At 33.8% G+C, this 72,089-nt stretch overlaps 3 protein-coding genes and 6 non-coding genes across 11 annotated transcripts; 2 read left to right on the forward strand and 7 right to left on the reverse strand.

The window, feature by feature from the left end:
• The first annotated feature begins 22,878 nt into the window (after positions 1 to 22,878).
• On the forward strand, positions 22,879 to 24,297 carry LOC140977696 (uncharacterized). The gene has a single exon (XM_073442441.1). The coding sequence runs from the start codon at positions 22,879 to 22,881 to the stop codon at positions 24,295 to 24,297; it is 1,419 nt and encodes a 472-aa protein (XP_073298542.1).
• A 1,147-nt stretch (positions 24,298 to 25,444) lies between these two features.
• Positions 25,445 to 25,554, reverse strand: LOC140977911 (small nucleolar RNA snoR97). The gene has a single exon (XR_012175477.1). It is a non-coding gene; the product is annotated as a small nucleolar RNA snoR97 (small nucleolar RNA).
• Positions 25,555 to 25,647: 93 nt separating this feature from the next.
• On the reverse strand, positions 25,648 to 25,763 carry LOC140977905 (small nucleolar RNA Z278). The gene has a single exon (XR_012175471.1). It is a non-coding gene; the product is annotated as a small nucleolar RNA Z278 (small nucleolar RNA).
• Positions 25,764 to 26,061: 298 nt separating this feature from the next.
• On the reverse strand, positions 26,062 to 26,169 carry LOC140977904 (small nucleolar RNA Z278). Its single transcript, XR_012175470.1, has one exon. It is a non-coding gene; the product is annotated as a small nucleolar RNA Z278 (small nucleolar RNA).
• Positions 26,170 to 26,281: 112 nt separating this feature from the next.
• On the reverse strand, positions 26,282 to 26,376 carry LOC140977903 (small nucleolar RNA Z223). Its single transcript, XR_012175469.1, has one exon. It is a non-coding gene; the product is annotated as a small nucleolar RNA Z223 (small nucleolar RNA).
• Positions 26,377 to 26,431: 55 nt separating this feature from the next.
• On the reverse strand, positions 26,432 to 26,525 carry LOC140977913 (small nucleolar RNA U36a). The gene has a single exon (XR_012175479.1). It is a non-coding gene; the product is annotated as a small nucleolar RNA U36a (small nucleolar RNA).
• A 228-nt stretch (positions 26,526 to 26,753) lies between these two features.
• On the reverse strand, positions 26,754 to 26,904 carry LOC140977914 (small nucleolar RNA snoR134). Its single transcript, XR_012175480.1, has one exon. It is a non-coding gene; the product is annotated as a small nucleolar RNA snoR134 (small nucleolar RNA).
• A 21,614-nt stretch (positions 26,905 to 48,518) lies between these two features.
• Positions 48,519 to 48,968, reverse strand: LOC140977697 (uncharacterized). The gene has a single exon (XM_073442442.1). The coding sequence runs from the start codon at positions 48,966 to 48,968 to the stop codon at positions 48,519 to 48,521; it is 450 nt and encodes a 149-aa protein (XP_073298543.1).
• Positions 48,969 to 51,907: 2,939 nt separating this feature from the next.
• Positions 51,908 to 56,752, forward strand: LOC140976737 (probable galacturonosyltransferase 10). 3 transcript variants are annotated; one of them, XM_073441024.1, is made up of 2 exons: positions 51,908 to 52,298; positions 55,200 to 56,752. In XM_073441024.1, exons 1-2 carry the CDS (start codon positions 52,146 to 52,148, stop codon positions 56,649 to 56,651), a joined length of 1,605 nt encoding a protein of 534 aa, XP_073297125.1. In that variant the 5' UTR covers positions 51,908 to 52,145; the 3' UTR covers positions 56,652 to 56,752. The 3 variants fall into 3 exon arrangements, with proteins under 3 accessions (XP_073297125.1, XP_073297127.1, XP_073297126.1); XM_073441026.1 differs by lacking the exon at positions 51,908 to 52,298 and adding an exon at positions 52,322 to 52,458; XM_073441025.1 differs by lacking the exon at positions 51,908 to 52,298 and adding an exon at positions 52,717 to 52,901.
• Positions 56,753 to 72,089: the final 15,337 nt, after the last annotated feature.

Consider the following 72,089-nt stretch of genomic DNA (forward strand, 5'->3'; position numbering starts at 1 on the left):
GCTCATTACAAGACCAAGGACAATATGGATCACCATGCCTATTGTCAGAAGGCACGACATGAGTAGATGTCTAATCAAGAACAGTGTCCATGCGCTGCAACCGATGTCATTTTCTCCCTTGTAAAAACTCAGGTTTGCTCATTCATTTAGGACATGAGATATTGTATTCTACTGCATTCAATAAATTCCCTCTATACCAGATGTGCCTTGTACTGGCTTGAGCGTCAGAGTGGCCACATCGAAAACCCTTTTGACGTCCACTGACATTTTCTTGTTGAGTGTGTGCATATCATTTGACCTGAGCTCATCCTATTTGATTAAGAGTACTCATAGTACATGCTAGGTCCGACCACCCGAGCTCATCCTACCTGATCCAGAGTACTCACAGTGCATGTCATCCCACCCGAACTCATCTCATGAGGTCAAAAATCTTCACAGAGAAAGTATATATCTCTGTACGATAGATTGTCCACCCAACTCACCCAATCGACTTGGACATCATCAATGATGTTTGGGAAAAATGGGTAGATTTGATGTTGATTTTTTTTGAGCTGAGTCTTTTCCGGATTGGACTTGAAATTGAATGATCAAGCTTTGAGAGAGATTTTAGGTTGATTCTCTTTTCGAACGAAACCCGAGATAGAATGATCGAGTTCGAGAAATAGATTGACAGCGATTGAGCTTTAGAGGTCGAGCTCCTTGAATTGGATACTCGACAACATTTCTTACACACTCGTAAACAATAAACTCGTGAATGGTACATCAAAAACATTTTTCTATGTTGTCATTCTGACACTCAAATCAAAATTGGATTCACGAAAAGAAAGCTTTCAATATAAATGCGCACAAAAAAGCAATATGAATTTAACGATCAAATGAATGATTTACCCGAATATTTATAGAAAGTAGGTAATGTTGACATGATCGGAGAACGCAGGAGTCTGCTATGACGAGACATCGGACCATGCATGTATTAAATGCCTCGCTCTATGGTAAGTAAGTGTATTAGGTTTAATCTCACTATTTCATTCCTATAAATTAGGAGGATATGCTTAGATTGTTAGGAACGATATATAGAAGGATATGCAACTCGAAAAAAATAAACTCAATCGGGTCAATAGGACATAACTCGAAATAAGTTTTAAAAAAAACTTAATAAATTTTGTTTTTTAAAGAGTTTTTATTAATTAAAAGAAGCGGAACTTGTTTTGACGTTTCAATAAATATGAAAAAAATGATTTTATTTATTTTTAAATAAAAGCAGAAACTAAAGAAAAAAAATTATACCTTCTACAAATGTACTTTTTAAAGTGTTTTTAAAATTTTTTTTTAACTAAACTCAATATCATTTAAAATATAATGATACAAAAAATTATCTATTAACTTATGTGTTTTCAAATCTTAAGCACTTACATATACACGTATTTCAAATTTTGAGCACATATCCTCGTCCTTACATGTTCTTTCAGGGATATGTATGTTCAAAATTTGAAAACACAAGGAGTTAATAATTACACGAGATTTTCAACAATCTTGTTATTCCATAGAAATAGTGTATAAAACTAATATTTGATTATATTTAAAAGAGATTATATCATATTTGTAAAAATTAATGAGAAATAATCTACAAATTTAAAATGGTGGATTAAAGAACGCAATAAAAAAATAAAAGGAAAAAAACAAAGTAAACTATTAAATTAAACTTTGTGTTTATTATGCCCACATAGTAATAGATATATCATATATATATAAGTCTTAAGACATTCATGATTAAAAAAAATAAAAACTTTAACATTTCATTTCATATACCTATAATTGATCATTCTCATTCTCATTCTCATTTTTTATTTATTCTTCAGTTTTTATATTTATAAAATATTTTCCTTATATAATTTAACTTTGATAAATCTATATGATAATAATAATTTAATCAAGTTTAACAGTTATATTAACGATAATTTTATAATAATTAATAGAATATCAATTTTTATAATTTTATTATTTTTAATAATAATAATAATAAACATTTTTTTTAGTAATCTGAAATTTAATTAGAAAATTATTCGATAAATAAAATAATTTAATTTCATTCATGTTTTTTTTTCGTTAAACATTTGAACAAAATAGACTGATCATTCTATTTTTATTTTCATTTTATTTCAAAATTGATTCAAACTATTTCTTATTTCATTCCAATACAATAATCATGACCTTACTATTTATTAACTTTAGACGTAATAAAAGGGAAGTTGTTGAAAAATCCTCAATCAAAATATTTCTTTGGGTTCACTCCCTACCCACAAAATTGTGGTACTATGTCATACAAAATGTGGTACACTTCATGTGGAAATGTGGTATTAAAAAAGTACCAAGGGACTGAACACAAAAAAAAATCGACGGCTGGGGACTGAAGGCCAATTTCTCGATAATAAAACCAAAACATTGATCAGTTTCATGGTCTATTTTTGTTTTTTGTTTTTTGTTTTTTAATTTTCTTTTGTTTTATTATTTTTAATTCATAATTTCAAAAAATTACAATTTAGCCTTTCATTAATTTTCAATATTATTTTATGAGCTTAATATAAATATAATTAAATCAAATATTATTTTTATTTAATATAAATTAAATTAATTAAAAAAATTATACAACAGGTCACTGATATTAAATATGTGTGGATGATTGATATGATATCATATTTAAGCAAAAATTATCTAAATATAATCATCAGAATTAACCGACATAGAGAAGGCGGCTGGAACTTTTTGGGAGCGAGTGATTGATTACTGCCCCTGCTTTGTCTGCTTGTGCGTAATATCATAATTAGTCCCACGTGAAGACCATCACCTCCCCACTCCCTGTCCCATGTCACTACGGCTTCTTTGTTCCCATTCCTTTTTTTTAATAAATAAATAAATAAGATACTTCATTTTTTAATAATTGCATTGTTTTTTCAAATCATAGTATAACATATTAAATCTACATATTTTCCTAAAATATAACGCTTATTTATTGTGTTTATTTTTATAATCATTGCTCAAGTGATATTCATTTAATAGATATGATGTATTAAAATTATACATTTATTAGGTAAGTATCAAATTTGCGATGGAAACAAATGTGAATACGATTAAAGGATATTGTAGGAACGAGTGCTTGTCATTTTACCAAGAGTTATATAGTTTGTGGTAATAGTGAAACTGAAATCTTTTAAACCGCATAGCAGTAGCCCAAACGTCATGGTTCGACTGCTCTATCAACATAGACAATTATTACACTTCAACAATCTTTCTCTCAATAATTGCACATCTTGTAGTCAATATGAATCTAACACATAATATTGACTCTGATATCAATTGTAAGACCGATCATTTGTTGTTTTACTAAAAACTATAGCTAGTAATAATGATACAACTCAAATATTTTAGTACACTAACAAAGAAATGATAAAATGAGAATAAAACAAATGATGGGACCCACCGGATAAAGGTGAAATAATGCACTCTAATGGTACGTTCAGATAAGGTCGCCACCTGCCTCCCCTCGAGTGTAACTCCTCTCTCTACGTGTTTTACTTTATCATTTAAAAGCAAATCAAATTTAATAAATAAACTTCACAACTATTCTAGTTATTTTATTATTACATAATTCTATTCGGAAGAAAAAATTATTAAAAAATAAATTATTTTTAAATAATTATTAATTTTTAAATCTTGTATTTTAGGTAAAGAAAAAAAAGTTTCACTATTTACACCAAAATAAAGAGTGGAGTCTGAATGTCAAAAAAAATAATAATAATAAAAATTTATTAGGCTTTAATTTCAATATCAAATGAAGTTTAAATGGATTATTGTATAAATTATTTATTATCTCTTACTTCAATATTAATTGTAATTAAATTGATAGCTTTTTTCATAAAATATGTAACAAATTTGCTTATTATAAGCATTTGATAGCTACTTATAGGATATCCATCGTCATTAGTATTTTCTCAATTTAATTTAAATATAACAATATAGACGATAAATTACTTGTAAGAAGTACATTAAACCCCAAATATTTTATTATGTAAATAAAATCGAGCCTAATCAAAATTTATTCAAACTTGTGCTTGAATAATTAATTTGATTTTGGTAAAAGAATTTCATTAGGAAAATGAATTTAAACATGTTTTTCCATCACAATTAATAAAAAAAATTATAATTGGTTAAACCAAGTTCAAAATGCACAATTTGAATAGGTTAACTTCTAATTTGTTTTTTCATGTTTAAAGAAGACAAAAATAAATAGTTTTCATAATAAATTTTAAAACATATGGAATATCTTCATTATTATATTATAAAATTTTAACAAGTGATACTCTGGACTTGATTACACCAATATGAATTGAGTAGGTCTTTTGTTAGATAGTCTTACGAATCTTTATATGTGAGACAGGTTAACCTTATCGATATTAACAATAAAAAGTAATACTCTTAGCATAAAAAGTAATACTTTTTCATGGATGACCCAAATAAGAGATCCGTCTCACAAAATACGACCAATGAGACCGTCTCACACAAGTTTTTGTCATATGAATTTCATATATAACTCTAAAAAAAATTATCTCTAACTAATAATTTATGAACAAAAATATATTTTTTGAAATTGTAATATGTAACTTTCACTTACATCAAAATTTCTCAATTTTCATTTCGTACAATATCTATTTATTTTCATTCTATTTTTTTTTTGAATTGGTTAATTGCTATAAACTATAATAATATTCATGTGTCTATTTTTTTCCTTCTAAAAACGACAATATTTATGTATTATATTACACAAGTTCCGTCTCATTTGTGCTTGGTTATTAATATTTATAAACTACGGTTGATTAACCACAGTTCCCCTATCTTTAACCGCGGTTAGATTTCATACCTACCCCCTAGCCGCTATATAAATACACATCTCTATCCCGTAAAGCTTACCAGTCATCAGCTGAGCGACGCGAACCAGAGTAGGAATTGAAAGAAAAGCATACATATAAACTGAATCATTCAACGGTCTCGATGGTGGTTACCGTAGCGGCAGTGAACACCCACTCCGATCAGGCTCAGAAGCTGAGATGCGGCCTTAACTCCCTCAACCACGCCAAGAACCGCTTCCTTTCCGGCGGATCGGAAGCGGAAGCGGCTGAACTCCGGCCGTTGGAGGAGATCGCGAAATCTGAGTTAGGGGGGTTACTATACGGCGAGGAAGAGAAGAGGAGGCAGAAGGATGAGTCTTTTCGCGAAGTCATGTACCTGAACTGCTGGGTTCAGAGCTGAGTGGATGCATACGATAGTCCCCCAGAAGGGTGTAATTAAGGCGGGTTGCCGGAGAATGGTCGTCGGGCGAACTGCCACCGGAGAAATAAGGCACGAGCCGATTTTGCAAATATCAAGAGTTAAGAGGACTTGAATGCTAATTTTGTAGAATTGAACAATTTACGCTGACACGTACCCTTAACCTCGAAGGGACTGGTTTAATGGCCTTGGCTATATATTTTTTTATTTTAAAGTTGTGATGGTGCAATTGTTGTTCGTTCATATATTTTATTTTCCGAGGGATTTTTACTTTAATCGAAATTAGCTATCTAAATCCAAAAGAAAGAAGAATTGTTAATAATATTAATGCAATTAAATAAAAGGCCATTTGGTATATTTGTTTTCCCCAAGTCAATACGTTTAAAGGTACGAAATGATTTTTATGCTTTAGTGTATACATATGTTTACATAAAACGAATGACGTTTTCAGAAATATCCTTAATTTATGACAAAACATGAAATAAATATATCACTTGAGATTTTTGTAAGATCGTTTTATAAGTGTGTGATTTTAGATTAATTTAATCTGAATATTTTTTTATATATATAAAAATATTATTATTTGTGATAAATGTACATTTGATTAACATGTAGAATAATTATAATCCGATTTAAATTATAAAAAAAAAAAATTATGATAGATCATATCTATGTCTATCAATGCGTACTTTTATCAATTTTTATGAGATATCCGTGTCACAAAATACGATTCGCGATATTACCTCACACAAGTTTTTGATAATAATTTTTGAAGACATGAAGCAGAACCGTTAAAAATCTTAACATACAAAAAAAAAAAAAAAATTGTAACACGTGCCTTTATAAAAGAGGAAGAACAAAGTATGATAATTTAGATGACGTTAATGAAATGAAAGGTGTTTGAATGATACGATGGATCATTGTAAGTGGTTGGCCCACCCCCGAGCAACAAAGTTTATCTTCCAAACCTAAGTAATGGCGAGTATGACCGATTGATATTTATCATCGTCGTTCCTGATTATGACAAGTTGTTATATATTTTAAGTAAAATTGATTTGGCTATGTTCTATTTTTATGCCTACTACTTGATATTTTTATATAATATAATTAATTTCTGAGATAGATAACAAATATATTATTTTTTATTTCAAAAATATTATTTTTTATTTCGAATCGACCAGTCTTACTAGAAATTTACTCAATACATCATTAGTTTTTTTTATGATAGATCCAAGTCTAATAATGTGGATTGATGTAATTGGGTTATGCGGTATCTAAATTGAACCAATGATTTTATGCTCACATAATGAAGATCCGAAATTTGGAAATCATTGTATATTTGGACTCCGAATAAAGTTGTGGAGTTTTATCTTCGGAAATGATCATTGGTCTAAGAAACCATTGATGATCAATTGTGATGATAAAGCCGCTATATTACATTTAAATAACAACTGAAGCTTGTGAAAGTCAAAATATATTGACAAAGAGTTTCTGATTAGAAGGAAATAATTTAGAGTGTTTGTATGTCAACTAAGCATGTTTACGAATGCATTTGTCATGAGTTGGCCACGCAAGATGTTTATGGGAATGTAACACACATAGGTTGTTGTCCATATAGATGATATGCATGTCTAGTGAGAGTTTGTATTCAGCTTGAGCATTGACTTATTTGAAATGATTTAAGTTTCTGTACATACTAAGATTTATTTGTATTACTCTGAAATAAAGTGATGACTTTCATTGAGGTATAAAATTTGGTTGAAAGTTTATTATTGAAATCTTTAAGTCATTAGGAGGACCTATTGGAAATACAAGTTATATTCTTGGATCACATTTATGTATTTCCATGCTACACATCCATACTTGATCTATATTATTGATGATACTGATATTGTGATCACTGATGAGTCTATTGATTTGAAATGTAGCGATTACCACTTTGGTTCAATATTGATATAATTGATAGACCATATTGTCAAGAAATATCTTGGTTTAGATTGCTAGAACTCATTCTAGTTTTTGCATGTACAATGTTTGGATAACTTATGCGGTCCAAGTGAAAGATTGTTGGAACTATTTTGTGGGCTCACATAATTTAGTTAATTGTACATGGACAAGCTATCTAGTAATGGATGCAATAAAATGATCTAATTAATTATGAGTTTCTAAAGTATTAAATAAATTAGTGTGATCCACATTATATGTAGAAATCCAGCACAATTAATTTTTTTTTTATGATAGATCGAAGTCTGATAAGGTTATGGTCTCCGAGGTACAGAGAATAACACATAATATATATGATACATATATTCTAGATCTCTATCATTCTCCCATCTGATGCAAGAATAAGGTGGTCGGTTCTCTGTTGCCTTGGAAGCCTTGGAAGATCCATAACAACGCTAGATCAATCAATAGATTCTGGTACGCATTTACTGTTATTTATATTTTCTGATAATTCGACATGAATTTCCGGCATGTTGTGATATATGGATTCAATCATATGATTTATAGATTTATTCTTATTAAACTCCAACACAACTGTCTTTACTTAATTATACTTCACAAGGTTTTCCCACGAACACAACATGCATTGTGAGCAACATTACCAATATTTTTGTCTTCTTCAACCGTTCTAGTGTTGTTATAATTAGTAAAAATTAATATACAACGAGAACTAAAGTTTATTTAACAATGTGAAAGCTGGCCTTAATCCGGCGAAGATAATGTAAGATATAATTTGATAATTCCAATATAATTTGTACTATAAATTAAGTCATTTTAATTCAGACACTACAATACAATCTTAAACAATCTTACATATTTAGTATACAAAAAAGAATTGCATGCGATGGCCAAGTCAAGTTCAATTAAGTGGATTCTAGTGTTGAGTCTTGTTCTTGTTATTCTATCAATGGTGGAGTCTGCACAATTTGGTAGTAAGTATTCTCTTAATAATTTCTTGTGATTTTGATTCACATCAGACATTTCCTCCAGATAATTAATATTTCTGTTCAATATATTTTATATGAATAATATTTATAGTGAAGTTGATGAGATAAATCCAATAGTCACTTAAATCAACTTTTATATATAAAAATAAAATGAAATAAAACAAACAAATTTAAAAATTATATTTTATTGTTTCAAATATCAAATTCTAAATTAGAATTTAAAAAATACAGATCTTAAATATTCATAAATCCCATTTATTTTCATCCCATTTGTTTTCCGATATATTATTCAATAATCCTGTCATTTGGTTATGTTATAAAAAAATTGCAATATAAATTATTGATAATATGTTGTATATTCATATTATCTAATTTGATTTCAATGTTAATAGGAAGAGTGGGTCTCATGTGAGACCGTCTCACTAATATGTGAGACGGGTCAACCCTACCCATATTTACAATAAAAATTAATACTTTTAGAATAAAAAGTAATACTTTTTCATGGATGACCCATATAAGAGATCCGTCTCACAAATACGACCCGTGAAACCGTCTCACACAAGTTTTTGCCCAATAGGAATTATTAAATTTCTTTTATGTGAGTTTTATTTTATTTGTTCAGTATTACTTTCATCTCATTAATTTGTTAATTGAATTGTAATATTCAATTCTGTATTGACAAATTGATCTTATATTTTTTTAATGGTTTTTCATTTGTTTTTTAAAAAAATAAAATTGAATCCATGAGTGATCGTTTGATGAAACAAAGATGTACAATCAACTAATGTCTTATCTTTCGCACCAAACGTCTTATCTTTCACACCAAACAGTGTCTAATATACTCATTTATAAGTCGACATATCATACATATTTGAACACTCATCTAAATATATATTTAAGCATCGATATTTTTAAAATTTTCTATATCGATTAATTTGTTTTCTCTTTTCTTGTTTTGGAATGCAGTTGGCTTTGGAGGAAACACAGACCCAGCTCTGAGCTGCATATCGGTCCATGGAGCAGAGAGTGGTGACACTTGCGATAGCGTGGCTAAAGGGTTCGATTTGTCGTCGCAAGACTTCGCAAACTTTAATCCCAATCTCAACTGCGACGCAATATTCGTCGGCCAGTGGCTCTGCATCGAGGCTTCTGCCTAAATATTCATAGTCGAAATCTTTTCCCGATCCACACTACGCATCGATCGTATGCTATATAAATATATATTATNTGTTTTTTATATTAGCTACATCTAAGTACTGTATTTGAGACAATTTCTAATGATATAATTGTAACGAGTTTTTTTATTTTTCATATATAATTTAAATAAAATATTTGTCTCGGGATTTTTATTCATTTATTATAACTTCATATAACCCCAATTCAGTTTAATAATTGGTAAAAAATCTCACCCTAATTGGCAATATCCACGAGTATATTACAATTTCTTGTGAAAGTTTTGGTGAAAAGAAAATTATTCATATGTTCAAAAGACCTTAGTAATATTTCGTTTATATAGAACGAGCTCATAATAAAAATCGGAAAATATTTTCAAAAACTGTAATTACCATAATTAAAGATGCTGTCTTAAGTAATAAGAAAATCAAATCATAATCGAATTTCTGATTTATTGACAAAATAAAAACTTCCAAAAATTGTAAAAGCGAATTTGAAAGTTTACATGTAGGGATGACAGTTTTCTCTGAAATCCGAAGAGGGTATGTTGGAAGTTTTTTTACCTGATTAAATAAATGTAGGGATAAAAATTTTCTAGTTGATCATTATGTTATGCATTCATACAATTGTGCGACTCTTAAGCTTCGAACAAAGTGTAACTTTATTTCTTTATTTAAAAAAATGTAACTTTGTTTCAATAATAACTAAATGTACTGTATTAAGTTTGGCGTTTGCGTTATTTTTTTAAAAAAATGTTTGGTGTTTGTGTTACTTTTTTGGTTCAATCGTGCAAGTTTACTTGGTTTCAAAACGATATTTATTTTTAATTGGGAAATATTAAGATAATCAAGCGAATAGAATGATTAAAAAAATTTAATGGAGAAAATATTTTCAAATAACTTTGTTCCTTTGTTTTTTCCCCCAAAAAAATGGGATTATATACATATTGAAGAAAATCCAAGCTTCAAATAGCTTATATATAAACGGTATCTATATAGACACGTGAAAATATAAAATTATAATTAAAATGATATATATGTATAATTTTGTTACGATGTTACCAACCTTGCTCACATCTATGTTTACTATTAAGATGACAGTCACCTATTGGATATACAATTTTGATATACTTCATCATATCTAATATGTGGGTGATACCTTATTTGTAGACACATAGATGAGCACAGACACACATATATATATAATTGATTTGATTGATAAGTCATTGTAATCTTCTTTTTATATAACAATCTCTCCAACCTTTAAACAGTGGTATTTAGTTAAAGTAATAAACAATTCAATTATCTTATTTCCATTCTCTATCCTCTTTATCTAGCTTTTTATTAAATTTATAATATGTTATCAGCACGAGTGTTCTTTAAGATAAACTCATAAATAATTATATTCTTAGTATGTTCTCGAAGAACCCAATATTTAGATTTATATTGATGCCCCTGAAATGACACAAAATTTAATTTTATGTTAAAACTTTTAGTTTTATATTAATGCTCCTAAAGTAGCACAATATTGAGATTTAATATTGATGCTCTCAAAGTAGAACAAATTCTAGGTCTATATTGCTGTTCTTGAAGAAGCACAACTTTTAATTTTAAGTTGATGTTTCTGAAGTAGCAAACACGATTTTATGTTGACAATATTGACATATTTACTAATAAAATATAAAGATATAAGATTTTTCAATATTCTTGTAAAATATTGGTTTTCAGAGGTTAGTCAAATTTTTTGAAGAATTTTGATATAATATTTGTCAACAATATTTATGTAAGATCTAAAGTTTTTCGATATTTGAGAAGAATATGGACTAAGTGCATATTATAAATATATTTGTTTAAATACACATGTATAGCCGTGTATCATTTTCATAATTAGTGTTGAATATACTTATTTGTTTTATACCTCATCCTTAAGAGATTGTTGATGTTTTTAAAAAATACTGATTCAAAATCTAATATTTATCAATATTCTTGAGAAATATTAAAATAAGATTTGTCTCAGAAATATTGATCCAAGATCAACGATTTGTCAATATTCTCGGAGATATTGATTTAGATCTAAAAGTTGTCAATAGTTATGAAGAATATTGATATGATATATAAGATTTATAGAAATTCTCAAAAAATATTGATCAATCATTTAAAATTTGTCCATATTCTAATGAATATTCTTAATACACCTGAAAAAATGATCAATATTCTTGAAGATTATTGATNTATAGCTTCAATTCGTATGGATTGCCTGACAAAAAGATGAGTGCTTTTATTTTCAATTTCGATTATTTAAAAAGCATGCTTAAATATTTATATTGAATTATTATTTTTTTACAAGAGAAATAATGTTCAATTAATGTGAAAAGTTGCAAGCGCTACAATATATAAAATGACAACAAAATCTCTGTTCATGAAAATTACCAAGATTTATACAATATATAAAATGACAACAAAATCTCTTGTATTGCTTTTCTTGACATTTAATCTTGGAAACACATCTCGATATCTTATTGCAGTTTGTAACATCAAAAAAGTAGAATTCCAACGAGTTTTGCAATCAAAAGATAATTTCTTGGTAGAATCAATTATTAGTTGATGCACAACTTCTTCAAATTTTTTTACACTAGAAGGTGAAGCAGTTCAATACATAATATTATCGTGTATCTTCTGAATTGAATCACCTATTATTCCAACTCATTTTTCCCAATCAAATTCAAGATATGAGCACAACATGTATGACGACGGACCTTTCCATGTAGTGACAAATGTTGGAATTTTTGGGGCCATAAATGTAATTATAAATGTTTGTATGTCATCAATTAAATAAGTCGTAAACTTATGTGGTCTAATTTAGAATAAGAATTGACTTGGGGACTTAAATGTCATGATATTATTGTGTGAATACCTATTTATAATATTTCTAGTTTGTTTAGGGGTCAAATTAGAAATAATAAAATTTGTTTAATTATAAAACAATGGTGACGGATCGTGTGCTCGGCACCTTAGGGTGCTTCAACACAATAAATCAATGAGCTGCAATAGCTCGTGTTCTAAGAATGTATACATCGATGAATTAGATCAAGTTTGGTATTAAACCAAGAAGAAAACACTTGAAATAATCATTCGTTAAGAAAACTGATATGTTTTATACATTATGCAACTGAAGAACTGAATTTACGGGAAAATCAGTTAGAGCTTATATCAGTTCAGTTATGGACAGAACTGAACTGATATCAATTGAACTGATCAAATCAGTTAAGAACAAAACATGCAGTTTAAAAGACACAGGATATGTTTATGGATGTTCGGAGAATTCAACTGCTCCTACGTCACCCCTTCTACCTCCACGGCTAGGATACACTAGAAGACTTATATTTATATAACACCTTGTACAAATCCTACACAGCTTCGGACTTACCCACTGCCTAACTGAACTCCTAGTCTAGACTGAAGGCAGCACCTTCCAGCCAACACTTGTTTAATGTCTGTGTATCAAAGACTACATACACAAGTTTATTGTCTTTGTGCAAGACTGTAAGTTGGGTGGTGGTGTGTGCGTGTGTGTGAGAACTGAACAATGAACACTACCAAAAGGTGTTCTCACACACTGAGGGAAATAAGCTTCTAATCTAAGCTGATATAACTTTGAAGTGTTCCCTCACAACTGGGCGTAATGCTTCTTGTAAGCTGATAAGCAAAATGCGTGCCCTTTCTTCTTTTCTTGTGTTCTATCTTCTAGCCACACTGTGTATATTTCGTTGTTACTGAGTCTTCACTGATCTTCTATTTATAGGCGCGAAGCTTGATCGTACAGTGAGATTCAATTATTGTATCCGTTGCATTTTGAATTTGTTCTTTGGAATCCATTCCGGAACTTTTGGCTTTAAGCTTCTGATGCAACGTTCATGATTGTACTGTGATAGTACAATTGCTTTTGTATTTTTGCGCACAGCTGTAATCCATTAAGTAAGCTTGTCGTGATCTGCACCTGATTGCTCCTAACTGAAGTTCTGAACTGGTCTTGTTGCGGTGAGGTGAAATCAGTTGGTTTTTCAGCTTAACTGATTTCGCTGATTCAGTTGAACTGGTCGGCTGGACTCCTTATCAGTTGAACTGCTTTTACGATTCATCAGTTTAGCTTGTCAGTTCGTGCGATCAGTTAGCGATTTCAGTTAGCATCTCGATCGCTTCAGTTTCGACTATTTCAGCTGCTGCGCACTTAAGGTAGATTATTAGAAACAAAATAACAAGTTTTGGTAGCATCAAAATTAAGCAAAGATTGCGAACTTGAAAAGTTCCAACAAATGGTTATGTTCTCAATCTGCATTTAACGTTTTTCAAGTTTTGTATCCCATCAACCAAACTCTCTGGCTTAAAGGAAATCTACAGATTTAAAATCATCACCGAAAATTGACTGCAAAATCATGGATTCGGGTACGCTTCCGCAATTATGATTATTATATATTTTGTTTCTTGAGAATTGAATAGTGTTTGGGGATTGTGTGTTGAGATATGAAATCCAATTGATTTCTTCAATTGGTATCAGAGCAATATATTTCAAATTCTTGAGAAACTGTTCGTCCTTTAATTAATTCTTACGAATTCGGGAATGTTTATTTCACACATTTTTGATATATTCGTTATTAATGGCACGATTAGTGATAACAAAATTGGTTTTTTGTTTTCCTTCAAAATGTTATGTTTGAATCAGTGCTTNTTTTTTTTTTTTTTTTTTTTTTTTTTTTTTTTTTTTGGAAATGATAACCTGTTTTGTTCTTACAATTTCATGATTTCAAGTTTTGAGTTCTCGGTCCAATCAATCTATTTCGTTAAGATTATTTCATGTTCTAAATATTTGCATTAAAGATCTTATCATGATTACTGGGTTTCAGTGAGAACAATTAAAAAAAATTCTCAAATTTCTTTTGTGAAATTGAATCGGTTAATGACATGATTATGTGATCAAAATTTTGTCTTCCTTCAAAATGAAATTGAATTGGTGTGTCGGTTGATGAATAATTGGTTTGATTGTTTGACTTCAATTCCAAATTTTCTGATTATGGTTTTGTGATAACCGCCTTTATTTGTCACAAATTGGTTAAAATGTATTGTTTCATCATTTGTGTAACTATTTCATGGTATTTGATTAAATTTTTTGTTCGGTTGAATATCATGGTTCTTTGATAATTAATATTTCGGATTAAATTAGGTTTCAATTATATGTCACCAAAGTGATTTACTATGATTGTAATTTAATTTTATTTGAAGTATTAAGATATTTTTTAAGGTTTTTAAATAAAGTACAAATGAATACATTTATGTGAGTGTTGATCGACCCAAAGGAAGATTTATATTTGACAAAGTGATTCATTTGCTTGCGATAATAAACATGTAACAATTATAAGTTTTATTAGTTATTTTTGATGAAAATATTAAATCTATCCAAAGATAAGTTTCTTGTTTGTCATACATTATTGTTATTGTTTGATTATTGCAACAAGAGTACTGCTTGCATATAATATTATTGTCCAAATATTTAATATTGATATTGCACTAGGTGTCTTAAGATGGGATTTGCCATTTATTTTAATTTGTTTGAGATGAGCATGTTATTTATGTTATTATTATTATGTTCTTTTTTCAGCAAAAGTTGCTACTATATCTTCTAATCTAAGTTCAGTGCCCATACTTAATGGGACAAATTTTAAGGATTGGAAGGAGAACATTCTTATTGTTCTTGGCTGCATGGATCTAGATCTTGCGATCAGGACAGAGCAACCTACCGCTCTTACAGATTCTAGTTCCTCTTAACAGAAGACTGTATATGAGAGGTGGGATCGCTCTAACCGCATGAGTCTTATGATCATCAAACGCGGCATACCTGAGGCTTTTAGAGGTGCAGTGTCCGACAAAGTTACCAAAGCTAAGGAATATCTCGATGAAATTGAGAAGAACTTTGCCAAAAGCGATAAGGCGGAAACAAGCACAAGCCTAAAGAGCTTAATTTCCATGAAGTATAAAGGCAAGGGAAATATCCGAGAATATATTATTGAAATGTCCTACCTTGCATCGCAGTTGAAGGCACTTAATCTTGAATTGTCGGAAGACATGCTTGTTCATTTAGTGTTGATTTCTCTTCCAAACCAATTTAGTCAGTTTAAGATCAGTTATAACTGTCAAAAGGAGAAATGGTCTCTTAATGAGCTCATTTTTTATTGTGTTCAAGAGGAAGAGAGATTGAAGTAAGACAAGACTGAAAGTGCCCATTATGCAAGCACCTCTAAAGATAAGGGCAAGAAAATAATGAATGAGGCTGCTAAAGGTCCATATACAAAGAAGAACAAGTAAGATAAGGACAAGAAAGGTTGTTTCTTCTGTGATAAGGATGATCATGTCAAGAAAGATTGTCCTAAGTACCATGCATGGCGTGCAAAGAAAGGTACTTTTTCAAGTTTGGTATGTTCTGAAGTAAATTTAGCTTCAGTACCAAGAAACACTTGGTGGTTAGATTCCAGTACTACTACTAATATAAGTGTTTCAATGCAGGGTTTCTTGAGCTGCCGAAAGCCAAATGATGCTGAAAGATGCATTTATGTAGGTGATGACAAGTCAGTCGAAGTGGAAGCAATAGGGAATTTTAGATTTTTGTTAAGTACTAGTTATTATTCGGACTTAATAGATACTTTTGTTGTACAGTCGTTTAGACGTAATTTAATTTATGTTTCTAGTTTGGACAAATTAGGATATTGTTTGAATTTTTTAGGCCATAAATGTAATTATAAATGTTTGTATGTCCTCAATTAAATAAGTCGTAAACTTATGTGGTGTAATTTAGAATAAGAATTGCTTGAGGACTTAAATGTCAAGATATTATTGTGTGGATACCATATTTAATATTTCTAGTTTGTTAAAAGGCCAAATTAGAAATAATAAAATATGTTTAATTATAAAACAAAAGTTATGTTCCCAATCTGTATATAACGTTTTTCAAGTTTTGTATCCCATCAACAAAACACTTTGGCTTAAAGGAAATCTGCAGATTGAAGAGCATCATAAAAAATTGACTGCAAAATTATGGATTCGGGTACGCTTCCACAATTATGATTATTATATTTTTTTTTCTTGAGAATTGAATAGTTTTTGGGGATTGTGTGTTGAGATATGAAAACCAACAGACAAATCTTTTCTTGGGATCTTGTCAAAGGGAAGACAAAGCATGACATCATTGATTGTGCAATTACCAACTATGACACTTTACGATCAATATTTCAATCCAAAAAACACTCAACAAGCTTATCAGCTAGAATCTCAGCAATGTGTGGTGTCGGAATATACATAAATCTGCATACAAATAAAATATCATAAATATATATTTTTTTTCTTTCAAAATATAGCTACTTAGAAATAAAATCGAACATGCATCAAGATAACACTTTGTAGTGTCCATGAATCATCAACAAAATGTCAAGTAACTGCCATGAAACTATTTTTAGTATTTTTTGACATCCACGTGTTAGTTGTGACCGCAATTCGTCAATTAAGCTTGCACAATAATTTGTAGCACTTGGTCTTCTCTTCAATGTAAATCTTTAAAATATCTTTTTTGAAGGTATTTCTTGATATCATCTTAAAACAAGGTTGTGTTGGGACATCGTGTTCTCGCACCCAAGATGCAGTGGAAGTTTAAAAATTTTACTCTTGGGCGTCGAGTGTTCAAAAGTATTCATAGGATGTTCTAAGAATTTTACCTTTGAGTTTTTATCGCTTGGACTCCAAATTATTCCGGTGTTTAGGCGGATATAGCCCTTCGTGTAAATCCCTACGAACGTCCTTCCTTTGATCATCTAATTAGGTCCACGATCAGAGACTATTTTCCTCGTTTGGTTTGCACTAGAAAATCCAAATGATTTATGCGTTGAGACTGTAGCCTCTGAATTTCCAAAATCCGGAGACGGTGCAACGACGACATCGCGACAGTGGAAGGAAGCATGATGGCCGAATTTATTTTCACCCAAAATTGTGAGATAGCCGTGAGTCATGATTCTTAATCATGATTATTTGCACTTATTGATTCATAATCAATAATTAACAAAAAAAATTATTGATTCTTAATCAACAATTAACAAATCTAATTTGAATGATTATCTTCACCAATTTTGTTGTGGTGGCCGTGTGTTTGCTTCAAGGTAATGTGAGATTTTGTTTTGTTTTGTGTGCCAAAACTAGGTTAGCAATTATGAGTCCTAGTGGTGTATATATAGAGTGAGACTCCTGATCCAATTAGGAGTCTCTCTCCCACAAGGACTCTAGTAACTTCATTATATTAAAACTCTCATATAATTAATATATAATGTATTTATTAACTTATAATAATACATGATATAATAATAATACCACATACACATATTTTATATCACTATATAAAATATATATGTACATTAATTAAATTAAATGGCCATTATTTAATTTATAAATTAACTCCTTAGTTAATTTAATTCTAGACTCCTCTAAAACATATATGAGAATTTGTGTATGTTAGTAGTCACAACTACTAGCACAATAATTTAATTAGGAAATTCCAAATTTACCAAAAAAAATGATTCTGAACTCATTATAACCCCGATCGACGATCCGAAATCGTCGATGTACCAAAGATACAAATCTTGTTCATATAATGAAAATTGAAAATTTCGAAGATCCAAATCTTCATTTACCAAATTTATAACATCATATATGGCAGTTACGATATTTGGCAGCTGTCAGTTTTAGTGAACTCCTTCACAAAACAGGCAGTTCCACTCTCCTTCCTTATTTAGCAATCATGCTAACTTCCATTTCTTGCATCCTATGGAATCATCTCATAAACTCCTTTATAAGCTTCTTGTTTGATCTCCATCAAACTATAGTCGCCAAATTCCAACTCCTTGAAATTTGACTATCTCAACGAGAACACAGAATCCGATACTTGTGTGACTCTCAATGGTTCAGGGATACAGCTAGCCGTGGGTTCACATCTCCATGTGATTCAGAATAACATTTATTCTTATTCGGGTTTACCCTAGTTAACCCCATTCTTTTCATCAACTCCTTGATCAAGAATGTCAGACCTCATTTCTGATTGCACCCATCGGATCATGGTAAGAGCGTCTAGTAGCATCGCCCTATGATCTCCTTGGTATCACTGATAGTGCCTGCAAGAACCTTAAGTCATGGTTAGCGTACAGTACGGTCCCTTCAACAAATATATCCCGATCGAATATGGAACCATTGGTATATCGAGAGTTGCATATGAATTCGATAACGGTACGATTTATCTTTGAGTACTAATAGTGGATCGGTATGTGCAACTAGGAAAACAACTTTTCCTAAATCACATTTCTTTCTTTGGCCAGAGACTCCTTGCACTATTAACTCATCATATCACATAGGATATCTTCACCCGTAGGCGAACGATGAATCCCAGACTACAATGCATTTGCTCCTACGTATTTCGAAACTACACCCAACCTCGCCACCTGATGACCCTCGATAGAGTCGGTAAACGGATCAAAGTGCATGCTAGTACGTATAGCCCCTACCTTGTCCCGGGTCAAAAGACTAATGGTGTACAACCATAACTGCGGACTATTCCACTCGAAAAGTGAGAACCATTTGGACAGTCCGAGGAAGGGTTGTTCAATGCATCATCATATGATCAACCATCTGTGTGAATGGACATCTCCATGCCCTTGTTAATGAAACATGGCGTTTACACCACATGTGCTAGTCTCAAGCTCGAGCGACCTTTATCCTTGTTTTAGGCGGCTGATTCGACTAGGAACCTGTTTAGAATATACGTTACACTTCCTAATGAGTTTCATGATCTTACGTTGCGACACAGACCTCATGGTACCTATTGTATATTCAAGGACTTTATCTATGCAGCTTGCATGGGTATACAGATAAAGTATAATGCCATAATCAAATGAAATCGTAAAATATTATTAAAATAAAGATTGTTTTACATTATAGTCAATAAAGCATGAGCCACAAGTTGGCTTGCCGGGCACATACTCTAACAGGTTGGAGGGCTTATGCCTGGAATCCACATGGCTGAAAATATGGATAGTCAAGCCAAACTTCCATTAGTTTTAATCTTGTTTGCCATCCTAAAACTTTAGCTAATATCCATTTTTCATGGACAATTTTTAGAAGCATTTTAATAATGTTTTTCCAAATGTGAAGTACCATGACTTGCTGGAACTTTAAAACGGGTCTTGCAATAGTTATACTCTGCGAATTGAATATTTCCAATCTTCACTCTCTTATAGTGGTTCCAAACCTCTGAAGTGTTCTTCCTCTTACAATCATTGTCGGAAATATTAACTCTTCTTATATCATCGCCATCTTCATCATTTTCCGACACATTATTACTTCCTTGAGGATTTATGGATCCTTCTTCAGATTCCATCTATTGACAAATAAACAAATAATAATGAGAAAAGCTAATAACTACTATGTTTGTTCAATTTCAAAACATCTCAGGCGTGGATAGCATACAATACACCTTTAAAAAATTCATAATATGAAGCTGAATCTCCGGTGAAGCTTGATGGAATTGATTGCGTTTCTCCCCTACCAGCTAAATAATATGTTGCTACAAGAATATAGAATGCAATCCCTATTGTAGGCAACTTTACTAAATGCATCTAAACAACACTAAAAGAAACATATAAAAAGATAAATTTGTACGTAATTAAAAGATTCGTTGCCTTATATCTAACTAGATTGAGGGGCGCCTGGGCGAGAATGTAAAAATCTGAAGCAAACCTTTCAAAATTATTCAGACAAGAACAGAACTATGAGCATAGCAANAAAAAAAAAAAAAAAAAAAAAAAAAAAAAAAAAAAAAAAGAATACACGTCGAACAGCTTGACACCGAAGAAGAAGAGATCGAAAAGTGAGCGAGAATATAGGGTTTCTGGAAAATCAAAATCGCTTGATTGCTTGCGGGAGAGTAGTATGGAAGACTGATGTAACGACCATTGGCCGTAGGATAACCCAACATGAGCCTCAACCCATACTTATGTATCAATATTTGTCCTAGTCTATAGGTTGGTCCAGCATGGGCTATGCACCTTCACTAACATAATATCACACTCTTAGAAAGTGGTTTCTTTCGTCTCCCCCTACACTCGAACTCAAGGCCTTTAGGTTTAAGCATCGAGATTCCTAGAGTGTTGATACCAATTGAGTTAGTAGCCCATTTATTTTGTAACGACCATGGACCGTAGACTGACCGAATCTCATCACATACTCATACACCACTACTAGTTGCGAGCCATAGGTTAGTCCAACATGAACTTCATGCACCATCACTCACATAATATCTCATCCCTTATATCTTACTTCACTGTGGATGAATTGATATATTATTTCATATTGAAAGAATGAAACCTAAATCTGTTAAAATATTCTTGGTGATTGAACTCAAATGAAATATTTATTGATGTACACTTTTTTTTCTTGTTCAGATTTAACCATTAGGTTTATTGACAATATTTTAAAGAGACATTATTGGGTTCTCTATCAATCATTTAAGGAGGAGTATTATATAATATATACTAGTAACTTTGAACACGTGATGTGTGTACAATCTTTTTTATAATTACTCATAGACTAAAATGCTATTTGAATTGTTGAAATTTTTTTTAGTTGAAGTAATAGGCAATTCAATTATTTCATTTCTATTCTCTTTATATAGCTTTCTATTAAAATTTTAATACTTAAGCCATCTCCAAATCTGCATCAAAATGATATATGAGGGTTGCGTTATTTTTGCCCAAAATAGCGCATCCCCATTCCTAATTTGGTGCAAAGGTCATTTTATTTGTATTTATTATAAATATTTGTATTAAAAATTAAAAATTAAAAATTAAAAATATTATTTAAATAATATTATAATATTTATTTTTTATTTTAATAATTAGGTATTTAATCATAAAAATTAAAAAATAATAATCGTTGATTTTTAAAATATTTATTTATGTTAATTATTAATAATTAAGGAATAATTTGATTTAATGATTTATAATTAATATAATTTAATACAAATGCAAAAAATTAATATAACAATATAATTCATAAATAAATCGAAAAAGATAATTAAAATACAAATGTAACTTGAAACACATAATTCAAATACAAATGCAAATACAAAGACAATAATCGAAGTTATATTCTTATTATATTTGAAATTGTATATGTATTACGTTTGAATTTGTATTAATATTTTCAATTTAAATAATTTTTTATATTAATTCATATTATATATAATTTAATTTATATTATATAATTAAATTATAAACTAAATATTATTAATTAAATTTATTAATAATAAAACATTAGTCATAATTAAAAATATATTATATAAAATACAATAATTAATATATGTAAAATAAAAAAAATATTTCGAGAATATTTTTTTTTGTTTAATATTTGAAGTAAATGGTTTAGAGATGAATATTGTATTTGGTGCAAAAATCGCACTACTTTAGTGTAAAATTTGCACCAAAATAGATTTTGTGGATAAAAATGACCTTAGATGATTTGAACATTCAAAACTAACCTCATAGTTAAACCGAACACAGTGATCCACAAAATTAAATTATTTGATGTTCAAAAACCGTAAATTTTTAATTATTTATTAAATTTTAACAAAGTTTATAGGATACATAGTCTCATAATTCGCGTCGGGTAAAAAAAGTCTCAACTTAGATAGAAAACTCATATGATGCCCTTGGTCTTTGTTTATTTCTGTTAAACCGAAATAATTAATTAAATATATTTAAAAATCAGAAACTTTGTTTTAAGAAAAAATATTGTTTTAATCAATTCAAATAAATCGAACTAATTTCTATTTACATATCAAACAACATTTTATGATTAATGCAGATTCTCTTCATAAATATTATTTCCCTTTAAAAAATAATATTTTTCTAATCAAAATTAAAATATTAAAACTTAAAGCAAAATGATTTGAAAATTCAAGATTAACTCCGGGTCGAACCAAAAGACGAATCCGGACTGCCCAATTATGGAAATTTAATTCGGGTCATTGCTTTTATTAATTTTGCAATTAAATTTTACCAAAATATATGGGCCTTTAAATCACATCGGAGCGTTCGTTATAGCCGTTTATTATTCAACGGTCGCGATGGAGCGGAGGTGTCCAATAACGTATATTTCCTCTCCAACGGTCGAAATCTCGAAAAACATAAAAACTCCATGAGATAGATCACAACCCCCATTATCATCTCTCTTTTGCCAACTCTGATTCATCGAACTCGAAAGAAATTCAAGAAATCTTCATTTTTTTCTCGAATTTCTCTATTTTAATCGGAGCCCATCAGAGAAAAATCAGTTGTAATCAATTTCCAGAAGGCATGAGTTATACTACTGAGGTACAGATTTGGAACAACGCTGCGTTTGACAATGGATATTCTGAAGATTTGACGTCGAATAGACCCTCGTGGGGTTCATTAAAGTCGAAATTCGAGAATCCGAAAGCTTCTTTTGATTCAGTTTCTGGTAAGGAAAATCAAGGTTCGTTTCTGGAGAATCAGATCCCCTCCGTATCATCTTCCCTAGTGTCGTCAACTACTACGCCCTTTAAGCCAATTAACACAGACGGGGCTTTGGAGAAATCAAGAATTAAAGGAGTTCTGAAGAAGGATGGTGTAGAAAACAAGGTGCCGAAACGTGACAATGGAAAGGAGATTCGTGATGATAAGAAAATTGATGAGGAAATTAAAGAGGTTGAAAATGAAATCAGTAGGTTGAGTTCAAAATTGGAAGCGTTGAGATTGGAAAGAATGGAGATGAGCCTGCGGGTTTCGGAGAAGAGAGGTAGAGTGGTGCCCGCAAAGTTTATGGATCAGAAACAAAGCGTTTTTGCTAAGAATGCAGAAGAGAATAAAAAGGTTGATGAAATCTCATCAACAATTGGAAAATCAAGAAGAGGGGTTAGTTTGGGCCCATCAGAAATCGTGTCCGGAGTTCGAAGAGGGATCAGTATGGGGCCATCCGAGATTTTTGGATCAATGAAATTGAAGCGACTAGGCAAGCAAGAGATGATCACCCCTTCTCAGAGTAGAAGAAAATCTTGTTTTTTCAAGCTCCAAGAAATAGATGAAGAAAAGGTGGTCGAAAAGGAAAGTGTAAAAGGTTCAAGTGTAAGTCCCAAATCGAAGAAAGTTGCTTTCAAGAATCAAGTTCTGCCTAGGCAGGCCGTAACCACAATTGCATCCAGAAAGGGTATCAAGAAAGAAGATGGAATTATCAGCTCAATTCAGCCGAAGAAACTGTTCAAAGAGGCCGAAATTTTGGTAAATAAGAAGCCACTCAAGCCAGGAAGAGTTGTGGCTAGCCGCTACAATCAAAATAACAGCCAAGCTTCTGTCATGAGAAAGAGGTCTTTCCCAGAGATCGACAAGGATGATACCAAACGGTGTGAAAAGAAACGTTCGATATCAGCTGGGAAATCTCGCTTGGAAACAGATGAAACCAAGAATTTAGGGAGCGAATCCCTGGTTAAGAAGCAGTGGGAAATTCCTAGTGAGATTGTAGTTCACAGAAACCTTGAAGATAATGAAAAGTCTCCCCACTCCATGGGGGTGGTTCCAAATTTGCTTCCAAGAATCAGGATCGCTCGTTGCATGAATGAGAGCCCTCGGGATTCTGGACCTGCTAAACGGGTGGCTGAATTGACAGGGAAGAACTCATATTTCCGTGATACTGATGGGGAGATGGAGCCATCAATCTGTCAAGCCCTTAATTACGCAGAAGAAGATCAAATGAGTTAAAAAAAATGGTGGAAAGTTTGTGTTTGTAAGTACTGGGAACTCAAAATTTGTTTAATGCTTCGTTTACCATAGCATGCAGAAGCATTAAAGCTGGTATTTCAGATTATGATTCGTGTGATATAACATACTACAAGTGGAATAAGTTCTTTTAGATGAATTGTATTAAATCTCAAGAGGGCAAGCATTCTTGTGCTTTCCACATAAATAAATCGATGCTGAATGCCTTTGATGTCTTGGAAGATGCAAGCAAACACGAGCCGACGAGAGGAGGATGGGTTTAGGCAAAGAGGAACAGAATACCTCAATGACGCATCAAACACAATTTTCAGACAAACTTAAAAACACATGAAACTCAACATATTTTGGTCCCAAAAGCTACGGAAAGAATAAAAAACGATGCTTTACTCTTTTATAAATACAATAAACACCAACACTTTTCTTCCTTGTACACAAGTAACCTTTTGATCTCATCCGTATATGCTATAGTTGTCAGTCACCCCCGCCGGCTAAGCAACCTTCTTCATTTGTGGTCCGCCTGTGAATCATGTCTCCACATAAAACTTTTAATTATATGATGATTTTCATTAATTAATGAATTTTTCAGTAAGATGATTACAATTTAACCCGCCAATTGTAACAAATCTTCTACGTACCTTACCTAAACTAAAATACCTCATCCACAAACACATGCCTCGCGTAGTTCGGAAATTGGAAGTTGGAAGAGAAAACAAGGCACCAGGCGGTAAAGTACCCAACACATATATATTTTAAATAAAATATATAAATAAATAATTAAAAAAAATTGTACCTTAATTTTTTTAAAATATATATATTTTATTTAGCATATTTTTTCTATAAATTTTTACATTTTACTAATTCATATATCTTTACAACATCAATGTCACTTTCACAAATCTCATTTTGTAAAACCATAAAATGAAATAATCAACACAATTCGTCTCAACCAACATACTCTCACCTTTTAACATGTTCTTGTAAACAAGTCCACCGATTAAATTTTTAAAACGCACTTTCAGAAAAAACACTACAAAGAAAATATCTCAAACAAATTTACTGATTTACTTGTAAAAACTTCTATTAGGCAGCCAGCTACAACTTCGATCAAATGAAATCTTTTCATAATAAAAAATTTAGTGATGTTAGTTTGACTCCAATCCCATGAGAAATTTCAAGAGATGAAGCTGATGATTACACAACAATATTCGAGTTTTTCAGACCCTATACCCAATTCTTTCATTTACGAGGGTAAGAGTATAGTTAAACTCACAATGAATATCTACAAAAAGTTCAAACCATACAGACGACCGAAATGAAAACTTTAAAGAATTTGCCTCAGTAAATGAATATTTGATCATTTGTAATGCAGATTCACCAAGTGGGTTCTCCTGTAAAACAGGTACTTGGCTTCACTGCAACTCATTTACTATCCAACAAACATCATAGGCAGAGATGGGAATCAAAATAAAAACTCGATCTTGAAATATTTTATGGAACATATCACATAAAAGATTTGATCTTTTACCCAAAAGATAGTAGAAATCGGCTTTCCACATAATTCTATATAACTACTACGAATCTACACCCCTTGATATCAATAAACCTTTTGGATCTTGTTAACCAAATAAGTACAACTTCAGAAACAATCAATAATTTGCATATATCCTAGTACTATGATTGAATTATGCATTTGCTTTAAAAAAAAAAGGTGTTACAAATTTTATAAAAGATACAGAGAGTCAGATATTCCAAAAAATTTCATTAAATGATGTAGCAACCCCAAGTAGGTTCTCCTTGAAAGCCAAGGACATGGGACCAGAAACACTTCAATTATTTGGATAAATCATCATGGAATACAAAACAAATGGCAAACGAAAACTCATAGTATAAATTCAAGAATAAGCAACAAAAACACATTAAAACAAGAAAACAAAACAGCCTTAAAATGAATTGTAGTGGAAGATTTCAGAGGCTCAGAGATATTAAACAGCTCTATCAATCACGTGTATTCAGAAGCAGAACTGGCATAATTAAGCTGTAAAACAATCATCACGGCCCACGAAATCCCCAGAAAACAAAAAAAGTTACTTGTAATTAAATGAAAACAAAACTAAAATGGCTCATATTAAGAAATTCAACCATTTATCTCTTGTTTATACTTCAAAGATGATTAATCTCAGAAGCGCGGATAAAATATTCAATCACTGCCAACTCATAAATGGTAAAAAATTTGAACTTTCGCTCGAGTAAAAGAGAATATAGCGGACATTTTTAGAGGTAAAACAATAGAGAAAAACGTAAAACCCCCACGTGAAGACCGCTTAAAATTTGAGCCTCCATGACTACACCTTTTTCCATGAGTTGTCAGAAAAAAAGCTAAAGGTGTGGTGAGGCAAACTGAATTGTTCAAAAACTAAAGATTTTCAATAGGGAGAAAGAAATGTAGCCGCCGATTTGACACAGATTGGCCGTGAAAAAAGAAAGGTACAGAGGCGAATCTGCAACACTTGGCGGCGCCAATTTGGCACGAGTATTGGGGCCATTTCTTCAGCTTCGATTTGTCCGAGGAGCCCGGGAGACAACGTGCGGATCATGTAAAATTACACAAAGTGAATTCATTCACACGAGAAACTCACATAAAAATTAATTTTTTCAGCTTTGATGCGACGCGAATTGCTCTGAAGATGAAGAAGCGAGGGTGAATTCGGGGTTGTATATATACCGATTAGAAACCCTAAAGGCCAAAAAACCCTAAGTTGAGGGAAGCGGCTGCCGCAGCCCATTTGAAATTTATGGTCCAATTGACCTTAAGGGGGACGAAGCCCGTTGGACTAAATAATGGCAGCCGATAACACGAGCTAGTCGGCCCAAAATTCCCAATCATCGTCTCTCTCAAACAGTTTAAATTGTAAAAAATTTAATTCGATGTATTTAGAATATTTTATTGATTTAATTAATAATGAGATACACATACATTATCTAATACAGATACAATTATATGATCTCAGTCCACTTTAGATATCAATCAATTAATTTTTATTCTAAAAGGACAAATATATTAAAACCAAAGTTGAACTCAACTATCCAATATTTGTCTAGATAATATATATTTGAGTAGGTCTCTTGTGAGACGATCTCACGAATCTTTATTTGTGAGACGAGTTAACCCTACTAATATTCACAATAAAAAGTAATACTCTTAGCATAAAAAGTAAAACTTTTTCATGAATGACTCAAATAAGAGATCCGTCTCACAACATACTACTCGTGAGACCGTCTCACACAAGTTTTTGCCTATATATTTATAAAAAAAAAAATTGTCACAAACAAAACAATTTATGTAAATTAAAGCGTGAAACTTAAAATTGAGTCATAAAATGGATAATTATAAAAATTAATATATTAAGTAATTGAATGACATTTCGGTAATACGAAATAAACATTGCTGCATTTGTGGTAAAAGATTAACAATTAGAAAGGAACGCAATGAACTAAAACAGTGCATGAGGGAAAGGAAACAAAAGGGAGTTTGTGTTCGAGGAAACTGGTTGTATGTGAAGGAGGTACCGATCAAAATCCTCAACTGGTTTCCTTCTTCGATCGAGTTCATTATATGTACATAAAAATCAGCATAGACATAAGTAACTTTATGTTAGATTGCAAATATCTTAGTTTTGGTGATGACAAATATCATCGAGTTTTTTAGGATCGAATTGCTACTTTTTTGTGTTCTCATGTTTCTAGTCGGGTGACATGAAGTCAAGCCGGATAGTCCAATATTCAAGATCTAGTTGGACTGCATATTTCTCCCACTAGCTATTATTAAGTCAAGATGCACATCTTTATGTAAGATCAAGTTACTCTCAAGATTCATGCCGAAATTCTTAAAGAGTTCAAGTGGCAGATTGGCTTCTAGTTGGCATTCTTGCGCATCAAGTCAATCTGAATATCATCTAGACATTTCAGAATATCTTTTGATCAATCGATACACAATGGTCGATGTCTCCAGTTGATCAAGAATGTTTCTTTAGAAAACAAAGACGTGTAGGATTTTCTCTCTCATTAATCAAAGTTTCAGAAGTCTTTAATTGTCATATTTGGGTACATGTCAAGGTGCATTTATTGTGACGTATTATGAAGAGAAATGAGACAATAGACAACTTGTTTTTATGTAAGATATTATTACAAGTGATCTTTGATAAAGATGTTAACGTTGAAGAAGTTCAACTATATGAAGGCACGATTATATGGTGGATACGGTACGGTATACCGTACCGAACTATGGTATACCGTACCGACACCGAAAATTTTGTCGGTATACCAAATCATTTTAAAATAAAACATCTAACTAGTATTTGAAAATCCAAAGAATTATCTCAAAACATAAAATCGTCAAACGTTTTACCAAACCTAAAAGACAATAAATTTGAAAAATGTAGCTCATACTAAACCTCTCAAAATCTCTCCAAAAAGCATAAATAAAAAGTCGTAAAAAATCATTAACGTAATCATAAACGTAAATCATAAGTGCGGAAAAGTAGAAGCGCTATTCCTCGGGTCATGTGCACCTTCAGTCCAGTCAAATCAGGCATCCAAGCCTCCCTCAACATTATTATCATACTCACCTGTATCAATCACACCTAGTGAGTCTAAAGACTCAATACATCATATTCTTGATACCAAATAATACGTATAAAACCACAAGCAACGGTGAAAAATACTTATACGTTAAAATATCATTTTCATGACATGCATAAACTTCAACCATAAACATTTTCATGTCATCTTCAACATATTTATATACATATTATTATCAACATATACGTATTATTTTTCCTTTTCGTTGAATTCAAGTCGTTAATTGTGACTTTCGTGTTCATCTATGTCTACGTGTTGGGCGATGGATCCATCTACATGTAACCACAGTACTGGGCAGCAGGAACATCAGCAACACTTTCACCGGTCAACTGAGCCTTGGCCTTACGTATTAACATATCATCGTATACATATTCGTATCCAAGGAAATACGATCATCGGATTCCCACTGGGACCGTCACCCTCACGATATCTCCAACATATCCTGGTATTAATCACAATTACTTCACTTCCTTCAACGTTTCATATTCTCATCAATTTATAAAATTTAAACATGCATATAACATTTTTCTTTTAAACCAAGTATGCAACATATCTTTTAATGTTATCGTTTCGTCATAAAAATCTATAAACATTTTAAAATAAACCTTTTAACATATAAAAACCTGTAAACATTTAAAATAAACATTTTAAATCATAAAAATTTAAAATAAATGTTTTGACATATTAAATCACAAATATTTAAAATAAACGTTTTAACATATTAAATCATAAAAACATCCATAAACATTTAGAACCAACATTTTGACATATTAAATCATAACATTTAAAATAAAATTTTCACATATTAAACCATAAACATTTAAAATAACATTTTCATATATTAAAAATCCATAAACATTAAAAATAAACATATTAACATTATAAAATTCATAAACATTTAAAATTGACATATTAAAGTATAAAAATTCATAAACATCCATAACCATTGAAAATAATCATATTATCATATAAATCAGCATTCGGGGCACTGCCATAACGTTTACTAATTTTTAGGTGTAAAATGACTGTTTTACTCCTAGAAGCATAATTTTTCGTATTTATCCTTAGACCTCAAAACGACGACCCAAATCATTCCAAACTTACCATATAACCTTAAAATACACCCATAAATATTTCTTAGACAAAAACTTATGTTATCGACTAATTTCCCAAAATCGTTTTTTAAAAACTTAGACGTACATCCCGGTTTTGACTCGTTTGAACCCAAAACTTAACCAAACTTTACCCAATTTGAACCAAAGCTTAATAACACCTAAATAAACTATTTTTGAACCAATACAAGCCAATTAAAGCCCTTGAACAGCCTAGGATCCCTACTGAAAATTTCTACGCAAACCCTAGCACATATTTGGTTCGATCCTAAGCTAACCTCGACTCGATCCCCTTATCCACATGTCCAGACCTTAGTTGACCTTCCTAGGACCCTAACTAACCCCTAAAGAACCTGCTGGACCGAGCCTTCCATGCCTAGAAGACAAAGCCTCACAATCGCGCCCCTCCAAGCCATGCGCGGCCCTCCCTCATCGCCCGATTGCCTAGCCCTTCGAACCAGCGTCGTGCAGCCTCTCTAGGATCCTCACGCAGCCCCCTAGTGTCTCCTGGTCGTGCCCTATCAGCAGCAAAGAGCCGCAAGCCCCTAAGTTCCCTAACCGATACCCTAGTGCACAAAAACATGCAATTTTCGTTCAACCTTGCACCCCTACTGTCCTGCCCCTTCAACATGCATCTATGGACCCTTAAACATGTGGAAAAACATCTCTTCAAGTTCTCCTACCATGGAAGCCCCTTTGTGCATCAATAGGAGGAGTTTTAAAAAAGAAAAACTCTTGTTTTGTGCATGTAAAACCATAAAAACGAAAATATGAAAAGTGTATCATGTTTTTCATGTGATCATGTACCAAACACATAATATGGTGTGAAAGATGATAAAAAGGAGATTATGGCGTGCCTTTACATATTTTACGTACGAATAACCGTTGGCGATTGAAGAACGGCGACGAAGAGACGACGGTTTGATTTTTACCTTGAGGATTTCGAAAGTTTCTCTTCAATAATCTGGTGTGTGCCATGTATTTGAGTTTGGAGATATTTTTGATTGTATTGGGGAGGTGGCGTGGGGTTTATGTGTAGGTTGTGGGGTGAGTTTTGTATATTATATAGCTAATTAATCACTAAACAAGCTTAGGCTCATTAGTGGAGTTAATTAGGATCATTAGTGTTTAATTAAAATATAAAAATTATTTTGAGTAGAAAAGTTTGTGAATTTATCCGCCGGGTTGCCAACGCGTTCGTATTTTTGTTGAAAATCCAACACGGATAAAAATTACGTCCCGGCGTATAAAATCACCTCAAAACTCCTTATTTTCAAAAATAATAAAAGGTTCACCCTTAATTTAAATAATCAAAAACAATTATTTAATAAAAATATTTTCTATTTTTCTCAGCTCTCGGTCTCTGTTCCTCGATCGCAACTCGAATAACCTTAAAAAATACATTTTAATGCAACAATGTAGAAAAGTATAATTTAAACATGTAAATATGCACATCATAATTAATTTATGCAATTAAAACAATTAATTGAAATACACAAGGAATTTAATAACTCGTATGCAAGTGGTTCGCGTGGACCTTTAAATTTTCGGGGCGTTACTTCCGTACTTGGAACTTCTTTCACTGGTCAAGCTATGTCTAGCTGGTCGAGAAAAAGACATTAATAGCTAACAACTGTTTTTTTAACCCAAGTTTAAAATAAAAGTTTTCAAAGAGTTTATTTAACCTCTTTTTAAACTCTTTTATGATCATAACAAAGTAATATCATAGCTATTTTTCTCAACCTCTTATAAACATATTGTAAAGCCCAAATTCAGTACGCGTGTAACACATGCACTTATTTAATTATTAAATCATTTAATTAATTTTAAATGAGTTTTAGCCAGGCATGATTTATGAAAATGCATTAGTTTAAAATATTTATGTTTATGTGATGCACGTTAATAATGTTTTTTCGAGTTTCATGTTTCAGGCGATTATTCGAGGCGGGATGGAGGAAAAGACCCGGTGACGATTTTTGGCAATTTAAAATGCGATATTTTATTTTAAGTTAAGGATGTGGCATTTTTAACTTATTTATTATGTTGTCAGTATTTTAAAGCCAAAGTTAATTATTAGTTGAATTTTAGAATTTAAAACTTTTAAAATTGGTGTGTGATTATGTTAATTGAAGAGTTTGATTAAATTAGTGTGTGTTAACCTTTAATTAGTATTTTAAATAGTTATTTTAGCTAGACTTTCTCCTAATTATTACACACACACACACGTTTTCTACACTCACACACACTTACACACTTTTTCACACACTGATATCGGCAAAACACACCCACACTACCACAATCCAGTTTTATTAATTTTGAGAGAAGGAAACTAGGGTTCTTCACTCATAGAGCAGCCGCCCCCTCCCCTCTCCATCTGCCAGCAATTTTCGTGTGAATTCTTCAAGGATTTTAGTGCCAAGGTCGTCCCGGATCAAGCCTCGCACCGTTTTCGCTTCGATATCGCCGGTTCGGTAACGTTTATTATCAAAAGACACGTATAATCTTTCTTTTGTTGCGTCGATCATGTCATATTATGCGTTGTGTTATTTTATGCGTAAAATTCATGTGTGATGTTCATAGTTTGAGCGGATAATTGATTTGGATCGATTTTGAAGGAAAATTTTTAGATCTAAATCACGTTTTTACTGTTATTCTTAAAACTGTGAATTTTCGGTCGAGATTTTGAGAAAACCTTTAACACAAAAAATGTAGAAATTTTTGATATCTTCGATTTGATATATGATTTGAAATTTTTGGACAAACATTGAGCGAGTTATGGTGTTTTTCGTGGGACTGCTCAAACTGCGTTTTCAGAAAATTATGATGTTGATGCGTTTTTGAAGTTTAATGGCTGCAGGCTTCGTTGGGGATCGACGGATGATCATTGCTGCGCCTAGGTATATTTAGCATGACGTTGGGATGTATATTGGGGTGTCGTTTCACGTCGTTAGGCTCTTGGAAGAACGAGTAGTCGTGTAAACCATTTTCTGTCAACGGTTTTGTTTATGGAGTATTGAGTTATTTGGGACATGTGGTTGCGTTGGGGGCAATCGTATAGGTTCGAGTCATTGATGTAGTATCCTAAGATGGCCTCGGGGTGTCGATTCATGATCCGTTCGATCGAGTCTAGACTGTTAAGCAAAACATGTTCAGAATTTTCGTATGTTGGCTTGTCCCGCAGGTACACGGACCCATGGACGGACCCTGGCATGGGGTCCGTGCCTTTGTTTTCTTTTGATGTCAAATTTGCGCAGGTACACGGACCCCCACCCGGACCGCAGCACGGGGTCCGTGCTTTCCCTTTTCTTCACGAGTCATTCCACCGCACCTACACGGACCCGGAGCCGGACCTGGGCACGAGGTCCGTGTACTTGAGTTTTGGGAAATATTATGGTATGCTTTGAGGATTGATGTCTTGGTTTAGTGCAATGTGTAACAATGTCGAGTCACGGGAATTTTAGAACGTCCTAAGGAAATGTATGAACTCGTGGGTAAGTTTGATTGTCACGTTTGAGTTACACCCGTTAAGATATGAATTCACGTTAGTATGTTGCAGCAACGACCCCGATCGAAGTCCAACGAATCCCTCAACGCCAAGTAAGTATGTATGACGTGCAAGAAAATATTTTAAAGTTTTGAGGCATGCTAAATGTCTTGTGACCAAATTATGTTTAGGATTGGAAAGCGTTAAATTATGAACGGGTTTAGATCGAGATTGGAAAGCGTTAAATTATGAACGTGGACCAATCAGCCCGTTAAATTGTGAATGGGGATCTCATGTATGTGGCAGTGGATACGTCCCTGTCATCCCAATACTGTGGTTAGTCTGATCAGGCGGTTATGTTATGGGTCACTTGCGTTGAAACATCCTCTACGAAAAATGATGAAGTTATGCATGTTCAAGTATGTTCAAGTATACAAGCATGTTAAGAAAGTTTATGTTGACGGCACGTCAAATTATGTACGTACGTATGTTCAAGTTCATTTTGCAAGTTCAAGTTTCAAGTATGTATGTCCTATTTTAAAGTTGCATTTGGTTTTATTATGTATTACTTGCTATCCCAGTTTATATGTGTTGAGTCTTTAGACTCACTAGACTTGATCGATGCAGGTGAGGATGTCTATGAGGAGACAGGAGGTGGCGACCAAGGAGCAGGCTTGGACTGAGCGGGAGGCTAAACCCTAGGACCACCATGTTTAAGTTTTATGCAAAAGTTAAATTACTCCGATTTCATATTTTGGTGGAAACACTTTGAGCAAACCTTTTGTTAGCAAATTTTATTGTAGTTATTTTGAACAACCATGTCTTATGGAGGACTTGGTTGAGATATTTTATGGCGAACTTTGAAGGTTATTTTATGTTTAAGAAAATTTTTAATTTTTCCGCAAATTTTAAATAGTAGAAAAGTACGGTACGTCACAGTTGGTATCAGATCGGTGTTCTTGTAAAGGGTTATGCCTACTGCCAGTCGCAAGAAGCTCTCGAAGTCACACCTCTAGTCTGTGAGTTTTAAAAATTTTGCATTATGTATGTAGTTAGCATTGAATCATGATTTCAGCATGTCCATGTTTTAAGTTAAATTTCGTGCATCATAGGATATTGTTATTATATTCATGCATATTGGGTTTACGTGTTGGATAAATTGTTGGAACATCATGTCTCCCAGACGTCTGATTAACCGGGAAGTTAGGGATGAGAACAGAGAGCCTCACAATGAGGAGAGGGTCACTCCTCCTCGTCCACCTCCGGATATGCAGGCGCAGATGCTTGCAGGTATGACGCAGTTCTTCGCGCAGTTTGCGGGGAACCAGGCTGCAGCAGTGGGTGCAGGGGAGAGGCCCAAGCCTGAGGCTGTCTACGAGAGGTTCAGAAGGATGAGTCCAAAGGAGTTCTCGGGTACCACTGACCCAATGATAGCGGAAGGATGGATTAAGTCCATCGAGGTAATCTTTGATTTTATGGAACTGATCGATGCTGATAGGGTCAGGTGTGCCACGTTCCTTCTGTCAGGGGACGCTAGACTATGTTGAGAGAGTGCGTCGGTGGCAGTTAACTTGCAGACCTTGTCTTGGGCTGGATTCAAGGAAGTGTTCTTCGCCAAGTACTTCACTGAGGAAGTACGATCCAGACTGACTAGGGAATTTATGACGCTGCGACAAGGAGACAGCAATGTTGCAGAGTTTGTTAGGAGGTTTGAGAGGGGGTGTTACTTCGTACCCCTCATTTCGAACGATGTACAAGCAAAGCTGAGACATTTCTTGGATGGATTGCGGCCAATCTTGCGCCGTGATGTGAGAGTAGCTTTCCCCACTTCTTATGCAGTCGCCGTATCCAGGGCTTTGGCGGCAGAACAAGACCAGCGGGATATTGATGCTGACAGGTTGGGCAAGAGGCCCTACCAGGCACCACCGTACCAGCAGCCGTAGCATCAGCATCAGCGACCTCAGCACAAGAGGCCATACCAAGGGCCACCAGGTAAGAGACCTTATCAGGGACCGCCGAAGGGCAAGGGTCCAATTCAGCAGCATGGAGCACCTCAGAAGGCCGGAAATTTCCCTGTGTGTCCTAAGTGCAACCGCCAGCATCCAGGGCAATGCTTATATGGATCAGGGAAGTGTTTCAAGTGTGGAGCCAGTGACCACATGCTAAAGGAGTGCCCACAGTGGAAGCAGCCGACTCAGGGCAGAGTATTCGCCATGCATGCACAAGAGGCGAATCCAGACACGACTTTGCTGACCGGTAAACTTTTCTACCCAAGTTCAGTATTATTTTGCCTTGCATGTGGATTTTATTTGGGATTGTTAAGGTGCTAGTAATATTTTGAGTGATTTGGGATAGTAATTTTCTGTTATGTTTGAGATTAATGTTAGAATTTTTGAGAATGTAAGTTCGCATGTGCTAACGTCTCTCAGGAAATATTTTCATTAAGAGAATAGCCACTCAAGCCTTGATAGATTCAGGAGCCACCCACTCATTCATATCAGAGACATTCGCTAGTCACTTGGACATCAAGTCCATAGGACTCGATGTGAATTATTCAGTAACAGTCCCATCAGGAGAAGAGCTGTTAGCTACCAGCGTGGTCAGAGATATTGATCTAGAACTGCAGGGCCACCTGGTGTATGCTGACTTGATCGTCTTGCCGATGCCGGAATTCGACATTATTTTGGGAATGGACTTGTTGACAAAGAACAGAGTCTTGATCGACTTTCAGAAGAGATCAGTTTTGGTTAGACCATTGGGCATGGAGCAGTTTCTGTTTGAACCTGCCAGATGGAGGAGTTTTCCACGCATGATCTCTTGCATGCAGGCACGGAGACTCATTTCGAAGGGGTGTCAGGCCTTCTTGGCCAGCATTATTTCTGCACCTTACATACCCACTCCGTCTTTATCAGAGGTGCCAGTAGTCAGAGACTTCCCATACGTCTTTCCTGATGACGTCACAGGTCTTCCACCGGAGAGAGAGGTGGAGTTTTCCATTGATCTCATACCAGGCACAGTGCCAATCTCTAAGGCATCGTACCGATTAGCTCCAACTGAGATGTTAGAACTCAAGCAGCAGATTCAGGAGCTTCTCGACAAGGAATTTATACGCCATAGTTGCTCGTCTTGGGGCGCACCAGTGCTTTTTGTAAAGAAGAAGGATGGGAGTATGAGGCTGTGCATCGATTACCGAAAATTGAACAAGGTAACGATCAATAACAAATACCCACTTCCTAGAATCGAAGACTTGTTTGACCAGTTGCAGAGAGCTTCAGTGTTCTCTAAGATAGATCTTCGATCAGGGTATCATCAGCTGAAGGTTAAAGATGCAGATGTTCACAAAACAGCCTTCAGAACCCGGTATGTGCATTATGAGTTCCTGGTAATGCCATTTGGACTGACGAATGCTCCAGCAATTTTCATGGACCTCATGAACCGAGTATTCCAGCCTTATCTTGATCAATTCGTCATAGTGTTCATTGACGATATCCTTATTTCCTCGAAGAGCCATGAGGAGCACAGTCAACATTTGAGGACGGTTTTACAGACCTTGCAGAGTCGCAGGTTATTTGCGAAGTTCAGTAAGTGTGAGTTTTGGTTAGAGAAGGTAGCGTTTTTGGGGCATATAATATCTAGCAGTGGAATTGAGATGGATCCAGCCAAGGTGGCAGCCGTTAAAGATTGGGTTGAGCCGAAGAATGCATCAGAAATCCGCAGCTTTTTGGGTTTAGCCGGTTACTACCGTAAGTTCATCCAGGGATTTTAGTCGATAGCAGTGCCACTCACTTCACTGACCAAGAAGAATGCTAAGTTTGAGTGGAGTGGCGAGTGTCAGAAGAGTTTCGATACTCTGAAGCAAGCTCTTATTTCAGCACTTGTGTTAGCCATGCCGATAGGGCAAGGTGATTTTATGCTATACACCGATGCCTCTAAGCTCGGTTTAGGCGCAGTGTTGATGCAGCAGGGTCGGGTTATAGCATATGCTTCCAGGCAGTTGAAAGTGCATGAGAAGAACTATCCAACGCATGACCTGGAGTTAGCCACCGTTGTGTTTGCGTTGAAGATTTGGAGACACTACCTGTACGGCGAGAAATGTCAGATTTTCACTGATCACAAAAGTCTCAAGTATTTCTTCACGCAAAAAGAACTGAATATGAGACAGAGACGGTTGTTAGAGCTGGTAAAAGGCTACGACTGCGAAATTAGCTACCATCCGGGAAAGGCTAACGTTGTGGCGGACGCCTTGAGCAAAAAATTCGCAATCATAGCACAGTTGTCAGTGCAGAGACCTCTTCAATCTGAGATTTAGAAATTTGGTCTAGAGGTCTATCCTAAGGGCAGAGCTCCGAGGCTGTGTAATCTGACAGTCAAGTCTGATTTACTAGACCGTATCCGTCAAAGACAGTCTTCAGACGAGCAGTTGCAGAAATGGAGACTGAAGGATGAAGCTAAGGGCAGTGTACTTTACACAGTTTCAGATGGCATTGTGAAATACAGAGGTAGAATGTGGGTGCGTAGTGTTAATTCGATCAGACAGGATATTCTGAGAGAGGCACATGCATCTTCGTATTCAATCCACCCAGGAGGTACCAAGATATACAAAGACCTGCAGATCTTGTATTGGTGTCCAGAGATGAAGAGAAACATCCGCAGATTTGTGTCTGAATGCCTCACTTGCCAGCAGGTGAAGGCAGAGCATCAGAGGCCAGTAGGAATGCTTAAGCCACTCCCTATCCCCGAGTGGAAATGGGAGAATATCACTATGGACTTCGTCGTTGGGTTGCCAAAGTCAATTAGAGGTTTTAATGCTATTTGGGTCATAGTGGATCGACTCACTAAGTCAGCGCACTTCTTGCCAGTGAAGACGACTTTCTCCATATCGCAGTATGCGGAGCTTTATATAAGGGAGATCGTTCGATTGCATGGGATCCCAGTTACTATTGTGTCCGACAGGGACCCGAGGTTTACATCTTCATTCTGGAAGAGCCTACATGCAGCTATGGGGACGAAGCTGCAATTCAGTACAGCTTTTCACCCGCAGACGGATGGCCAGTCGGAGCGAGTGATTCAGATCTTGGAGGATCTATTGCAAGCATGTATGATCGATTTCCAAGGGACGTGGGAATTGAAACTACCTCTAGTGGAGTTTACATACAACAACAGTTTTCAAGCATCCATTGGTATGGCTCCTTATGAAGCATTGTATGGAAGGAAGTGCAGATCGCCAATTCATTGGGATGAAGTCGGTGAGAGAGCAGAACTTGATCCAGAGATAGTTCAGCAGACTGCAGATGTGGTGGTCAAGATTCGTGACAGAATGAAGACAGCCCAGAGCCGTCAGAAGAGCTATGCTGATAAGAGGAGAAGAGATCTAGAGTTTGCCGTTGGTGATCACGTCTTTGTCAAGATAGCACTTATGAAGGGTGTTATGAGATTTGGAAAGACAGGCAAGCTCAGTCCGAGGTTTATTGGGCCGTTTGAGATTCTTGACAGAGTTGGGACACTAGCTTATCGTGTAGCCCTTCCGCCGAATCTGGCTGGGGTACACAACGTGTTCCACGTCTCGATGCTGAGGAAGTATCTAGCTAATCCTTCGCATATTCTGAGCTATGAGCCGCTACAGCTGACTCCAGACCTGTCTTATGAGGAGAAGCCAATCCAAATCCTAGACAGACATGAGCGCAGACTTCGGAACAAGGTGACTAAGCTAGTCAAGGTCCAGTGGCTAAACCAATCAGTGGAAGAGGCCACTTGGGAGTCAGAGGCAGATATGAGACTTTGCTACCCGGATTTGTTTGGTAAGACTTAATTTCGAGGACGAAATTTATATAAGTGGGGGAGGAACTGTAAAGCCCAAATTCAGTACGCATATAACTCATGCACTTATTTAATTATTAAATCATTTAATTAATTTTAAATGAGTTTTAGCCAGGCATGATTTATGAAAATGCATTAGTTTAAAATATTTATGTTTATGTGATGCACGTTAAAAAGGTTTTTTTGAGTTTCATGTTTCAGGCGATTATTCGAGGCGGGATGGAGGAAAAGACCCGGTGACGATTTTTGGCAATTTAAAATGCGATATTTTATTTTAAGTTAAGGATGAGACATTTTTAACTAATTTATTATGTTGTTAGTATTTTAAAGCCAAAGTTAATTATTAGGTGAATTTTAGAATTTAAAACTTTTAAAATTGGTGTGTGATTATGTTAATTGAAGAGTTTGATTAAATTAGTGTGTGTTAACCTTTAATTAGTATTTTAAATAGTTATTTTAGCTAGACTTTCTCCTAATTATTACACACACACACACACACGTTTTCTACACTCACACACACTTACACACTTTTTCACACACTGATATCGGCAAAACACACCCACACTACCACAATTCAATTTTATTAATTTTGAGAGAAGGAAACTAGGGTTCTTCACTCATAGAGCAGGCGCCCCCTCCCCTCTCCATCTTCCAGCAATTTTCGTGTGAATTCTTCAAGGATTTTAGTGCCACGGTCGTCCCGGATCAAGCCTCGCACCGTTTTCGCTTCGATATCGCCGGTTCGGTAACGTTTATTATCAAAAAGCACGTATAATCTTTCTTTTGTTGCGTCGATCATGTCATATTATGCGTTGCATTATTTTATGAGTAAAATTCATGTGTGATGTTCATAGTTTGAGCGGATAATTGATTTGGATCGATTTTGAAGGAAAATTTTTAGATCTAAATCACGTTTTTACTGTTCTTCTTAAAACTGTGAATTTTCGGTCGAGATTTTGAGAAAACCTTTAACATAAAAAATGTATAAATTTTTGATATCTTCGATTTGATATATGATTTGAAATTTTTGGACAAAAATTGAGCGAGTTATGGTATTTTTCGTGGGACTGCTCAAACTGCGTTTTCAGAAAATTATGATGTTGATGCGTTTTTGAAGTTTAATGGTTGCAGGCTTCGTTGGGGATCGACGGATGAACGTTGCTGTACCTAGGTATATTTAGCATGACGTTGGGATGTATATTGGGGTGTCGTTTCACGTCGTTAGGCTCTTGAGAGAACGAGTAATCGTGTAAACCATTTTCTGTCAACGGTTTTGTTTATGGAGTATTGAGTTATTTGGGACATCTGGTTGCGTTGGGGGCAATCGTATAGGTTCGAATCATTGATGTAGTATCCTAAGATGGCCTCGTGGTGTCGATTCATGATCCGTTCGATCGAGTCTAGACTGTTAAGCAAAACCTGTTTAGAATTTTCGTATGTTGGCTTGTCCCGCAGGTACACGGACCCATGGACGGACCCTGGCATGGGGTCCGTGCCTTTGTTTTCTTCGAGTAACCATTTTGCGAGCTGACACGGACCCCCACACGGACCAAGGCACGGGGTCCGTGCCTTTGTTTTCTTTTGCTGTCAAATTTGCGCAGGTACACGGACCCCCACCGGGACCGCAGCACGGGGTCCGTGCTTTCCCTTTTCTTCACGAGTCATTCCACCGCACCTACACGGACCCGGAGCCGGACCTGGGCACGAGGTCCGTGTACTTGAGTTTTGGGAAATATTATGGTATGCTTTGAGGATTGATGTCTTGGTTTAGTGCAATGTGTAACAATGTCGAGTCACGGGAATTTTAGAACGACCTAAGGAAATGTATGAACTCGTGGGTAAGTTTGATTGTCACGTTTGAGTTACACCCGTTAAGATATGAATTCACGTTAGTATGTTGCAGCAACGACCCCGATCGAAGTCCAACGAATCCCTCAACGCCAAGTAAGTATGTATGACGTGCAAGAAAATATTTTAAAGTTTTGAGGTATGCTAAATGTCTTGTGACCAAATAATGTTTAGGATTGGAAAGCGTTAAATTATGAACGGGGACCAATCCGCCCGTTAAATTATGAACGGGTTTAGATCGAGATTGGAAAGCGTTAAATTATGAACGTGGACCAATCAGCCCGTTAAATTATGAACGGGGATCTCATGTATGTGGCAGTGGATATGTCCCTGTCATCCCAGTACTGTGGTTAGTCTGATCAGGCGGTTATGTTATGGGTCACTTGCGTTGAAACATCCTCTACGAAAAATGATGAAGTTATGCATGTTCAAGTATGTTCAAGTATGCAAGCATGTTAAGAAAGTTTATGTTGACGGCACGTCTAATTATGTACGTACGTATGTTCAAGTTCATTTTGCAAGTTCAAGTTTCAAGTATGTATGTCCTATTTTAAAGTTGCATTTGGTTTTATTATGTATTACTTGCTATCCCAGTTTATACGTGTTGAGTCTTTAGACTCACTAGACTTGATCGATGCAGGTGAGGATGTCTATGAGGAGACAGGAGGTGGCGACGAAGGAGCAGGCTTGGACTGAGCGGGAGGCTAAACCCGAGGACCGCCATGTTTAAGTTTCATGCAGAAGTTAAATTACTCCGATTTCATATTTTGGTGGAAACACTTTGAGCAAACCTTTTGTTAGCAAATTTTATTGTAGTTATTTTGAACAACCATGTCTTATGGAGGACTTGGTTGAGATATTTTATGGCAAACTTTGAAGATTATTTTATGTTTAAGAAAATTTTTAATTTTTCCGCAAATTTTAAATAGTAGAAAAGTACGGTACGTCACACATATACTCAATGACATTATTTAACAAGATTCTAATGTTTTTCAAAAAAGATTATGATTGAAAAATTTGTATGCAGACACATCTGAATGCTTTAGAGGTGTCAAAATCAAACCCGACCCGCCAACCCGACACGACTCGACCCAAAAAAATCAAGTTTAGATTTGGGGTTTTCCGGTTCGGGTCAGGTTTGGTTGAACCCGATATCTGACCTGAAAAATTAAACGCGTCCAGTTGACCCGAAAATTTTATTTTTTAAAAAAATAATAAAATTAATAAAAATTGACTACATTTTTATATATTGTATATTTGAAAAAATATTTATTTTATATTTATATCAGAAATTTTCATAATTTAATATTGATTTTGTACGTCATTTTTATTTTTTAAACAATTGTTTGTTTGATTTAGTGAATATACTTTAATTTTTTACTATTAGACTTTCAAATTTAAATCATATATAATGGAGATTTTTTTTATTATGTGTTTAAATTAAAATATTATTATTATTTCAATTTATTTTTTTAAAAAAAAATTTTAAAAAAATCAAAATCGGGTTGATCGGGTTGAGTCGAGTTCGGGTTCGGGTTGTGAGTTTTCGGGTTTGATTCGAGCTCGTGTTGAACAATTTTTAAGTAGTATTGTGTGCAAACCTGACATACCCGAATTGACACCCCTAGGTTGTCTAAGATGATAACATGTGGTGTGTCATCACGGATGGTCCAATTAAGATTATGAACGCCAATATTGCTATAGTTGTGTCTGAGGGTGCAATTCAAATAAGGGAAAAACACCGGTCCGAGTGGACCACCGAAGACAAAAAGAAATTCAATTTCGACAATGTGGCCAATGACATTCTTTGCAAAACTCTTGATAAGAATATTTTTTATTAAGATTAAGATATGTTCCAAAACTAAAGAAATATAAGAAAATTGACTTAATTATGTGAGAGAAAATGTTGTCAAGCATAAATTTGATAGAGCTAAAATGAAACATGGGAAAATATTAAATGAATTTGATGAAAAGTTTATTAGTATTGTTATTGAACTTGTTGCTCTTGACAAATAATATTCTAACTGTGAACTTGCTTTAAATGTTATTAGATAATTATTATCCATCACTACAGCAAAAATGGCTTTTCGCAGCGCGCAAATACTCTTTCCGCGGCGCACATTGCACGCTGCGAAATTGCAAGGTGTTGAAAGTTCGAGTTTATCCGCAGCGTGCGCATGCACGTTGTTAATACTACTATCAACGGCGTGCATATGTACGCCGTTAATACAACTATCCGCAGCGTGCAATGCACGCCGTTAATATTAAAAAAAATTTAAATATTAGCGATGGTTTTTAAGTTAACCGTCGCTAATTTGCGACGGTTAAATACAAAAAATACCGTCGCTAATTTAGCAACGGTTACTACTCCGTCGCTAAGGGAACGACGGTGTTTAAATTTAGCGATGGTTACAAAACTGTCGCTACATTTAGCGACAGTTCATACAACCGTCGCTAAATTTTGCGTAAAAATTAAAAAAAAAATTTACTTTTATAATTTAATAAATTTTAAAAAAAATTCCATTAAAACTATCATCTCTTAACTAACACTTAAAATATTAACCAAAAATTTTAAAAAAAATGTACTAAAACCAAAATTAAAAACGCGTATTAGAAAAAAGTTTAAGTGTTGTAAAGTGATGTGAAAGTGGAACGGAAATCGGAAATTTATAGACAATTTGCGATAATTAGCGACAGTTTTGCATTAAACTGTCGCTATTAGCTACGGTTAAAACATAACTGTCGTCGATTTACAACTATTAGCGACAATTCAATAAAAACCGTCGTTAAAAGCGACGGTTATTTATTAAACCGTCGCCGATTTTAAATCGGCGACGGGTTATTTTATATCGTCTCTAAATATAGCGACGGTAGTTAAAACCGTCGCAAGGTTACATTAGCGACGGTTTATTAAACCGTCGCTAATTTAAAAATTCACCCATTTCAACGGCGTGCTTTTACTGCACGCCGTGAATGCATAGAATATTAACAGCGCACATTATTGCACGCTGCGGATAGTATATCATATGACTTTCCGCAGCGTGCTTTTAATGCGCGCCGTTAATAACATATATTAACGGCGCGCATTAAAAGTACGTTGCGGAAAGTATATAATATTTACAGCACACATAAATGCACGCTGCGGATATTACTTTCCGCAGCGTGCTTTTACTGCACGCCGTTAAAAGTACTATTCACAGCGTGCTTTTAATGCACGCTGTTGATGATGCGCTGCAGAAAGTCATTTTTGTTGTAGTGCATGGAATGGGATATCATGACAGTAGCCATGAGGGAGTCAAATAACCTCAACAAACTTGAGCTGCATGATTTGTTTGGAGATCTCAAAACCTATGAGTTTGAAATGGGCATCAGAACAGAGAATATCCTTCTACCTCTCAGCCTACTAAAGCTCTGGCTGCTACTACCTCCACAACAACTGCTAATAAAGAGTCATGTAGCCGGAAATCTGCTGAACATATAAGCAATGAGGTTATGTCTCTTTATGTTAAAAAAATAAAAAATTTACGTTAAAGAACCAACCTAAGTTTAATTCATATTTTAAAAAGGATCAAGTGTATGACAATCTAACTTTTTTTAACTGTGAAAAGAAGTACTTTGAGAAAATGAGGTCTGGAGATAACAAGAGATCTTTCCAAAAAAATAAGGACAAAAAAGTTCTTGTTGTTCAGGAAAGAAAAAGCAAGTAAGCAGATTCAGATCCATTCAGCTCGGAGACCTCATCCAATTGGAGTGAAGAAGAGCAAGTCCTGTGTTTGAAGGCTGATGTTGAGCTGGAAATTGCAGAATTTGAGTTGGATACTGCCGATGACATGATATTTGACTTTAGTTCTAGTGAATTCACACGAGATGATATTATCACTACACTGCATGGTATGGTAGATGAGTTCAAAAGACTTTCACAGTCATTTTAGGAAGTAAAGATAGAAAAGAAAAGCCTAACAAATAAGTTTAGTGACTCTAGATGCATGGAGCGAAATTAACTGGATAGTCTTAGGGTAAAACTCAATCTAATGGCTACTAAGAATGATGATTTGGGTAGATTGTTTCAAGTAAAATATCAATGAGAATAAATTATTGACACAGCTAGTAAATTCTTTGAACAAGTCTTCTGTTTCTTTGTTAAATGCATGAGATGCAAAAACCAGCTGGTGACAGAACTGGCTTAAAGTTTAGCAAAAATGAATTCAATTTCACTGAGGCAAGTACTTAATTGTATCTCGACAAGGTCAAGTCTAAAATGATATACTTTGTTTGGTCCAGCACAATACATGTAAGGTCTAAGAAATTCGAGCTACGTAGCCTGACTGCATGCAATCTAAGATTTTACTAAAATATGTTTTTAATTATTTTAATGCATGATTATTGCATGGAAATGTGTTTTATTTCATGGTTTTTTAAGGTTACATGTATTAGGGCCTTTTAGTAGTATTTCGCGCTCAAACGAGGAACGGAGACCGGTGACAGTTAAGAAAAATATTTTTATTAAATGAATTATTTAATATATGATGTAAATATATGTGATTTTTCGAAATGGACTTTGGTAAGGTATTTTTACATGTCGGGTCATATTTTAAATCGATACGCAAATTTTAGCAAGTCAGGGGACTTTTTGAGGGTTCGGGCAATATTTTCAAAAACGTACCTAAAAGTAATATTTTTCGAGAGCATTTTTGGGCTCTATGAGACTATTTTATTGCATAATGGACCTAAAATCTTTTTAAACCTCATTATTTTTAATTAAAGGTCCATTAGCACTTAATATTATACTTAAACCCTACACTCACACCCAACATTTCGGCCGCCCTCTCCATTTTCTCCAGCAGCCTTCTTCAAATTCCAGCAGCTTTTTTCCTTCGAATTTTCTCAAGTTTTTCAAAAAAACTCCTTCCCCGTTTCTCCGGTTCAAGTTCTACGCGAATATCTCAAAGATTTCGAGCATACATACGCAAAGGCACACGCTAAATCTCGTTTTTCTCATCATTCGCATAATTATATGCTGATTTGTGTGTTTATGCATGAGAAATTCTTAGATCTATTATGTTGCATCGTTTTTGCATAATTTTGTCACGAAATATGTATACGCTTGACATGTACTCATGTTTTTCCTGGACTTTCGTGCAAGGGTCTGCTAGATATAAATTTTTAAGGGCTGCACAAGCTGAGAATTGAGGCTTCAAGGTGCTGGAGTCGAGATTTGGTCGAGCTTTGGTGAGGGCCGATCGGATCTTTGAGGAGCTAGGGCTTATGAGTGGATCAGGCGAAGGAAAAGAAGGGTACGTCCATGAAAGACTGCACCAGGCCTGATGCAGACCTTAGTGGGTCCAAACCATGGTCCAGGGAGGTACATGCATGGCTGGTCTCAAGTAGAAGGAAGATCTAAAGGGCTAGCCACGATTTAGGGTTACATGATTGGGTTTCGGGCTTGCATTGTGTGGATCTCCTTCGCTGCGTGCATGGGCTGAGGGCAATGGTTAGGTCGATCTAGGGGGTCCATAGGTGGGCTAGGAGTGTTTGGTTCGAGGGTAATCCGGTCTAGTTTGGGCTAGGATCGAGTTCTTGAGGGCTAGGCGCATTAGGGTTCGAAGGATGCAGCGCGCAGAAATTTCCAGCAAGTGATAACCAGTTTTAACGGTTTCAAAATGGATGGAATTGTGTTGTTTAAGGGCTGGTAGGTGTGAATAAGTTGTGGTTAAAATTTGGAAAATTTTGGTTAAGTTTCAGGTTGATTCTGATTAAAACCGAGATCCATGTCCAAGTTTTAAAACGAATCGTAAAAGTTACGGAAAGGGCTCGAGATTACGTCTAGGAAATTATTATAATTATGTTTTGAGGTGTTTTAATAAGTTCTAGTGGCTTCGGGCCGAAAAATTGAGGTACAGGGGTAAAACAGTCAATTAGGGTTTCTAGGGGTAAAATGATCATTTTGCACCCGTGTCGAGTTAGCGGTCCTAGCAGCGTCCTGAATACAAAAATTGCATGTTTAAAATGCATATGTTATTATGAACACGAATTTTTATGAAAATACGAATAATACGTTGCATGCTTGATTTTAAGAAAATTTACGTATATGCATGATTTTTATAAGTGATGAACATGATGATATGTTTTGAAATATAAGAGTTGGTTGTGACTAATACGAACACGAAAATGTAAGGCCAATGATTAGTGGATGGGTAAAACTGTCATTGATGTCCCCACCGCCGGATACTGCGATTATACGTAGATGAATCCATCGAATTAGAGCTGATACGAAAGTCACAAATAATGATCTGAATTAAAAAAAATGAACACGTATATGTAGATATGACGAGATAGTTATGGATACGTTTATGCTTTGACATGTTATATTTAAGTTAATGCTTTTAAGATTATGAGATGTATTTTTATTACAGTAATGTTCACTGTTACATGATATGTATATGTAGTACTTGTTATCACGATTCAGGCGTGTTGATTCTTTAGACTCACTAAGTGTGAATGATGCGGGTGAGCAAGATGATGTGGAGGCTAGAGGAGCCGAAAACTGAGTAGGCGGAGCTGGGTGTCGCACGTTAACCCTAACCATACTTTTTTCGCACATTATATGTTTATGAGTCAGAAGTAAAACATTGTTTAGTTAATACATTTTACGTTGGTGGTTTGACAGGGTTTTGAATGTCACATTTGAGTTCTTTTGAAATAGTAGTTTAGGAATTTGACGATGTTAATTTATTTAATTGAAATACTTTTATTCAGTAGTTGAATGATTCTTTTAAAATGCTGTGGAAGCCTCGGAAATGGATCATTCTGAATCTGAATATGCCCACTTGCCTTTATCTTCTTCTACAACAACACTCGTTGGTTTTTATTTTCGATAAACTTCTTATCATCTTGAGATCATCTTCTATCAACTGGTTTCTTTTCATCTTTCTTCGGTCGATTGCATTATGCATAAAGTGTCCCTTCTTTCCATAGTTGAAACAATTTTGACCATCATCTGTATGGTCCTTTTTGAAATAAGGTTTATTCATCTGAGACTTATTTTTGCGCATAAATTTACAAAACTTTCTTACAAAAAGGGACATGGCTTCATTGCTTAATTGCTTAGTCGATTTCTTACTTGTGGACTCTTCGACCGGAAGAGTCACTGTGGTAGATGTTAGAGCCTTTGTTTGAGAGGTGGATGGTTCTTCTTCAGTTCGTATGTCAAGCTCGAACTCATAGGCTTTAAGGTCTGCAAATAGATCGTGGAGCTCTAGCTTGTTTAAGTCTTTGGATCTTCTCATTGCTATTGTCTTCACATTTCATTCTCCGGGAAGGACTCTCATTACCTTTAAAGCAATTTCACAGTTAGAGTAATCTTTTCCTAATGAGTTTAGTTCAATCATAATAGCACTAAATTGTTCATCAAACTCAGTAAGAGTTTCTCCTGGTTTCATCTTTGCATTATCAAATTTTTGGATGGCAACTATCAGTTTGTTTTCTTTGGTTTGATCGTTGCCCTCACATAGTTGTGTGAGTTTTTCCCATATCTCTTTTGTCGTGGAGCAAGTCTTGATCTTGACAAACTTGTTTTTATCCAGAGTTTTATATATAATATCTTTTGACACGTTATCAAGATTTGCTTTCTTCTTATCTTCAGTTGTCCATTCAGATCGGTGTTTCTCCACCATTTTGGGAGTACTTTCAGTTGTAATCACAACTGTGATTTCCTTTAAAATCTTTATTGGCCCATCAGTGATGACATGCCACATATCGTCATCTTGGGCTGCTAGATGTGTGCCTGCATACGAATTTTCCAATCATCATAATCTTCTTTGGAAAATATTGATATTTTGTTGAAAGGTCATGTGTAAATTTTAGATATCGATGTTTGAGGAAACCACGCTTTAATACCACTTGTTAGGATCGAGAAAGAGTTTAGAGAGGGAGGTGAATAAACTCATTGAAAATATTTGCTTTAAAATGTGTTTTCAATTGTTTTTGGACGGTTGAAAATTTTTCTCCAACGGTTAGAAATATGAACCACTAGACAAGTACGGAAATCGGTTCAATATTTCTAAAGATGATTTAAGCGGTTGGCAATCTAATCAACAAGATATAGTTAAAATTGTAAGAACTTGTGGAAAGTAAAGACACGAGATTTTTATGGATGTTCGGAGATAAAACTCATACGTCACCCTTTCTTCCTCTTTAGGAAGGATTCCGCTAAAAGACTTTGGCTTTACAAAACTCTTTACAATAGCCCACTCCAATCAGGACTTATCACATTGCCTGTTTTGGAACTCTTAGTGATCACTTTACACTTCTGGATTTTAAGAACCCTCGGTTCACCAAACACAACTATTAACTAAATAACCAAAAGGTTAGCGATAAAATTAAACAATCTTGTTTTGGTAGCACGAAAAAGATCCTTGAAAGATCAGATATCTTTCTGTTGAGTGTGTGCTTGAATGAGCGATTGAAGTATATAATCTTTGATTGTGCTCAAATTCTTTAAGTAAGCAAGCTTGGAATTATATCTGTAGAAAGCTTGAAGATTGTATGTCTCGCACGCATGTTTGCATATATCTTGCTCTGCTTATATAATCTGTCATTCCAACGGTCGGAAAAAGATAAGCAATGTTAACATGTAATCTTGGAGTGATGTATCACTATAAGCTATAAATGCATTAAATGTTCTTCAGCCAGGCATTTAATGTTCTATTTGCTGGCACAATTTTTAATCCCGTTTCATGAAGAGTTACTTCTGAGTATCCTTTTATGACTACTTTTTTTACCATCAGAACTTGTAGGACATAAGTAATCTTTCTCTTCTGGGATAGTGACTTAAACTGTGGGTAATAGTAAGATTATCAATTGTAATAATGTCATAAATGATGTATTAACAGTTCATTCACCCCCTCTAAAATGTTATCTTCGATCCTAACAGTTATTTATTTTTCCAAAAATAAAATAACTCTATCACGTTATCTTGAAGGGTGTGATAGAGTCACATATTTTTTTTTTTAAAAAAAATGTATCACGTCATCCCAAACAGCGTGATACATTACATGTTCAAATTATTCACACATGTCTTAATTTAATTATTAATATTTTCGTTCACGATAAACAATCAAAAAGCCCCACACAATTGGGTATAAAATGAGTTAAAAACAATTTAAAGGTGAGAGTAGTTTCTAAGGTATAGAGTTTGTGTATTTTTCTTGATGATCGTGCTCTTTTCATTGCTCTTGTCGGTCCTAGTGGAAATTTGGAATAATCGGACTTTAAATTATGAAAGCATGTATGTTTATATTTTTTAAAAAATAAATTTTAGTTAATTCGATTTTAAAAAATTCGGTTCGATTAATTGGTTAGTTCGGTGTTAACCGAAGATGCACTCTTAAATCTAATTGGCTATTCACGGACTTTTAACAACCTTTGCTGCCTCTATTTTTATTGGTTGGTTCGTGAATTGAATGGCACCCTTAGTTCTATTTGGCTATTAAGGAACTTTTGTCGTCACTATTTTTTTTATGTAAATATAAAGACAAAAAATTGTGTGAGACGGTCTCACGGGTCGTATTTTGTGAGACATATATCTTATTTGGGTCATCCATGAAAAAGTTTTACTTTTTATTTTAAGAGTATTACTTGTTATCGTGAATATCGGTAGAGTTGACCCTTCTCACAGATAAAGATTCGTGAGATCGTCTTACAAGAGACGTACTCGAATATAAAAGTATTTAAAGTCAAGCATACATTTATTTTTCATCAAAACTCTTTTAACCATTTTAATAAATGGGTTTGAGGATTGAGTCATGAAACAAACCCATTTTTCTCATATGTCAATATCATGTAATCAATTATTACAAATTATCAATTGTATAACTACCATAATTCATGACCCCAAATTCATTTAGTGAGAATTACATAATTGTACGAAATTTGGAAATTTTCGATTACATCAATTGAAACAAGTCAAATAATTTGAGATACATGATCTCAACTTCATTCATCTGTCCATTCAAACACAACCTATTTTTCCGATCATTCCATGGTTATTTCAATTTTTTTAAAGAGTTTTTTTTTTTTAAATAAAATTCTCATCTATATAATAAGAAGTTGAATTGAACCAATTATTTATTATTTTCAAATATAATGATTTTCCCACATTTATTTTAAAAACTCTGTCCAAACCGACAAAAGGAGAGAATTGGCTGTTATTTTTGGATCAAAACTAGGGATGTCAATGGGTAAGGTATGGGTCGGATTTCATACATCCATCTCCATACCCATTATTAAATTCATCCTCATACCCATACCCATCGGGTATTGAATTTCATCCCCATCCCCATACCCATCGGATTATCGGATACTCATACCCTACCCAAATACCCAATTATCATATACAATTGAATTTTTTCAAAATTTAAATTGTTTCAATGAATATTTAAATTAACAATAAGAAAAATTANTCGGGTGTGGGTCGGATTATATCAAACCCGCCTCCATACCCGAACCTAAAAATCATCATACCCGATTACCCAATTATTTAATCGGGTCTAAAAATCTCCTCATACCCTGTTCTATTCGGGTCGGTTATCGGATCCTCCAACAGGATCGGAGGAAATTGTCATCCCTAATAAAAACCTCATATTTAGAATACACCTATGAAAACTGAGTGGTGAATAAGTGAATTTACGGTAAAGTTTGAGGCCTAAACGGTAGTTAATGCCCAGCTGCCTCGACGTGTGACAGATCTCATGCATTCACCACAATTCCAGCTGCTTCTTCACTGAATTCCTCTCTTCTTTGCTATTACCGTCACAAACCAACTTCTAATCGTCCTCCCAGTGTAAAAAAGTTCAAATTTTCACTTTTGTATGATATTTTTCAGGCTTTATTTGTACATAGCATCGGAGTATTTCATAATACATAAATAATAAATGAGGCGCCGAGGCCCAGATTTTAGGAGACCCGTGAGGCGGAGATTTTCGAACGTAATTTGGATAACTCTTTGTGGGTTAGTGATTTTTCTGTTTATCGTGGTACTGAGCAGAAAGAATCGGAAACCCAATCCAAGATCGGTTTATACTAAGGTACATTTCGATCTGTATATATTTCTTGTGATGTCATCTTAAATTTGAGTTATTTGAGGTTCGTAATATTCTCTCTTTGTTAATAATTGATGAAAATTCTTGAGATGATGCCACGGAGAAGTACAGAACGATGTCTTGGATTTTTAGTGGAAACTTGAAGGTGAACTGTCATTATTTTTCATTAAGATCGTAAACCTCTTGTATTCATGATTAAACAATCTTCTTGGAGTTCCTTGTGTTAATTGTTCTTTCTTTGTTTGGTAAGTGGTACCTGCCGTTTGAAGAAAATTTACTTGTAAATGATTTTTTTTTCGTTCTTGTAACCCTATGAAGTGCCAAAGCCGCANTTTTTTTTTTTTTTTTTTTTTTTTTTTTGCATTTGCATTTGATTTCTTTATGAACCTTATGGTTTTCTAGCTGTGGACTGGTGGTGATTGTGGACCCATTTTCGAGGCACAACTTTCTCCGCCCAATATTTTTCATGCAAGCATTGGTGTGTTGAGGATGCATGGATAAAATTATTTCAATGACATGAAAATTGAAAGTGGAATCCATATTAATGCTTATAGTAGGCAAAGAATTGAAGAAATCTTCCCTCTGTCTGTGAGTTCTCCCTTGCTTGTTGATATAAGTGATGTTCAAGTCTTTGTAGAACTATGCAAGTTGAATTGAATAAAAACACTAATTTAACTACGGTTACTGGCGATTGAGGGAGCAATACCTTTCCTAGTCCTCATATAAACTGATTCTAGGACTTATATATTTACTTTTGAGTGTGATTCATCAATTCTTCCATTTTAAAGTCAAATGATGATGCAGTAGAAACTATTCAACCGTTGGAAAATGAACTCTTTCTGTTAACTTTACTGAAATTGGAGCAGTTATAAATCTACTCTCCACAAGATATGTGAAGCATGCGTTATTAGATATTGTTTACGAGATACATTAAATGAAAAGCTGTTGGCGACATTGGGAAGCTTGAATAGGAATCAAATTTATCAAAACAAAGTGTTTGCGGAGCGCCCTGAGTAACTAGTGAGATTGAACATGTATATATGTGGTGGGGGTGTAATGGAGGGCTTAAGCTGCGTAACCACCTTTTCACTCAGATTAGATTTTGAATTTGAAGATATATGTAAGTATCCCATGCTGTCACCATACTTGCATTGTTAAGATTATGACTTGCGCCTAATCCATTCCAAAAGTTAGATCATTTGGGTGAATTGTCAAAGTTCATATTCTAAACTCTCAAAAACTTAATCTAGCCGATCAGTTACATCTAACACACCCCTCTCATAGAATGAACAAATGGAGCATGAAGTTTGCAACATCCTTCTCACGGAATGAACAACTGGAGTATGAAGTTTACAATACATTAGCTTGTGATTCTTAAAGGCGGTCCAGCACATAGCGGTGACATGTGTTCTGACCATGTTAAGATTAGGACTTGGGTCGAACTCTGCCCAAAAGCTAGTTCAAGAAGAGAGGATTGTCCAAGTCTATATATACAACTTTCAAGAACTTAATTCAGCTCATGTATGACATCTAACATGCATGTTTCTCTCTACATCATCCTCATCTCCTTTTAGATAATTTTGGTCAATGTATAGAATCCTTGAGATGCCTTCAAGACCCGAAGGTAGATTCGACTCTTGTTTAGTTCTGATGGCTTGATTGCAGCATTTATTGGCTCACATTATTTGTCCCATAAAAACTTGTTAACGCATGAGCTACATTATTCCTATTTCCTAGTGTGAAATTGCGACAAGTCATCACAATATACATGATTATAGTTAGTTTTGAGATCATAAAGATTGAGTCATTAAGCATTGAACTTTTAGTTATCAAGTGTAAATTTGGTATATCTGCATTGAGTTTTACACTGTATGTGTTGGTGTGATATATATGGTCATTACTAATTGTATTGATCGAAAATGAAAGGACTTCTTATAAGTGAACAGATCTAGTGGTGCTTCTCTAAGTACTTGTAAGTTGGTCATAGCATGAGGTATAAAGGAGTCTGCAATGTGCAGTATTTTCATTGTATTTTGTGATTTCTCTTTTACACCTTTAGCTAATAAGTGGTGAGAAACTAGGACTATTTATTCATGGCTTGTTTTAATATTTATTATCTTGGATGATGACTACCATTTTAAATTCTGATAAACTGAGTAAGAATTTTTGAAGGGGATGAAAGGGTGAAAATTAAGATTCAAGATCTCTTATTGGTCAGAGGCATATATTTTATAGCTAGTTTTATGTAGCCTATTCAAGGAAATGTTGTTCTACTAATTCACTCAAAATTACCAGTGAATGCAAAGTTGGTACACCTTTAATTATTTTTAAGTTTTTATACCCTTTTGTTTTAATTGAGCTTAATTATCTTTTGAAAGTCTGTTTGTGGTTCCACCTTTAGTTTTTAATTGATAATTTACTTTTTATAACCTTTAGTTTTTTATGTATTGCACAAGATGGTATCGGACAGGATGTGTAACAGCAAATTCATGTTTAGGTGCTGAAAGTTGGTTAACAACTTTCAACATGGGTTGGTATGACGACTGCTCGCAGTCTTATCATTTTAAGGAATTTTTATGTTTACAAAGCTATTCAGCAGTTATTAAATCCGAAGCACTGAATTTAACAATCACTCAGTTATCCCAAAAATGATGTTCTTCGGAAAGGTTATGGAAGCTAGTAGCCTAGTATTGAACTGCCTCTGGTTTTTTAAATTTAATTCTTGGTTTCCTCAACAAGATAGGCCACTGGGCATTGACTTATGTGTCTTGCTCATCATATTATTTCTTGTTTGGTTCCCTCTTAAAATTGTTGTTTTGTTCGCTATGCTATTCTAATCTAGAGTTCAAGTTTCCAAATTTACTTCTGTGCTATTCTATCATGCAGAGATCATTTAGACATGATAAGATCATAGAAGGGCTTAATATCACTGACGAAATGTTGAGTCCGGACTCGGTAACAAGGCAACTGAATGACCAAATTTCTCTAGCAAAGGCATTTATTGTCATTGCAAAACACAGCAACAACCTTCAATTTGCATGGGAGCTTAGTGCTCAAATCCGCAACTCAGAGATCCTCCTCTCGAATTCTGCTTTACGAAGAACTCCTTTGACGACGAGTGAATCAGAGGCAGCAATTCGTGACATGGCACTTTTACTTTTTCAGGCTCAGCAACTCCACTATGACAGTTCTACCATGATCATGAGATTGAAGGCTCAGATCCAGGGTCTTGAAGAAGATACGAATTCTGCAAAAGATAAGAGTTCCAAGTATGGGCAAATTGCTGCAGAAGAAGTTCCGAAGAGCCTGTATTGCCTCGGTGTGCGATTAACAAGCGAGTGGTTCAAGAACGGTAATTTACAGAGGAAACTCAAGGAAAAGAGTCAAATAGCTATGAAACTCAAAGATAACAGTCTTTACCATTTCTGTGTCTTTTCTGACAACATCCTCGCAACGTCGGTTGTGGTGAATTCAACTGCCTCAAATTCCCAAAACACTGATAAGGTTGTCTTCCACCTCATTACTGACGAGGTGAATTATGCAGCAATGAAGGCCTGGTTCACGATGAACAGTTTCCTAGGAGTGACTATTGATGTTCAAAAGATAGAAGACTTCACCTGGCTAAACACTTCTTATGTTCCTGTTCTTAAGCAGCTTCAAGATTCTGAAACAAAGAGCTACTACTTCTCTGGCACGGGTAACGATAACAGGACTCCAATCAAATTCCGGAACCCGAAATATCTGTCCATGCTCAACCACCTCAGGTTCTACATCCCCGAAGTTTTTCCCGAGTTGAAGAAACTGGTGTTTCTTGATGATGACGTGATTGTCCAGAAAGATCTTTCGCCTTTATTTTCTATAGATCTAAGTGGGAATGTGAATGGAGCAGTCGAGACATGCATGGAAACATTTCATCGGTACCATAAGTACTTAAACTACTCCCACCCTCTAATTCGTGAGCATTTTGACCAAGATGCATGTGGATGGGCCTTCGGGATGAATATTTTCGACTTGGTGCAGTGGCGTAGAAGAAACGTCACTGGCATCTACCACTACTGGCAAGAAAAGAATGTGGACAGAACCTTATGGAAACTCGGGACCTTGCCTCCTGGACTGTTAACCTTTTACGGATTGACAGAACCGTTGAATCCATCATGGCATGTGTTAGGATTGGGATATACGAGTGTCGACCCGCAGTTGATAGAGAAGGGGGCTGTGCTGCATTTCAATGGCAACTCCAAACCTTGGTTGAAGATTGGAATGGAGAAATATAAACCTCTTTGGGATAAATATGTGGATTATAGTCATCCTTTATTACTACAGTGCAATGCCCATTAGTTTCAAATTCATGGTTTACATAACATTTGGAGACCAATTCTCTGTACACTGGATGAAATGTGTAGAAGTAATTTATGATATGAGCAGGGCACGTTCTTTTTGTTTGTTCCTTGTTCTAATTTGTTGTTGTAATATAGTGTTATAGATTTAATTATATTTGTTTGATAAATGAATTTTCTAACTTTCTTGATAAAAAGCATTGGCATGTATAAAATGTATGTAGCAATAAAACCATTGTATCGATGTTCCCTGAGTAATTTTTAATATATACTTTTTTTTGTGTATTACTAAAACAAAAAAAGCATGAAGTAATACAGTTAATATGATTTGCTATCTAACACTCCTAATTTCTTGTCAAACCGTTTCATAGCCAAATTTCTCTCCACAAAAGCAGTTATACGTGAAGTTTTTCGTACTCACATGCCCAGAATTCTACACAATGCGAAAGGTGGAAATCGAAACCGTGGGTGAGAATCTCTTAATCTTCGATTTCCATGACAAAAGCGACCGTAACCGAACATTGACAACGTGGCCTTTGATGAAACACCTATGTGGATTCGGTGTCACAACCTACCGATTGCATTCATGATCGGCAGAGTGATAGATATTGACAACGGAGAGAACGACACTTGCTGGTGTAGTTTTGCAAGAATTAAATTTTGGGTGGACATAATGAAACCGTTGAAACAATTCGTCATGCTTTCGCTAGAAAAGGAGGAAGACGATGTTTTCATCCTTTTGACCTACGAATGACTGGCAAATTACTGTCATGCATGTGGACGCATTGGCCACACACACCGTGAATGCACAGAAGAAACGGTGGACAAGGAAAATCTAAGTAATGAAGCTTGTCTTAGAACGGCTCCTACGACGGGCAAGAAGAAAGACTCAACCTTTTGCTAATCCGAAATCTGCCAAGCACCCACCATGAAAGGATGACTCCGCTATAGGAGAGCATACACTACATAAAGTTACTGAGAAAGCTTATGACGTTGTGTTCCATAGGATTAATGACCAGGCCGGCTTTTGAAAACACCAAGTTAATAGTCCATGAAGGTGTGGAAGACAACCCATGCCCTCAGTCCACATATCCGGGGCCATGTTTAATCCAAAGTCACAAGGGGACTTTTAGTTTTATAACCTCCGTTAGAAAGCTAATTTGGTTAATGATCTTAAATATTTTTTATTTAGGTAAATGACCTTCTTTCTATATTTTCAATTGATTAATTCCCTTATAATCCATTAATCAAGGAAAATGACCTTCCTTCTATTTTTTATCCATTTTTACGTGGGAAAATTTTTAGGTGGGAAAATTTTTACTTTGCATAATAACCAACCAAGGCTGATAAAATTGCTCTTATTCTACCGGCATTGGATATCAAGAAGCGGATTTCTCCCAATTTTATGTTTGAACGTAAGTTTATTTAGTTTAATCATCTGGTTTCCCACACTATTTTCGGGTTTTAACAGAGAAATTTTTTTGAAATCTGTATTTTATCTAAACCTCGTATCAATCGCCATGAACATAATTTATGTCGCTGAAAACTTAACATCTTTCGTCTCGTACGTATTATCGATCGTCGTTCTTGTCATATTTCTTTTAAAAACTTTTTCCCAGATATATAGTTTTTATTTTTGTTGATTGATTCCAGCAATATGTTTCTGATTGTTTTATTTTGTTTTAAACAGGTAATGGCATTAACTAATATTCTACTTAAATATAATGGTGAGTGGAGAATAGATGAACAAGGCATTTGTACGTGGTGTCAAGGCTCTAATTCTAAATGGGAAGCGATCACTTTGGATAAGGATAATTGTTCATGTGAAGAAGTTGTGAATTTGATAAGTAAAGTTTCGGAATTGAATACAGATGAATCGAAAATGAGATTAAGTTATATGCCATGTGTACGGGATTGCAATCCTCTTCCTATTTATATTAACAATGCAATAGGGGTGAAGACATGTTTATGTTTTGGGGATTCACAGAATAGGCCTGTGCTTCATGTGAAATTATCGAAGAATAGTGATATTGAAATCGATATAATTGTAGATGCTGAAAGGATCGAGAACATCAAAGATAAATTTGTTGATGTGAATGAAGAAATATTATCATGTGATATGGTAGTTGATCATAATGAGAAAGAGAAAAAGCTGCATGATGGATATTTTGATCAGGTTTTTATCCTAGACGATGCCTATAAAATGCAAGAGTCAAATGATGAAGTCAATGATGACACTGTTGCAAGAGCTACTGATGAAGTCACTCCCACATATACTCTAAGTCATTATGTTGAACATGAGCCTATTGAGGATGAACAACATATGTTACTTGCTGATGACAATGGATACTGTTTCAAAGATGGATCAACTTTAACAATTGGCCAAGAGTTTGATACCAAGGAAGAGGTAAAAAATGTGTTGTCCAAACTAGCAATTAGTCCCTCTTTTGAATTTGATGTTGTGAAATCAACTAAATCACTTTACTCGATCAAATGTGTAAGTGATAAGTGCAGTTGGAGAGTACGTGTTTCCAAAACAAAGAAGTCTACCCGATTCTCCATTCGAAAGTATTGTAATACACACACTTGTGATCTAGCTGACAGACGTAAAAGACATCGCCAAGCGAGTGCTGATGTAGTATCGAACATGTTGCTAGAGAATTTTAGAGGGCAACAGGTCACCCCAACACCTAAAACAATAATGACAATGATGCAAAATAGGGATATTAATATCACATATTACAAGGCTTGGAAAGGTAAAGAACTTGCACTTAAAAGCTAAGAGGTGATCCTGATGAGAGTTTCCATATGTTGCCTTCATATTTGAACATGGTCAAGCAGGTAAATCCAGGTAGTATCACACATCTTGTTGATGATAGCAATAGGTTTAGATACATGTTCTTAGCATATGGTGCTTGTATAAATGGATATAAATTCATGCGACAATTAGTTGCAGTTGATGGCACTTTTCTAACGGGCAAGTACAACGGTGTTTTGCTTGTTTCTACAGCACAAGATGGTGAATTTCACCAATTTCCTGTTGCATGGGGTGTTGTCGACTCCGAGACCGTGGAGTCATGGACATGGTTTATGTTGAGGTTGCAGGAGGTGGTACCAGATGATGAAGAACTAGTAATAATTTCAGACAGACACCAGGGTATAATTTCTGCTGTAGCAATGTGTACAAACAAGCACATCATGGTTATTGTGTGTGGCACTTGTCACAAAATATAAAAACTAAGAGTAAACAAAAAGGTGCTACAGAATTGTTCATGCATATAGCATATGCATACAAACAAAGTGAGTTTGATTCATTGTACAATGATATGAGAAATAGGTACCCACAAGTTGCGAAATATTTGGAAGAGCACACTTCTCCGGACAAGTGGTCTAGATCTCGTTGCTCAAGAACACGATACAATATAATGACAACCAATGGAGTGGAGTCAATAAATTCTAGATTGTGTGCTAAAAGGGATCTTCCAATTGTTTCATTGTTAGATGCACTTAAAAAACTGACTTCATGTTGGTTTAGCCGATATCGTAATGCCACGGCAGCATCTACGACTATAGAAACTTTGGCGATTGAGTCAATTCTTCATGAAAGGTTCAAAGCTTCTCAAAAAAAATCATGTCTATGAATTAAATAGCTTGCAGTATCATGTTTACACCCAAGATGACCATGAAACTATTGATTTTGCAACTAATTCATGTAGTTGTAGAGTTTATGATTTCGATAGAATTCCATGTTCGCATGTCGTTGCAGCTAGCTATGCAACAAAATTGAGCATTTATGACTTATGCTCGGAGTATTATACTACTCGTACACGGACGCTTGCTTAGTCTTGTACTATATATCCTGTGCCTGAATGTAGCGAATGGACGATGACAACCGGTCCATTGGAACGAAATTTGCTGCCACCTAATGTGAAAAGAAAGCGCGAAAGGAGAAAATTGAACAGAAATCTATCTATTGGTGAGTTTGGGAAACGCTAAAATTGACTACTTGTTTGATGTTTAGAGGTGACCTGTTATATGTTAGTTTAGTTTTGGCTTTCAACAGACATTTCAACTTTTTTTTATATGTGTAGTGCAACAATGATGGTATTTGACGATCGACTTTTAGATTTTTCACTTTCATGATCATTTAAAGAGCTAATTTATGGCTACTTATTTTCATGTTCATGGCAATTGTTTGCATGTTCATGGCTGCTGACGCATGGCAACCACTTTTACGTTGAAGCTAATTTTGGAAATGAGCATATCAAAATTTATTGTATTAGACTTACTGTTGTAAGAATGATCATGTTATGCTATTTAACCATGTAACTATATTTGAAAATCGAGTCACATTTATTGGGTAATCAATATACTGTTCACAACAACCAAATTTATATAAACAGCGACCGCTTATATATCAAGGATAATTTTCGCAATTTATTTGTATTTTCATTATTTTTTAAAAACTATATTTTCATTAAAAAAAAAAAGAAGCAATGTGAGTGCACTGAAAATTTACAATCGGAGTGTCTTCTTCTTGACAATTGTGTCTTTAGTCATTGTAAGCAAAGTTTTTTGAATCCAGAAAAGAAAAAATGGGTCTTGCTATTAGAAATTGCAAAGGAGAACATAGGTGCAGAGAGAATATTGATAATATGGGTTAATATGGATAGGGTTTAAGATTTTTATTGACCCGCTTCTTATTCTCTTTTTTTTTTTTACCTGTGTAAGTAAATAAATTAATTATTTAAATATAAATATAATATTTTAATTTTGGATATACCGGGTGAAGTTTGGCATTTCATACCAATTTAAAAGAAGCGGTCAATTTTTTAAAAATTTGGTGTCAGGAAGTCACATAGCTAAATATGATATACGGGGTCAATTTTGGCATTTCATACCAATTTAAAAGAAATGGTCAATTTTTTAAAAATTTGATTCGTATAGCTAAATATCTCAGTCAGAAGACTCATGCTAGCGACAACATTGCTAACTAAGCCCAAAAAAGTGGCAACGAGGGGACCGAGGCAACAATGGTGAACATAGTAAAAGTATCTATCGTGGGCAGAGCGATATGGGTGAAATTGGTCAGTGGCGAAGGACCAGATGAAAAACAGGCACAGAACTATGAAATGGAGTTCAAGGAAACCTCTCTATCAGCGGAGGCTGGATCTCAATGATTTGCTTAGCTTGGAATGCCCGAGGGCTTGGGAACACTCGAGTATTCAGGGATCTACGGCGTATAATAGCAACGGCAAAAGTGGACTCATTTCACTATGGAAAGAAGAGGTAGAAATCACAGTACAATCCTTTTCGAGAAGCCATATTGATTGTACAGTTAACGAGGCTGGAAAAATATGGCGTTTTACCGAGTTCTATGGCCGCTCCAATGCAAGCATGCGACATTTCTTATGGGACCTGTTAATACGGCTAGGAGCCTTACAAGAGCTGAGGGATTTACCATGGTTAGTTGGAGGAGACTTTAATGAAATCTGCCTTGATGGAGAGAAATTTTGGGGGAAGGCCAAGCAGCCGACTAGAATGAAGCTTTCCGGGAGGCACTTGAGGCATGCAAATTGAGAGATATGGTCTGTGGTGGGAACTCTGCACTTGGTACGATAACCGAAGGCCAAGGGACATGAACGGCTCCATCGTTTTGTTAGTAATTTTACATGGCGAATGCTATATCCAGCCATCACGGTAACATTTCTTGAGTTTTATGGGTCCAATCATAGACCACTTTTCTTGGACCTTGACAAACCAGAAACTTCACAACTCCCCAGGCCTTCCAAAAGAAAAATAGGTTCCATTTTGAGCACTGTTTGGCGAGTTGGAAATGGTGACTCTATAAGAATTTTCAAGGACAAATGGCTACCAAATCTGAATGATCCCATATCTGAAGTTGGAACTCATCTAAATCCAGAAGACAAAGTCTGTAAACTGATCCAACAAGGCAACTGGACCTTTCTTAAGAGAAAATCTACCGTCGTACATTGCGGACTAAGTGCTTGAGCTTCCACTAAACTTGCAAGTATAAAAGGACTCTCGCTTCTGGCCCAAAGTTTCGAAAAGAATTTATATAGTAAGAAATGGATATATATAGGGAAGAAATAGGAATGCATGAACCTCCTATGCACAGCGCCGATCATAGCTTATATGACTGGTGGAAGTTATGTGGTCTCTTAACTTACCACCAAAAGTCCGCATTTTCTGGTGGCTGTCTTTCAAATGATTTGATGCCAACAACTACTAATCTGATGCATCATGTACCAACATCGCCGAGTTGCTCACATTGTGAGTTCCACTACGAAAGTACTATTCATGCTTTATTTCGATGCCCAAACTCCAAAGCTATATAGAAAAAAATTGGTTTCTGGGTAACTATTAAGCAGTTAGGAGATGCTGAAACTACAAATTTTATCGGATGGTTGAAAATGCAAGTTGCTAGGAAATCATTCGAGGAGTTAGCAGTTATCATATGGGCAATTTGGAAATCCCAAATGGAACGAGCGCACGAGACTAGTAACGACATGAGGCACCATGATGTATTAAGATTGGATTTTGATTCCTGTGTCAATTATGAGAATAACAAGTTTGGCATTGGAGGAATGGTAAATGACTGGAACAGACACGTCCGCTGGGCTTTCAGAAAACAAATCCTGATGCCGTCATCAGTGAAAGACGGAGAATTAAAAGCAATGAAGGAGGGACTTCATAAATCAATCCAACAACGTGAGATGATAGCTTCAAACTCTTTGTTAGCAGTGCAAGCAGTCACCAAAATGACGGAAGAGCTAGAATACTCAAGGATGAGCATACAAGAGATTTATAATTTATTGGACACGATTGGGGGAGTAAAGATCATACATATATAACGAACAACAAATCAAGTAGCTCACGCTTTTGCCGCTTTTAGGTCTTCTTCCTCGACCCCTTTCTTTTCGGAGCCTAGAGATTTTCCTTCTTAGATGAATAAATTAACTTGTAATAAATGATTCGTTATAAATAAATTTACAGATTTGTTCAAAATAAAATAAAATATATGAGATTTGTAATTAAAAACTTAAGAATTTCACCTAAAAAGGATATAGTTTTATTTAGAATAAGCAAATTTAAGCTTTTACTAACAATTTTATACATAACCTCTTAAATTGTTAAGAATTTGTCTAGTTCTTAGATCCGTATATTTTATATGACATACTCACAAATAAGTATTGTCGTCTACATAAGAAAATCTGCATTTTAGAAATGAGAATGTTACCAATAAAAAAATTATTTGATTATAATTATTTAATCAAAATAATTGTCATCGGTAAAAAAAATCGGGATAATACCTTAAAATATATATCTAGTTTCAATTGATTTCCGATTATGTCTTTATTATTAGTGGTTGATTCACATACTCTCTTTAATATTCACGGAATCTTCTGTTTTTCGTGATCTTCGAGGACTTGTTTTGCATGGTCCTTCACCATTTGGACTTATCTCTACAATATGTGCTTATGGTCATATCTTGGCCGAAATTCCTTCCCAAATTCCGGCTCTTCTGGTTCGGGCAGATGTTCACCGTTCATCTCCCAATATGAGTCATGTTGCAGAATTTTCGGCGAATTTCTTTGCATCCCAGCACTTGTTGTTCCACATAAAATTTCTTTTATTTTCGAATGCCTCTTCTGCAGATACTGTAGTTTTTCCGGTCATTGTGTTTAACAGAAAATATCCATCAAATGAATTCTGATAAAATTTTAGTGAAAAGTTAACTTTGTTAACTCTATGAGACGACCCTTATTCCCCATTTTGTCCTGAGGACACATCATCTTAAATAAGTGCGGCATCAAGAGGATTGCCATGTGTGAGCCTTTCCCAATCTTGATTTTGTAGCATTAGTAAATGGTCTCCTGATCTTGATGAAATGGAAAGTCACGTGTGAGCCTTTCCTAACTAATTTTGGTGTTGTATTGAAGAAGTATAGCTCTAAAATATCTCATCTGTAAGTTTCATGTGTTATTTCCTAGATCTATTTTGGTAATAGTTATATCCCTGGAAAACCAGGTGATGTGGCAAAAACTGAGACAAGATCCTCAAATTCATAACATAATTTGACATCCTTAGGATGGTTGTTGGGTTGCACACATACTTGGATATTTTTTTCTTGCTACATCAACCCGACCTGTAGCCGAATAAATTTCTGATGTAGTTTTTAATTTATCCTAATTCTATAGATATACCTAACTGATAAATTATAGACTCGTTAGTGTCAACCTCAGATATATCCTTGTCAGTTTGAGGTCTAAGATTGATCTCATCATCCCAAGGTGATATGTTGACTTACTCGATAGGAATCTGAAGCCTCAATTTTTGCTTGGGCGGACTCATCAGGAAATGATCCCGACTTAGCACTTGTGTTAGAGGTATTTGAATCTTTACTTCAAGTATTGAACATTGTACTCGAAAACTCTCCTTTTGATAACCCATTGTTTTGGCTTATTCAATACATACCACAATTGAGTGTATGCGTGTAAACATTATGTGATTCGATCAGATATTGTGCTCTTATCAACTTTTTGTAGCATATCTGCAACTTATCCATTGATGGCAAGCTTGTTGAACTCGTTTTGAAGCATTTCAAGGTGTTCTTTCAAATGCCTCCATATTTTTATGATATAATCGATAATCAGTGTTTTACATATCTTTTTAGAAAATATGCAAGAATATTTTCATGAGATTTAACAATATCAAAATATAATTTTGACATAAATCTGTCTTAATAATCTATCTTTCTCGGGTTTGGGTTCGATTTTATTTTTCAAGAAAACTTTAATATGTGTATTAACAACTTTAAAAATGAATTTTTTGGCAATTAAGAATGATGGTTATTTTTCAAAATCTCTTTTCACTACATAGAATTCATTTTCGTTGAGTCATTGTATGGCTTCTGCATCGGAGAATAGTTTGCATCAATATCTGCATAGTTTTTTCTCTTTCTGGTGTGAACTCAGTAAGAACTGATGCCCACCAATGGTCACTAGTGTCTGTGTATAGTACCAGATCGTCTTCATCTTGTGGGATAATCGTTTTTGGGTTTTTTGTGTGTGCAAATTTCCTTTAGTTGGCTTAGGTCTTTAGCGTGTTTTTCTATCCATACCAATCTTGCATCTTTATTTAGTAATTGACCGAAATTTTCCTGTATTTTGCTAGATTTTAAATAAACATTTAAGCAAAATTATCAATCCCTAAGAAACTTTAAAGTTTCTTCTTGTCTTCGAGATTTTTTAGAAAAGTCTGCACTTTTTCTAAAATATGTATCTTTAGATTTATGCTTGATTCATCGATCTCTACTCCAAGGAATCCAATATTCCTTGTAGTGACGACTCGCTTCTTTTCAGATAAGATCATTCTTTTCTATTTACAATCTTAAGATAAAATATCTAAGTATTTAACACGTTCATCCATATTTTTATATGTAATTAAACTAGCATCTATACAGACAAACATAAAATCACAATAATATTTAAATATATTATCTATTTCCATTTAAATATCTGAAGTGCATTTGTCAATTTCATTGGCAACACTTCTCAAATATAACGACCTTAAGGTGTAGAAATAGTTTTAAATTTCTTACTTTCTTATTTCATTGGGATCTGATAGAATATGTGCTTGAAATCGAATTTACAAAATATTTTAGAATTGCGTATATAACTTATCAAATGATCCCTACTAGATATAAGATAACTATTAAATTCCAAAATTTTATTATTTTTTGATAATTAATTACTAACCAGTGTTTTTTATTTTGATATCATCTTGATTTCTTACCAGAAAATCTTGGTTGTTGTATAGTGATATTTTGCTTTGATTAAACTCGGGTCTAAATGTTTCTTGATAAAAATATGCATATCTTTCTTATCAATGATTTTCATTTGGATATGCTTGCATCCGGCGAATCCATACTCTTTGTCTTCTTTTACTTTAAGATTGTCTTTGAGCTGATTTCATTTGCCAAGGGATTCTCATCGTAGTTTTTTTAAAGTTTTTTCTTGACATCTTTTAGAGATACATTTGATTCAAGCTCCATATATTTATGTTGTAAAGTTATCTTGAGTAATTTCATCTCTTTTGGTTGGAGATCTTGTTTTGATCTTATTTGGAGCATAGTTTGTCGAAACCTTCTTGTTGTAGAAATTTCTTTCATCGCTCCGCTTGCTGCAAAATTGGATCGACTTTTTAAAAAAAATGTTTTTCTTAGTCACTAGACCATATTTTTATGATCAAATGGTGTTATGAACATTAATATTCTAGTGATTCTTTCGCAAGACAGGTTAGTTGAAAAATATTTCGAGCTGATTCGTACCGCTAAAGATGCATAGGCCAAAGTTGATTAAGTATCATCGGATGTATTTGTATGACTTATTTTCACTCCATTAATTTAATACAATTTACATTTGTTTTTGGTCTTTCATTATGTTTTCTTATTATAATTATTTTAAATTTTGTATAGTTGACAAAGATCCTTAGGCATGTTATATTTAAGCATTTGCAAATTGCAAGTGACATTTAATTTTTTGTAGAAACCAACTGGCTAATTGATTAATCATTAATAATTTCAACGTCTGAGTGTGTTTATATTGGTGGAAATGTTCTATTCTCTACCAACGCTTTTTGAGCGACTTTGTCACACAAGACTTGTCTAGTGTGGTTTACCTGGTTGACGTAGTTTATAAACTACTGTGTTCAAATTTACTCAGTATACATCTACAAAACAGCGGCCACATGTCATCCCGTTACAAAAAAAAATAAAAATTAATAATTCCATTGTTGACAAAGGTACACATATCATGATTTTGATAAGGATTTTGAAGAGCATTAATTATTTTGACTAATGAAAACCAATAATTATCTAACTAAACAAAAATAATTTTATAAAATATCACTAATATAAATTATCAGTTATGTAATAATGAGTAGGTCTCTTGTGAGACGGTCTCACGAATTTTTATCTCTGAGACGGGTCAACCCTACCGATATTCACAATAAAAAGTAATAATCTTAGCATAAAAAGTAATATTTTTTTATGGATAACTCAAATAAGAGATCCGTCTCATAAAATACGACCCGTGAGATCGTCTCACACAAATTTTTATCTGGAACAAAATTCTCTACTCCATTTTGTGATATACTTTTTGTTATACAAATTTATAAATGGTATACTAGACTTTAATAAAATATTTGCATTATTGAAATTATTATACTCGATCAAAAAATGGAACGGGAGATTTCATCCCCTCAATCATTTATATATCAATGGATTCGACTCAAAAATAATTATACTAAAAAATAATTATGAAAGCAATAAGCATACGACATGTGCATTTGGCTCACTGCGTAAAATAAGAAAGTAAATAAATAGCTGTAAGCATTTCAATTTTCAAACCGATTTGTAACCCAATATTGACCGAATTCGTACGTTTTATTACAAAATATTAATATTTTAAATTGAATTTTTAAAAATTTTTTTAAGTAAAAGTTGTGATATGTTTGTGTTTTTGAATACATAAATTTAAAAAAAATACTTTTTAAATTTATAAAATTTAATGTAATAAGTTTTTTTAAAGTGTTTGGTTACAAAAGTATTTTAAGTTTTTTTTTTATTGAAAAACTCTTTTAAAGCTCCAAATTTGGCTTTTAAAAAACACTAATTTCGGCTTTCTTATAATGACGTAATAACCTGTCACTAAGACCAACTTTGGGCCGAAAAGGACTACACAAAATGGCAGATAAACACTATTTTGGTGCAGCAAATCTTCCTATAAGGGCATCTCCAACCAGGACTTCAAAATAGCATTTCACGCTATTTTGTTGTCCAATACTTTCCAACCGGGGCGCAGCGCCTCCCGTGCGTCAAAATTTGACGCAGGGTGTTCTATTTTTTTAAAATTTTTTATTTACTTTTTTATTATTTTTAAATTATGATTAATTTAATAAATAATATATTTAATTATATATGAATTCTTTAATATATTTTAAATGATTTAAAAGCATTTAATTAATATATTAAATAAAAAAATATTTTGTTAGTATTAATAATTGAAATTTATTTGATTACATATTAATCTATAAAATGAAAGGTTAATGTAAATCATTACTGTAAATAACATAATCGAATACACAAATTTATGAATAATATTTAAACATTCAAACACACGATTAAAATAAAAAAACGAAATCAAATACATTTAATTTAGAAATAATTTAAATATATTTTTAAAAAGAAATATTCTGAGAATATTCTTTTTAGAGTAAGATTTGAAGTAGATGGGTTGGAGATGAATATAATATTTGATGCAGAAATTGCACTATTTTAAAGTAGAGTTGCTTTAAAATAGAATTTTGGGTTGGAGATGACCTAATGAAGGCCAAAATAGCGCAGTCTCGTTCCTTTGCGCTAACCTCTGCGTCAAATTTGGCGCAGAGGTCTCATTTTTTTTAAAAAATTTTAAATATTTTTTATTTTATTTATTATAAATTTTTGTATTGAAATTATAAATATTATTTAAATAATAGTATAATATTAATTTTATTATTATAATAATTAGATATTTAATCATAAAAATTAAAAAATAATAATTGTTGAATTTTAAAATATTTATTTATTTATGTTAATTATTAATATTTAAATACTAATTTGATTTAATGATTTATAATTTATACAAATGCAAAAAATTAATATCTCAATATAATTCATAAATAAATTTAAAAAGATAATTGACATACAAATACAACTTGAAACACATAATTCAAATACAAATACAAAGACAATAATCGAAAGAATAATAAAACATTAGTCATAATTAAAAATATATTAAATAAAATATAATAATTAATATATGTAAAATAAAAAGAATATTTCGAGAATATTATTTTTGGTTTAAGATTTGAAGTAGATGAGTTAGAGATGAATATTATATTTGGTGCAGAAATCGCACTATTTTAGTGTAAAATTTATATCAAAATAAATTTTATATATGAAAAGCCAAAAATAAAAGTCAATTAAAAAAAATAAAACAGAAAGGGGAAAGGACCCTAAAATAACGGTGTGAAACACATTTCTTTAGGGGGGAAAACTTCGAATATTATTAATTAGTAATCAACTAGCACCCCTTGGCTTTTTTTATATTAGTCATATAATTTTTAAACATTCAAAAATTAGGGTATAAATTTATATTTTTTATTAAATAAAAAATTACTTTTGTAATTTTATATGAGTAACTTTGGTATTTTAAAAAACTCACTATGACCCCAAAATCATTTACTATGCTATTCAACTTTAATAATAATAATTAATGCATCGACACATGCATTACGTGCTTGTACAGTCTTTTGTAATTAATTTGATTTATATTTAAATAATCATAATATCATATCTGTAAAAACTAATGAGATGCATCATACTATAATTTGAAATGATTATATTCAAATAAAAGTTATGTCATTATTGTAAAAATTAATAAAAAGACATATTGCAAAAACAAAAAATTACTATGAAACCATTTTTTGTTTGTATTATTGAGATTCTTAATATAATATATAGAGATAGAGATATAGAGATAATAATAATAATAATAATAATAATAATAATAATAATAATAATAATAATAATAATAATAATATAAAGAAATTGAAAATATTTTATACAAGCAGTGGCAATTAATTTAGCCGCAATCCGACATCGGATTCTAGTCGAATAAAAATTTATGGTTTGGTTGGCTTTAATTTCAATGGGGACATTGTATATAATTCCATGTTATTATGATAATCACAAACAATAGTATTTTACATTATCGCGTATCTTTCTATGTGAGATGAGTCAACCATGCTCATATTTAAAATAAGAAATAATATTTTTGGTATAAAAAGTAGTATTTTTTTATGAGTAACATAAATAAAAAATTTGTATCATAAAATTGACTCGTGAGATCGTCTCACGACTTTTTTTCCACAAAACATAGATATTGTTCCTCCATTATTTCAGCCTGCAAGATGCTAGCAAAATTACTTGGAATTTAATAAAATCGATTCAATATCCACACAGCTTACGAGGTATAACAATTCAACTGCGAACGTTGGAAAAACTATGGTTTCAATAGAAATAAGTTTTATAAAAAAGAAAAACCGTATGATGTAAAATTCTGATTTCATTTTTAATTCTGATACCGATTCAATTGGAATTTTTTCTGCACAAAACAAGATGACAATTTATATCCTTGCAAATTAAATATGCCTAAAATAAATTTTTATATAACTAGAAATAACAATAGTAATTTAGACAAAATATCGATTTAAAGTATAGGTAAGTCAATTTTTTTTAAAAAAATCTTAAGATACATTGTCACGCTCACGGTGCTCCATGAATATGACGATAGATATATAAAAGTTGAGGTCTTAAGTAGTCCGACTTTGTGACACCAATTAGTTTTTACGAAAACACCTTATCCATTTAGATAAGTAATGTTTTTAATATAACTTATTCATAAATACGATAGAGTGGGTCTCATGTGAGACCGTCTCACACAAGTTTTTGTCAATACGATATCTCATCCACTTTAAAAATTCAAAATATCACATATCATCTCTATAAATTACGTATTTAATATAATTTCATTATAATTTTCTAATTAATAATTAAAAACAATAACAAAATTTTATGAATGAACTCAATTTGTTAATTATCATGATTATGATTCATATACGTGTTTTGAAAAACCCGAGCCAACGATCCATATACGAACAAATAATCGTCTTACAGACTCCTAATGTTCTTCAATTTTAAGATTCAAATCGATTCCATCAAAATAAAATAATCTTATATACACATATTGTTAGAAAAATATGATGATAATATCCAAATCAATTAATAAAAATTAAAACATTATCGTTTTTTTAAAATTTATTTGTATTAATTAATGGTTAAAAAGGACAAAATCGTCATATATAATGTGATCTCGAATTCAATCAATCAAATCAAACATACCATTATTTACAAAATATTATTCAACATTCTACTCAATATTTTAATAGTCCAAACAGTATTTATCTATCAACCCAACAAGGAAACGCAACCTTCATAGAAATATAGAGCTGTATAATTTATCTACTTCATATTTTTTTTAATAACATGATAATCGACAACTGCTTCCCTTCGATGCACGTTGGATAAACTCGCGGACTAATGTAATAGATTACAAATTACGTCAATCAAATAAACTATATTGAACAAACTTTGTGTAAAAAACTCGTCCGAGATTGTTGTGACGTGTCCGCATCATTGCGGTATATTTCATGCGGTTCGCTAATGATGATAGGAAGACTTAAAAAAGTATTAGCCCAAAGGTTACTAAATGTGACCTAAGGTTAAAAAAGGGTCTCCACGAAAAACGAG

Source organism: Primulina huaijiensis, chromosome 5 (genome assembly GCF_012295235.1).
Source record: "Primulina huaijiensis isolate GDHJ02 chromosome 5, ASM1229523v2, whole genome shotgun sequence".
In the NCBI taxonomy this organism is placed as follows: domain Eukaryota; kingdom Viridiplantae; phylum Streptophyta; class Magnoliopsida; order Lamiales; family Gesneriaceae; genus Primulina; species Primulina huaijiensis.

What these genes read in the sequence shown, in the direction of transcription:
- LOC140977696 (XM_073442441.1), top strand. Translation starts at nt 22,879, where the DNA reads ATGAGTTATACTACTGAGGTACAGATTTGGAACAACGCTGCGTTTGAC.
- LOC140977697 (XM_073442442.1), bottom strand. Translation starts at nt 48,968, where the DNA reads ATGTGGCATGTCATCACTGATGGGCCAATAAAGATTTTAAAGGAAATC.
- LOC140976737 (XM_073441024.1), top strand. Translation starts at nt 52,146, where the DNA reads ATGAGGCGCCGAGGCCCAGATTTTAGGAGACCCGTGAGGCGGAGATTT. An exon ending in CAAGATCGGTTTATACTAAG is followed by an intron (nt 52,299 to 55,199) that starts GTACATTTCGAT and finishes TCTATCATGCAG; the next exon opens with AGATCATTTAGACATGATAA.